The sequence below is a fragment of the Mus musculus genome, chromosome 6 (genome assembly GCF_000001635.26).
Source record: "Mus musculus strain C57BL/6J chromosome 6, GRCm38.p6 C57BL/6J".
In the NCBI taxonomy this organism is placed as follows: domain Eukaryota; kingdom Metazoa; phylum Chordata; class Mammalia; order Rodentia; family Muridae; genus Mus; species Mus musculus.
Window position 1 is genome coordinate 30,531,966 of NC_000072.6, and position 60,948 is coordinate 30,592,913.

The 60,948-nt window shown below is 44.5% G+C and overlaps 2 protein-coding genes across 4 annotated transcripts; both read left to right on the forward strand.

Annotated features, from left to right (window-relative positions):
- The first annotated feature begins 9,676 nt into the window (after window positions 1-9,676).
- Window positions 9,677-32,511, forward strand: Cpa2 (carboxypeptidase A2, pancreatic). Of its 2 annotated transcripts, NM_001024698.3 has the most exons (11): window positions 9,677-9,764; window positions 12,170-12,251; window positions 12,926-13,060; window positions 13,539-13,634; window positions 15,140-15,241; window positions 17,277-17,375; window positions 18,780-18,890; window positions 20,001-20,091; window positions 22,199-22,398; window positions 25,707-25,791; window positions 32,273-32,508. In NM_001024698.3, exons 1-11 carry the CDS (start codon window positions 9,700-9,702, stop codon window positions 32,458-32,460), a joined length of 1,254 nt encoding a protein of 417 aa, NP_001019869.1. In that variant the 5' UTR covers window positions 9,677-9,699; the 3' UTR covers window positions 32,461-32,508. The 2 variants fall into 2 exon arrangements, with proteins under 2 accessions (NP_001019869.1, XP_011239359.1); XM_011241057.2 differs by lacking the exons at window positions 9,677-9,764; window positions 12,170-12,251; window positions 12,926-13,060 and adding an exon at window positions 13,368-13,386 and having other exon boundaries at window positions 32,273-32,511.
- A 3,892-nt stretch (window positions 32,512-36,403) lies between these two features.
- On the forward strand, window positions 36,404-60,453 carry Cpa4 (carboxypeptidase A4). Of its 2 annotated transcripts, XM_017321750.1 has the most exons (12): window positions 36,429-36,496; window positions 40,910-40,946; window positions 41,788-41,979; window positions 42,399-42,533; window positions 44,083-44,178; window positions 47,612-47,713; window positions 48,932-49,036; window positions 49,679-49,789; window positions 51,621-51,711; window positions 53,044-53,243; window positions 53,943-54,027; window positions 58,815-60,453. In XM_017321750.1, exons 1-12 carry the CDS (start codon window positions 36,429-36,431, stop codon window positions 59,000-59,002), a joined length of 1,410 nt encoding a protein of 469 aa, XP_017177239.1. In that variant the 3' UTR covers window positions 59,003-60,453. The 2 variants fall into 2 exon arrangements, with proteins under 2 accessions (NP_082202.1, XP_017177239.1); NM_027926.3 differs by lacking the exon at window positions 40,910-40,946 and having other exon boundaries at window positions 36,404-36,496; window positions 41,898-41,979; window positions 58,815-60,452.
- The last annotated feature ends 495 nt before the right edge of the window (window positions 60,454-60,948 follow it).

Genomic DNA, 60,948 nt, shown 5'->3' on the forward strand with positions numbered 1-60,948 from the left:
TGTGCCCAGTTCATCTCGTGGATTTCAATGATCAGTCATAAATATTCTGGTTTAAAAAACTGTAACAAAACAAAACAAAACAAACACCCTTTCAGACATACAAAACCAAACACAAGTAAGGAGAGTCATAATGTATTCCGTGTGCTGCAGGTTCCAGGTCCTCAGAATGTGCCTTCTGAAAGTATGTTATGTTCTTGGATTAGAAGCACTGTGCATATTGTAAGATGTTCAGATAACAGTTTTGTTAAAGGAAAACGAAATTGAGCCCCCTGAGAGGATTCTTAATGGTTCCATGAATATTATTTCTGGATGAATTTTAAAAAAATGAAATAATTAGACCTCTTGTTGTGCAAAACCAGGAACCAAATAGATTTAGATAAATGTTTTGATTTTTTTCATTTCCTCTCTTTTTTTCTTTTTGTTATTTTGAGTCAGGGTTTCTTTGTGTGGCCTTGGCTGTGCTAGACTCACTCTGAAGACCATACTGGCCTCATGCTCACAGAGTTCTTGCCTGCCTCTGCCTCCCAAGTACTGGCATTAAAGGCAAGCACCACTAACCATCTGGCTTTTTTGGTTTTTTGAAACAGGATCTCACCGTGCAGAGGAGGCTGGAATCCAACTCACAGATATCTTGTCTGCTTCGGCTTCCCAAGGGCTGGGATGAAAGTGTGTGCCACCACACCTGACTTTGGATAAATATTTTGGGATACTTTTTCCTAATTGAATCTCTTGGTATTTGCTATCTAATTTGGAACAAAACATGTTGAGAAAATATATCATCCGTCACCATCTGAATCCACTATCTAAACTCTTGCTATCTCAATTTGAATATAAGTAGATTGGGATGGCCAGGGATAACTGTAAATATATAATATATTTCTCTTATATGAGTTACAATTAGCACACATTATTCAGTAATAGACTTTTTTTTGCATGAACAAATCTACGACGTAGTTTCTATTCATAATTATCTTTTCTCTCTGTTTTCAATGGTTGTCTACTCTTTCATTGTGCAAGTTGCATGTCTTTTTCCAAAATGTTTGGAACCAGAAGTATTTCAAATTTCAGATTTTCCCAGATTTGGGGATATTCTCTCACACCCACACCTACATATAAAATAAACTGGCTGATATATATAGAAAAAGATTACATAGAAAAATATAAATATATAAAAAAATCCAACTGCTAGTTATCATGGAGTACAGATTGAGGTGGGGACAATAGACAACTTTTTGCATGACACATTTTCAGTAATGTTTGACTATTGTGAGAAAAGCATTTTGGGTATAGAACAGCTAAATATGAGAAACATGCAGAAAGATGTTGTTAGGAAGCAAATTTTCAGCAAATGGAGGTTGAGCTAGGATTTGTGGTAGGGTAGCATCCCTGAAACACAGAGAAGTGTGGATGACGGTGACTTCACTGTCAGTCAAAGGTGGACTGGTCACCATCAATCACTCCCCCTACAAGAATTACCACGCTGGCTCTTTGCATTGGCTGTGAGGAAGTCCTGTTTTATTTTTTGAGAACCGGCCCATTTCCAAGTTCAGTTTGGTTGCATGATATCTCTCACGTGAGTGACTCCATTTTAATCTGGTCTGATCAGCTGGGGCCTAGTGCAAAAGAGCTCTCTAAAACAGCAGGCATTAAACTTTCTTTAATGGCTATTCCTTGAAGCAGTGAAAAATTAGATGCCATAAACTAGTAAATACATTAGTGTATCGATTCACAGATTGGAAAACAATGAGACATCTTCCTCAGTACAATAAAATACTATACTTAATAATGGTCTATAGGCACAGAGAGTTGGCTCAGCAGTTAAGAGCCATGGGCTTCCAGAGAACACAGGTTTAATTCCTAGAACCTGCAGGTCAGCTCACAACCCTGGGGCTCTGAGGGCAAAGGCTCGGAGGTGGTGCACACACAGGCAAAACATTCATACACCTAAATAATAATAATTACAACAATAATGTTTTCTTTTTGTTTATGTATTTTATATATTATTGTTATTATAATTGTAGTGTGTGTGTGTGGAGAGAGAGCGAGAGAGCGAGCGAGAGAGAGAGAGAGAGAGAGAGAGAGAGCACAAGCGATGGCAGACTTATGGAGGTCGGAGGACAACTTTTGGCAATTGTTCTGTTCTTCCACCTGGGTGAAGGCAGAGGCCCTCCAGGCTAACACCTCAGGGAAGCTCGGTGACACGCGTCGCAGGCTAACTTCTGCATCCGACTTTAGAATGTGGGCTCTGGGGACTGCATTCAGGCTTCCCTTGGCAAGCGCCTTTCCCCACTGACCCTCTGCCAGCTCAACCATGTTTTCATACAGACCGAACTGTTATCTTAGGATATTCTAAAGTCCTCAGTTCCCTCTGCAGTGTCTTCACTTTTGTTTTAAATATGTAGCCCATGTTGGCCTTGAAGTCATAGAAATCCTCCTGCCTCAGCCTCCGAAGTGTTAGAATCATAGGCATGTGCTACTACATTCACCCAATGTTTTAATTAATCAAAACAGGCTGAAATTGGAGATGTTATCATCAGCATCACCACTACCATCATTATTATTTATTTTATTCCCTTGGGAAGTAACGCCCTCATCTTGTTATAAGAGGTAATCTTACTCTTTTGTTTATGCTTTAGACTTTTCTACACACTTCCAGGAAACTGTTATGTTTGATGCTGACAGACTTTATTTAGACATCTTTTTTCCATCTGAACTAGTGATGCTCAATAGACATCTATTGCAAACACATATGTAATTGTATTTGTGGAGGCCAGAAGAAGTCACTAGACTCTCCCTGGAGCTGCAGTTACAGAAGGTTTTGAGTTGTCTATTATGGGTGCTAGGAACCGAAATCGTGTCCTCTGGAAGAACAGCAAGTGCTCATTCAAGGCCAGTTTGGGGTACATAGCAAGTTCCAGGCCAGCCAGTGCCATTTAAGTTACAATAAGAGCAATTTTGCAAAAAGTAGCCAAGTATGGTGATTCATGACCGTAATCCTAGTATTTGGAAGGTTGGGCAGGAAGATTGTCATGAGTTTGAGGTCAGTGCGGGTTACACAGTGGGTTCCACACTAGCCTTGGCTAAAAAGTGAGCCCCTTGGCCAAAAAAAAAAAAAAAAAAAAAAAAAAACAATCGTATTCATATTCCAAATGTTTGGTGCCCAGCACACGGACAGCAGAGGTGTAGAACGCGTCCTCTGGATACTGCTGGTCTAGACACTGACTGTCTTGTGGGTAAAGAACCGATGGAGAAAGAGAAGGGGAAGAAGTCAGATCTCACTGCCATATAGGGGACCTTACTTGCTTCCTACTGAAAGCAAGTAGTTCCTGAGCTCTGAGGACTTTAGGAGCTGCAATTAAAAAAGGATTTTGTGGAGGTAACATAGTCTTTCTTCCCAATTGATTATATATATATGTATATATGCATATATACACATATATAGTCACACACATACTTGCCTACTGGACCTTTTGCTACAGGATGGCAAAAGGCTTTCTTGGGAAGAGGTGAGAGGGTGGAAGTCTGGACCTTTCGGGAATGACAATGGTTGTCTGTAGGTAGCAGCAGAAGGGGGCAGCAGAGAGCCGCCAGGTGCATCAAAGGTTGGGTAGAACCCAAACCAGGAGCTCACAGGTCAAAATGAAAGCCAGGCTGGAAAGTACTTGTGGCAACTTTTGGCTTCTAGCATTACGTTGGTAGGTTTGGCCCTTTTCTTTTTACCTAAGTTATAACAAAAATGAAGAAAGTTAAAGTTACTGTCTACCACAGGGGAGTTTTGGCAATCACCGAATCATTTATCATATTTCTTCTTCTTCTTCTTCTTCTTCTTCTTCTTCTTCTTCTTCTTCTTCTTCTTCTTCTTCTTCTCCTTCTCCTTCTCCTTCTCCTTCTCCTTCTCCTTCTCCTTCTCCTTCTCCTTCTCCTTCTCCTTCTCCTTCTCCTTCTCCTTCTCCTTCTCCTTCTCCTTCTCCTTCTCCTTCTCCTTCTCCTCCTCCTCCTCCTCCTCCTCCTCCTCCTCCTCCTCCTCCTCCTCCTTCTTTCTTCTTCTTCTTCTTCTTCTTCTTCTTCTTCTTCTTCTTCTTCTTCTTCTTCTTCTTTTTCTTCTTCTTCTTCTTCTTGTTTTGTTTTGCTTTTTTCCGAGATAGGGTTTTTCTTTGTAGCCTTGGCTGTCTTGGAACTTGAGTTGTACATCAGACATTGTTTCTCGCTGGCACTCAGATCCACCTGCCTCTGCCACTGAGTGCCGGGATTAAAGGCGAGTGAGCGCCACCACTGCGCTCAGTGTATTTCTTATAGATATGTACTCATCGTTTTGTGTATGTATTTTGTTTCATAAGCTGTTTGAAAATGTTCTGTGAACTTCTTTTTATGTCTTTAAAATTCTCAGTACTTTAAACATCTAATTTTTTTAAAAAAATTATAATTATGTTTGTCTATATGTCGGTATGTGATATACTGTTGTGCGGTCAAAAGCCAGAGGTGACAGATCCCGGTAGTTGGTGTTACGGCCTGTTGCGAACATCCCAGAATGTGCATGTGGGTCCTCAGCAAGAGAAGTCTGAACTCTTAATCACTGAGCCAGTTCTTCATCCAATCTTAGTCCTTTCTACATTTGTGTGTGTGTGAGCACATGCTAGGGACTGAACTATGGACTTCAGACATGCCAATCACTTGGTCTAACCCAGATCTATATTGTTGCCAACCCTACCCACAGCATTTTTTTTTTTTTTTTTTTTTTTTTGGTTTTTCGAGACAGGGTTTCTCTGTGTAGCCCTGGCTGTCCTGGAACTCACTCTGTAGACCAGGCTGGCCTCGAACTCAGAAATCCGCCTGCCTCTGCCTCCCGAGTGCTGGGATTAAAGGCGTGTGCCACCACGCCCGGCTCCCCACAGCATTTTTAATGATCAACACGGCTCTGGTTAGTGTGGACTCATTTTGCTTTATTTAACAAACTATTACTTAGAACACACTAAGTTAGCCCACTTTTTCATCATTGGATGAATATAAATCCTAAATCAATCTTTGTGTCACTATAATGATTTTCTTAGAATAAGTTCCTAAAGTAGCATGGTAGGCATCAAAGTACAGATATAGATGATTCTAGGTTTGAGTTGCCAGGGCTCACTCAAGCAAATGTAGCAGGGTATACTCTTCCCCAGAGAATCTCTCTAATCTTCCACCAACTCAGTAATACATCACTTTTTTTTCCCCTCAAGAAACAGAAAGCCAAACCAAATCAACTAACTAAACAACACCAATAACAACAAAACCCCAGCAAGACCTAACAACTTCAATAATCTGACTGGCAAAAACAACATCAACAATAAAACGACGTCTCATTTTTAAAAATAGTGTTTTAAAAGATGGCTTGGTGGCATGTGCTTGTAATCCCAGAACTCAGGAGGTGGATTAGTAGTTCAAAGCTGGGGGCTGGTAAGATGGCTCAGTGTTAAGAGCCCTGACTGCAGTTCTGAAGGTCCTGAGTTCAAATCCCAGCAACCACAAGTTGGCTCACGATCTCTCATAGTGAGACCCAACACTCTCTTCTGGTACATCTGAAGACAGTTACAGTGTACTGATTTATAATAATAAATAAGTCTTTAAAAAAAAAGAAAAGTAGTTCAAAACTATCCTCAGGATCAGAAGTTTTGGGTCAGCCTGGACTACATGAGACCCCCATCTCAAAAACAAGAACAAAACCAAAACAACAACAACAACAACAACACCCCAAGTGATTCTGTGATTATTACAGATGATTATCTTAATTTAAAAATGTGTGTTCATGTGTGTATGTGTGCACGAGTGCATGTGTATGTTCGTTCATATGCATGTGTCAATGTAGGTGCAAATGTAGAGACCAGAATTTGGGGAATTGGTTCTCTCCTATGTGGGCCAAGTAACCAAACTCAGGTGGCAGGAACTTTTATCAACTGACTCATCTTGTCCCTGTAAATTTTATTTATTTAATGCCGTGGTGCCGGGGATCAGCTCCAGGGACTTGTGTGTACCAGGCAAATGCTCTGCCCATGAGCCACTCAGACTTCTTAAAATGCTTAATCTGTGTGTGTATCCATTTTCAGTAGTGTTCATATTCTACACACAAACACACCCTTGCCTCACCCTCCACCCCAGCTGCACTCCCCTCCCCCGCCGAACCAGCCTGGCCTTGAACATCCCCTAACTCCCCCTTGGCCTTTTAGCTAGTGAGATTACAGACATATGCAACTATGCCCAGCAGGGCTTCACTTTTAAACAAAATTTCTAGTTTAGAATCACTTTCAGAATAACTTTACATTTACAGAAAGAGTTGTCAAGATGGTAGAGAGGCGGCTGGGACTCCCTTCCCCCGGCTTCTGCGAACACTCACATCTTGTCCAAACACAGACATTCCATAACGGCTTAAAGGTGTCTTGCTTTAAAGGTGCTGCGAAGAATCAGGCGGCTCTGATGGGAATTTTTGTTTAAAGCCTGGCTGATTGAAACCATAAATTCTGTGTATTTTGCAGTCAAAGCGCTATGTGCTGAAGCAGTGTTAGGAGTTCATTAACTCTGCTGCAGAACTCACTTTGCTACAAATAAACAGACTTCAACAGACAAAGACGTCCACGTCCGGAGTTTTGATGTGGAGGACTTTTGGGGTCTGGAAACTGTTCTGAGGGATTTAATTTGTGGTTGGGTCTCCTCTGGTTCCGTATAGCATTCCCCCTTTACCTTGTGGTTAGGCTGTTTCACCTTCTGGGGTTAAAGGGCAAAACCCTGAGTAGCGTGCCCAGCTACATCCTGGTCCGGAGCAACGTGCCATCAGACCATTTTCTACAGGGACCTATCATCTTTCTCCTAAATTACAGCTTCCCCGGGATTCTTTGTTAAAGGCACATTTGGTCAAAAATTGTCTTTTCCTAGAGCTGAGTAGAATTACTTGGTGGTAATCGGGCCCTGTGGAGCTTCAAAGCTGGGAACCAGAGCCAGAGGACAGTGTTCTTGGTGCCTGCTCTACCTCCGATCAGCCCTGGGGCTTTCTGTAGGCCCTTCCTCTGGGGCGTGTGTATGTGTGTGTCATTCCTTCATTCCTAAAGCACAGACTGTCTAAGACCTCTTTCTGGCTGGAAATTTTTCTCAGTGATTCTCAAGAACAGATTTTTATCAGGGATGATGGATATGTGATATGTCACACTGATTGTGGTGATGTGGGTATATACCTATGTCAAAACTTATCAAACGGTGTGTTTAAAATACATGCAGTTTGGTATATGCTATCCTGTTTCTAGAATTAGAAAATGGAGAACACAATGCTCTGTCATGATATGATCTTTACATCGTCAGAAACAGAAACAAAGACCTCTTAGAACTTACAGCCTTATCCGCTTTCCAGCTGTTTTTACCATTTTAATTCTCTCTCTCTCTTCCTCCTCTCTCTCCCTCCACTCCCTCCTTTAGATCTTCTCTCCTCCCTTCCCCTTCCTTCTTTATGCTGTTCTTTCTTTCTTTCCCCTACAGGGTTTTGTTGTGTAGCCCACACTTATTCTACCTCATGATCTTCCTGCTGCAGCCTGTGGTAGATTATAGGTGTGTGTCACCATACTCAGCTGTTTGTCATTTATTTATTTAGGAGACAAAGTTTGTCTGTGTAGCCCTGGTTGTCCTGGAACTCACTCTGTAGACCAGGCTGGCCTTGAACTCACCAGAGATCCACCTACCTCTGCCTCCCTAGTGCTTTGATGGAAGGCATGTGTCATTATGACTCCTTGACTTGGCTGTGTGCTCGGTTTCCCCAGCTCTCCCCCAACTTGCATTTGCCTGCCACTAGCAATTCAGATCTCTTATCTTTCTTTCACCACATACTCCCTGTCTTGAGACTTAGCTTGAGGGCCAGTTTGTGGGTGCTGGGAATCAAACACAGATCCTCTGGAAGAGATGCCAATGTTCTTAACCACTGAGCCATGTCTCAAGCCCTGTCTGACTCTTAAGAGTCCAACGGGGGCTCATCTGGCGGAGTGCTTTCCTGACATGCACAAAGCCCGGGGTTTGACCTTTGTCACCACGCCAACTGGGCATGGTGGCACAAGTCTGCAGTCCTAGTACTCAGAAGGTAGAGGCAGGAGGATCAAGAGTTCAATGTCACCCTCAGCTACATCAGCCATCTGGGCTCAAAAATAAACAAGACAGAACCAAACAAAATGAACACCAAAAACAAAACAAAAAAGAACAAAAAACACATGACCCCAAACCAATTAACCAAGCAAAAAACCTAGAACAAAACAAAAACATAAGCATAAACATAAAAAAAAACAAACTAAATAATGTCTTCAACTAGAAACATGACATGTGTGCCTTTCTCTTTTGAGCAGTTGCTTGAGAATTTTAATCCAGGGATTTAAATTGTGTGCAGATAAAAATTTTGATATACAAAGGAAAGTAGGAAAAGTCTCTACAGCTGTTTGTGGTTGATTTTTGCCAGGTGGAATATAATGTGTAGATGATAAATCAGATTCCTATTTATGCGGATACAATAAATAGGATTCCTAAAAGAAAATAGGTATACTCAGTCTCCATGTAGACAGTGAACAAAGTTAGATCATGGAAGGTCTATGTGTATAGACAAAGAAAAATTACTTTCATCTAAAAATAATTTTTGTTAGTACAATCTTTGCTTTGGAAAAAACCACAAACATAACAAAACAAAACAAGCCGGGTATGAAGGCAGATGCTTGTAATCTCAGCACTTGGGAGCTAGACACAGGGGTACTGGGGGTTCAAAGCTAGTGTCAGCTCCAAAACCAGTTTGAAAACAATCTGAGGGAGGAAGGGAGGGAGGGAGGGAGAGAGGGAGGGAGGGAAAGAGGGAGGGAGGGAGAGAGAAAGAAGGGAGAGAGAGAGGGGGAGGGAGAGAGAGAGAGACAGAAAGAGAAAGAGAGAGAGAGAGAGTTGCAAATTGCCTAAAGAAATTCAGAGAAACAGATACCAAATCTACTGCTTTCTTGCATAGGGGAATTCGTGATGCAGTAAAACCTCTCCTTGAAACACAAACTTTCTCAACAAGTGTCTTTACTGCTAGGATCCGGAAAGACATTGTCATTTTGAGAAGACACCTAGCAATAGAGGTATTAATTTGGTACAAATGCAGATGGATCACTTTAGAGACAGTGTGGGATTAAATATTACAAGGCATTCTGTTTTGCTTATTTAATAGAGAGTGAGGCCGGGCCGGGCCACATCTCCAGGGACCCTGGGCAGATGTGGACTGAGTGGCTTCAGCGCTTCAGAGTAAACACTGTAAAAATAAATGAATGAGCAAAGTAATGGGATATGATGGACGGGACTCTGGGTAATTACTGTAAACGCTTTGTCTGAGACCCAGAAAGGACTTTAACCTTTAGGTTTATTAACCTGGCTTCTATCACCCAGCAGGGCTAGCAGCACTTAGGTTCTCATCAAAAACAACTGATTTGCCCTTGGTATGCTTAGCAATTTTGTTTTCTTTCCATTGAAATCTGTTATCTCACCCTAAAAAAGGAAAATATACAGACTGGCCATAGCGTGCTCTGGTATCTGGGACCTTGAGAACTTCACAAGCGGTGAGAATTTGGCCATATGGGAATTCCTTTGAATTCTCCTAGAGTCAATAGAGAGCTCTCAGCCCTGCTCCCTATAAAGTTCAGGAAGGGCTCTGAACTCTGGACTCTGGGAAAAGCATTGACCATGAGGTTGACCCCGTTATTGGTTGCCCTATTTGGGTATATCTACTGTCAAGAAACATTTGTGGGGTAAGCGAGACTTTCTGGTGTTTATCTGAATTCTACTTACTTGATTCCCGAAACCTTTCATTTGTTCACAGCTTGGTCACAGAATAAGGGATGCATGTGTTCTGTGTTTTCAGAGCCCTCTTAGGTTGGGGGGAGATAGCGGGAAAGGTAGGAGCTGATCAAAGTGGAGATGAATGACTGTAGAGGTGGAAAGGAGTGGAAACCATCAAAAGCCCCAACGAGAGACCTTTTATCTGGTAATAAAGAGTAGGATTGCACGTTGGGGGCACTTACAGACTGTGGTGGCTTCTACTTAGTATGTACAGACAACAGAGGACAGGCTAGGGATTTTGCAGGAGGAGAAATGTATTTTGAATGGTACTGCCTTGGCACTTCCAGTGCCTGTGGGAGCCTGCAGTCTCTGACTGGAGACTGAGGATAAGTACTGTGTGAAGTTAGTCTGGGAATTCCCTCATCATTTGCTAAGGAAGAATAGCTTTAAAGATAGGGCAGGCTGTCTTTGGGAGAGTTGGTTCTGTGAGATGAGTTCAAGACCTATTCCTCTTCCTTTCCCAGGACCTTAGACAATATTTTATGGGCTGCCACAGGAGTGACTCCATTTTGTAAAAATGAATGTTCACAGAACTGACCTCACCCCCCCCCCCATCCCCCTTTCCCTCCAGTGGTCAGAATGTGGGGATGACAGACAGCAGGGAAGACAGGCTAAGTCTACACTTGCCTCAGGCGTTGTCGTTGTCGTTGTAAGGGCCTGTCTCCCACCCACCTCCCACCTCTCTGGACTTTATCCTTCCTGTCAGCACTTGTCTTCCTATTTTCTTATCTGGGTGGTAGGGCCTCCTCAGGGGTCCGGAGGGCCTGTTCGGGCTGCAAGTGTCAGGTGATAGATACCTCTTCTGTCTTTAGGACTCACTCACCTTGGTTTTGAAATCCTTTGACTCTTTGTTTCGTTGGTCTTTTGAGACAGGCTCTCACTCTGTAGACCCAGCAGCCCCCGAGCTCAGCTAGGACTTAGGCTGCCAGCAGCCCCCTAACCTGTAGCCTTCCTGCCACTTTTGCCTCCCAAGTTCCAGGCTTCTAGGTGTGAGCCACCCGCACCAGTCCTGATTCCACAGTTCTGTAAGGGTGCATTTTTGGAGGGTTTTCTAAGGGAATCAATGAAGCCATGAAATTTGATTTGGGAATCAGAGAACGAAATGAACTTTAGGATTTCTAGAATGTTGACTAAGTAAGTATGCATTAGAAATCTATGAGGGATTTTTTTTTTTAAGTTACATTCCCTCCTTTTTTTGGCTGCGCAACTCCTAGGGCTTCCATCCCTTAGAAACCGTACTAGGAACTTCTAGTCTAATCTGCTCCTTTCCCCAGCCCCCACTTTAAGTATGGACTCTTGGGAGTCCATGCGTTAACTAGAAGTAATGAGACCCAAATGGAGGAATTTTCAGACCATTTGTGGCAGATGGCTACTTGCAGGCAGAAGGGCCTGGAAGAGCTTGCGTTCTGCCACTTGTGTGTCACCCGGGAGAGCCGTGGAAACCGTGTGGAGCTCTTTGAAGGCCTGGCTTCCCGTTCTCACCCGTCCTAGTGCGGGTGTTCTCAGCGCATTTGCTCCTTCTCCAGAGCACACGCACAGGAAGTCAGCCCGCTGGGAACACAGAAAGATGCAGAAAGAAAAGGCTCTGCTACTAAGGAAAGGCTCTTCCATCCAAACTTTTCGCTAACAATACACTTGCCAGTTTGGGAATTTCTCTTTTCTGCCATGATACGGTTTTTTCTCCTTTGAGCTTCTGTGAGCTTGTGGGTATGACCCACCACTTGATTTGCCTGGGCCTCATTTTCCTCTTGCTGTGCCTCAAGTTTGTTTAGACCGTGGGACCTGGGGATGCTACTCTGTTACATTTTCAGTCACGAAAATCAAACAAACAAACAAACAAACAAACAAAAAAGCAACCAGAAAACTTCATGTGTCCCCAGATGTGGCTCTAACTCCTCTTACGAGCACTAAATTAATTACTCTCCCTGCCCTCTTTCTTCCTTTTTTTTCCTCTCTGAAAAGCAGGAACAGACAAGTCTTAGAAGCCAGTGCTTTATGAGCAGCAGGTGTTGTTTGACAAATACTCATTAGCTCACGGAAAGGGAACTTTAACGGCAAGCAAGCTTCCTGCTAGGAGCAGGTACACCTCTTCATTATTATTTAGATAACATTTCCTTGGAGGAAATCAAGCTGTTTGATCACCTCCTCATTCCGGGGATGTGGGTCAGGGCAGGATTTATTAGTTTCTGGCTTGTGAACGGGATTATTGACTGCTGCATTCACGTCCCTGCAGAGGCTGACCGGAGCACAAAACAACAGGAAATGGTGAACAGCTTTGGCTTCTAAGGTCCTGTCTGTGGTTAATCTATTTCAGAGATCAAGTTCTTGAGGTGATCCCGAATGATGAAGAGCAAATTAAGACTCTGCTGCAACTGGAGGCCGAAGAGCACCTTGAGGTATTGGTCATCCCATCAGCATTTTCTCTCTTCAGTAAATAAAGTCGGCGCGATTGGCAGCTACTTCGGGTCTGTAGTTTGACTCCTTGGAGGTAATGTGGGATGCCGACTCCTAGAACCTGGACTTTAGCTCCAACTCTACAGCCCCGAGCAAATGGCCTTCTTTCCCGGTGATTCATTTTCACAATCAGAAAACTGAGGAAAAATATATCATTCTTCATATCTCGCAGGACTACTGCAAGACTTGAGTGGGTGGGGGGAGGAGGATGGAAACTGTGAAAGCTGAACACCTTTAACTCATTATTTCCCCCTTAAAATTATTTATGGCATTAATACCCCATGATGAAATGAATTGGACCTCTTGAGTGCCAGATTGATTTTATTTTTTTAAGACCTCCCATAACTTAAATTCATCTCTTTCTCTGCCAATTTTAATATCTGGTCATGGTGTGTGTATGTGTGTGTGTGCTGAAAACAACATATTTGCTGACCCTTGGGTACACAGAATCTCTTGTTGCTGTATCCCAGTGGTTCTGGAATGATTCTGGTTTTGTAGACTCAAAATCAACTAGGCAGCCAGTTGCATTATTGAAATCCATCAGTACACAGCTATCTGTTTCTCCCAGAGTGATTCCATCATTTTTTTTTTTGGCTTGAATCTTTATTCCTTTCAGCTTGATTTTTGGAAATCCCCCAGCGTCCCCAGGCAGACAGTCCATGTCCGAGTTCCTTTTGCCAGCATCCAGGACGTCAAAGTTTTCCTGGAGTCCCAGGGGATTACTTATTCCATCATGATCGAAGATGTTCAAGTAAGTTTCCAGAAGGCAGCCTTGCAGAGAGGCCTGCTGGTCCTCCTCCTGCTCTGCCAGGAAAGGGACCTGTGGGTTCCACACGGGTCTTCAGTCCGTGAGGATGCCTATACAGGGTGGCAGGGAGGCACATTTCATGCAAATGGAGGGAGACCAATCAATCAGTGATTCAATTAGTTTTTTAATGAGAGGTTAACTCCTAAAGGCAGGCTGAGCCACAAGATGGTTGGAAGGCCCTCTAAGCACTGTCATCCCCGGCCTGCAGCTGCTACCTGACCCCAGCCCATGCATAACCCATGCCTTCTCAGAGTACTACGGAATAAGAGGTATCTGACCCAGAGCCTATGGATGAGATGTAGACACAGTGAGAATAGCTCGGTCCGGGGGACCAAGCCTCAGCACTTGATTCACCCCACCAGACTGGATTCATTGCTGGTGCATTGCAGGCAATGCAAACCATAGAGTTGTTTCACCTTAGGTTCTGTTGGATCAAGAGCGTGAAGAGATGCTGTTCAACCAGCAAAGAGAGCGTGGCACTAACTTCAACTTTGGGGCCTACCATACCCTGGAAGAGGTAGGCATTTCAAAATGGAAGATCAGAGAAACCAGCCGCTCTTTTCTCTGAGGACAACGCTACTTCCTCGGGGTGGGTGTGGGGTGATTGGATAACCTAGATATTATTCTCCTTCTGTTTCCTAGCTTCCTAAAGTCTCCCTCAGATTTCGTAGTCAGTGCCTGCTTAATGCAGGAACCGAAGTCTGCTTGTCCATCCCAACAGCCACTCGGTTATTTTGGAGGTGTCAGGAATGTTTTAAGTGAGGCCACAAATAGCTCTTTCACACTCTTCCCACAACACTCCTGTGCCGAGTTTTAAGCTGCACAGGCTACAGAGTCACTCAAGAGTGATGATTACCGGTGGTCTTGGATGTGTCAGGGGACCACTCTGAATCACCTGACTCCCACGCGAGGGTCTGTGTGTTTGTTGGGGGCTCCAAAGTGCACACTGATCTAAGGTCACACAGTAGCAGAAATTCTAGTTTCTGCCTTTCTGGGTCTCACTCTCCTCTCTAACAGGGCTGTGTGGGGCTCTGGAGGTTCAAGGAGTACACAGCACTTCCTAGTGTGACACAGCCTTTTCAGGGAAGCCAGTATAGATCTATTTATCCGCACTGTCCAATTGGCAGTGATCATGGGAGTTAAGAGGTGAAGAGAAGAATAGGAAAGACTAAGGCAATAAGCCAACAAATGAAGTTTAAAATGTATTAATTTTTTGCCATAATTTATTTAGTGGTAAAAGCTATTTAAAATGATTGGGGTGGGGTGGGGTGGGGTGCAGATATGACTTGAACGGATTTGTTTCACTGCCAGAAATACCAGCAGGATTAAGCATGGGGTAATACCACCTGGTAATATATATATTATATATATTTATATGTGTCTTGTTACCTTCCTAAAATTCTCCCACTTAAGAAAAAAGTGTCTTAGTTTGGCTAGAAGAAGAGTGTGAAAGAATACATATATATAAAGCATGCTCTCTCTCACTTGCCGATCTAACAAATAGGTGTTTGTGGCAGCAAACGCTGGCAACAGCTGGATACTGTTTCAGGTCTGTCTCTGTAAAGGTGGGGAAGCCTTGAGATGTGGGGAATGCTCAGAATTTCAATGAGCCTTAAAAATTGGGGTCGGAGTAGCCAGTGACTGGAGGATGTCCCCATTGTCTCAGGGCCTGCACTAGCACATTTTGTATTTTGTAGCACAAGTCTGCCACATCTCTTTTAGTGTCACTACGGTTTGCTGGTTAAGGTGAAAGACTTCCCTGCTGGACATGGTCTAGGGGGGACAAAGTCACAGGCAAATCAGACAAGTGCCATTTTACTTTGCACAGAACTGGAAAGAACCGGCTGTGTTGGGGCAAGATGGCTTCTCTTTTTCAGAGTGACTCATCATCCCCGTGACGGCTTCCTGCCGTCCCCAGCCAGGCTGCGGAGAGACTGGGAACGCACGGGCGACAAGACCCTAATAGCTGCATTCGCCCAGTCACTCAATTACAGATGCCTGTTTATCATTTGAACCTTTCAGATTTACCAAGAAATGGATAACCTCGTGGCTGAGAACCCTGGTCTAGTGAGCAAAGTGAATATCGGTTCATCTTTTGAAAATCGGCCCATGAATGTGCTCAAGGTATAAAGGGAGCAGTGACTTTTGTTTTCCCTCTCATGATGCTTCTAGAATCCCGCTCCTCCCAGCTGCGCTTGCAGAGCAAGTTCCCCCCCACCCCCCACCCCTTTTTTCTCTCGCTCTTTTTTTTTTTCCTTCTCTTTTTTCCTTCCTAACCAGTCTTTGCTGGTTTTGAGCATCTCCACCACCACCCGCCCCCTTCCTTTTTCTTTTTCTTTTTTTTTTTTCCCCTCTTTTTCCTGCACGCTGACGCAGGTCTGCAGGAGAGAATTAATGTGTCCTGATAGATGCGTTCGTGAGGAGCCAGGCCGAGCGCGCCAATTGGAGCCGAGCTGGAGAGGCGGCGGGCGGGGGGGGGGGGGGGAGGGGCGGGCGAGCACTGGGGATATTAATCAAAGTGGGAGTTCTTTGCGGATTTTTTTTTTCTTCTCTCTTTCCTTGTAAAAGCCAGCTTAAAAACAAACAAGAAACAAGCAAGCAAGCAAACAAAAAGCACCTAGTAATTGTTTGAACCACATTAAAAAGCAAAGAAAAACAACCACCCTGTTCCCCTCCCCCCAAAAAAACCAAACCACCCCCCCCAAATTAGTTTCTCAGTGTGCAGAGGATGACAGACAACTAAATGCAAAGGTAATACCCCGGAATGAAGGCATTCCCCGCCCCCCAACCCCCAGGTGACAGCTGAAAACTGGCTCAGGTTCACTGCACCTGGTCACCCCTAACAGTATTCGGGGAGATAGTTTCAAGCGTTTGCACTTTGTTCAGGAAAAAAACAAACAAACAAACAAACCAAAAACAGTGAAAGTTATTTTCCCAGACTTCCTAGAAAGAGTTTGTTAAGGGGGGTGTGTGTGGGGAGGTAATGTCACAACACCCTACTAAATTTGGAAACGTTGTGGCTAGGAACCAACTGACTAACTGGGACATGGATTCCTCCAGAGCGGTTTCCCCAAAGCTGGCCTGGGAGGGGTTGCCACTACTGGCCAGGGCTAGGATGCAAGCTTGCCACTACTGTCCCTCTCTTTTCTGCCCGGCCTACCTCTGAGTCAGGGAACTCTGAATTCTCCGGCCTTGGTTTTTTCTGGCCTTCGATTTTTCCAAGTGGTTTGGTGGTTGAGACATTTTTTTTCTTTCTTTCTTTCTTTTCTTTTTTTAAAGTTCCCTACTTTTGACATCTGAGCACTCTGAAGGAAAAAGACTCAACACATTTTCAACTAACTTTCCCAAACCTGTGAAACGTGAAAATCTTAGCAAGAATTTGCATTTTTCATTTACCTTATCTGCCGTGCTTCGGTTGTTGCACAAAGGTAGAAGTTGATGGTGCAAAAATAATCTTTCCTTCCTATTTAGTGATCCAATTGGCAAGGCCACTGTTCCAAATAACCCAGTCACTTAGATTAGACAACTGAAGGGCTGGAGAGCGCCATGGGAGCGTTGCGGTCCCGTTTTGATGGAGGCTCTGATGAGATTCTTAGAACCGAAATAATAGATCAGTGCATAAACATTGGCAAACAGAAAAACAGACAAAAAGAGCGAGGACTAGCTTTGGCAACTCGAATTCACCACTATACGATGATAGCTGTAAATATTTTCTCTTTTTCTTCCCCCCCCTCCTTACCCCTCCTCACCACCCCCATACATTTGCTTGCAAGCTTACTCCCACATGAACTAGTCTTTTAAAAATAAGAATGACGTACTACCTGAAACCTGTTTCTCCCTTAATTTATAACGTGAGCAAATTTTCCTTACATTATCTGCAATATTTTTTTTTTTACAAACATTAAGGGAAGAAAATTTCGCTTTGTTTCTCAATCTGCATTTAAACCTCTTCTTTCTTTCTTTCTTTCTTTCTTTCTTTCTTTCTTTCTTAAGAAAGGGACTAAACAAACTGATGGAAGAATCAAGCCAGTGTCACCTGTCCATCTCCTCTTGTTCTCTTAATCCCAGGGGACAGAGAAAGACAGGGGACAGAGAAAGACAGGGGACAGAGAAAGACCCTGTGGTAGGGAGAGAACCCATCGCTCTGTTTGTTTTGCAGTTCAGCACCGGAGGAGACAAGCCAGCCATCTGGCTTGATGCGGGGATCCACGCTCGAGAGTGGGTTACGCAAGCTACTGCACTGTGGACAGCAAATAAGGTCATTTTGCTTAAAATTCCTCACATACTTTGTCTTTGGGGAGTTAGGTTCTCTAAGTAAGCACACACTGCCCTGGTGGGCCTGATTGCGAACACTCTCAGCCAAATCCTCCTCTTGCCACAGCGGCAGGAAACAGATTCAGGCAAGCTTTCTTTTCTTTGGTGTTGGATCATGGTACTGAGTCCGTAGGCCCCTTGTTAAAAAAAAACACAGCAAGCCAGAAGAATTGGAAGGGGTGGCAGGCACCGTCTGGGATCTCAAGTTTCAGCCTAGAAGCAGGAGGGAAGCTTGGCCCTTAGAGGGAGGGGCCTCCACTACAAAGTCTTGAAAGGGCTTCAGAGGGCAAATGGAAACACGTGCGAGAAGACGCTAACCTACCGATCTAAAGTGAACCGAGCTGACGGAGTGTAGGTTGTTCTGAATATTGCCCAAATCTGATTCGGAACTCAGAATGTAGCAATTTCTCCCTTCCACATGGTCCTTGGCACAAGAGCCAGGACACGATGCTGGGTGTGACCTAGGCTGGTATTTCTTAAGTAATTCCAAAATGACATGCTATAAATCAGAATGTTAATTCATGAGCAAAGGAAATCAATCCACATCAGATCATTCAAGCATGTGCAACCACGTGCATGCCGACTGATACATTTTTCCCTTCAATTAAAATGCGGTTACCTTTAGGGTATTATGAAATGGATATTTAACAGTTGAATAATAATGCCTTAGGATGGCTGAGCACAGGAAATGAATAAATTTTAATCCAGCAGAAACTTCAGCTCTCCTGCAATTGATTGCAGTCAAAATGTAATTCCCCAAATGGAATTTAACCCTTCCTCCATATCTTTAGCAAAGTCCCCGAATATTTAAGCAATCTGATGTTGGTCCCGAGTTCTTTTGGAAAGTCACCCCATTGGAGGATTAATGAATATCAAGGGTTTTTTCTTGAATATCAAGTTTTAAAAATTTAGTTTATAGATCCAAATAAGCCATATGTGCCATTTCCCACCATTGCAAAAAGTATCACTACACAACACAAAACAAAACAAAACACCCAGGGAGAGAGGGTTGCTATTTCTAAGAGAAAAAGATAGTCGATATTTACTTAATAACAAAAATAAAACTGTCAATTACTTAATATAAGAAAATTACTGTCACCAGAAAGGAAAGTTATAGACACTGTAAGATGCATACTCCAAGGGATTTGAAAGTTTCCCATAGATCAACAGTGGCCCCTAATTCATGTTTGGAAATAGCAATAACAACAACAACCCAAACAAAAAAACCACCCTCCCCCCAACCAAACCACAAAACCACAAAACCACAAAACCACACTGCCACAGTATTTTGCAATGCACCTTCTGGGCCAAGCAGCTGGTAAGACTGAAAGCTTGTGTCTCCTCTCAGATTGCGTCTGATTATGGGACTGATCCAGCCATCACTTCTCTTCTCAATACTCTGGATGTCTTCCTGCTGCCTGTCACGAACCCTGATGGATATGTGTTCTCCCAAACCTCCGTAAGCCGCTGAATTATTTTATTTGTTGCTTTGTGCTGTTTTTACATCCATAGGACTTAAGATATGCAGGGACATGGAAAACCAAACAAAAGCAATCTGTCTGTCCTTGATTGACTCTAAGCAGAATGCACACTTTCTCAGTAGTGGCACAGGGAAGTGTTTACAATCGTCTCTTATTCTGACATGCGATGCCTTTCCATGTCCACTCAGCCAGAGCCTATGTCAGCTGGTAGCTGGACTCTTCGAGTGCTGGGCTTGCAGTGAGTCACCTAGGAGACTTGTTCCAATTATCTCTGAGTGTGTGAGTGTCTGTGTGTGAGATAGAAAAGAAGAGGCAGATATTACCTTCTGACAGTTAGATTGCTACAGGGTTTAAGTAGGCAGCACAATGCATCCTAGCATTTTTACTTACAATTTGTCAAAGTACTCCTCTGTAATATCAGTAAAAGGAGCTCTATAGGCTCCCTCCCCCTAAGACACCATTACAAAAGCACCACTGTGGCATTGTGACCTCATGCATATTCAGAATGAATCAGACTCTCAGGTTTATTCTGGTAGAGAGCAGATGACAATGACAATGACAGAAGCTTTTTTTTTTTTTTTTTTACCCCCCAAAGAGACTGACATTCTCTGTTCATAGCCTGAGATACTGCATGAATGGATTTAGGGTCCACAGGCAAGCCAGAGGAATGCTGCCTATAATCTCTTAGAGGTTCATTAAAAACAAAAACAAAACAAAACAACCCCCCCCCCCAAAAAACACAATACATTAAACACCCGTGGCAGTTCTGTAGTAATTTAGCCCCATATTTTCCCAAACTATTCTCTCACAAATTCCATCTCTTTCCTTTGTTGTTGTTGTGGTGGTGGTAGTGGCTGGCATTTAACAGGTCCATGTTTTATGGAACATGGTTTGGCAGGCATTTACTTGAGAGAGGAAGAACATGAAGTCAGCCCCGCATGGTGACCATTTGACAGCTCTGGGCAAAAGAAATAGCGCACAGTTCTGAAGGGAGGGAACAGGGGAACACACGGGAAAGGGACCTGCTGATGACAAGGGATGACCATCTTTTTCTTCCTCCATATTCGTATTTGGTTGGATGTTTAAAGAATCGTATGTGGCGAAAGACCCGGTCTAAACGGTCGGGAAGCTTCTGTGTTGGTGTGGATCCTAATCGGAACTGGGACGCAAATTTCGGAGGTGAGCACCGGGTGTCATCCGGGGGGATGCCCAGACTGAATTCTGGCCATCCAGCCGACTGGTTTGCGTGGCTCTGCAGTGCCTTCAGCCCAGTTTAGTCCATTTAGGATTCAAGTCATTTAAACCCCTCTTTGAAACACATCACTAAATTCTCTCCCTTCACGGGTGTGCAGCCAGCCCTGTCACAGCCCCAGGCAGCATTTAACTGGGTTTGCTTCACATCTTGGTTTTCCCGCAGGCTGTAGCCCGGTTCAGCCTCTGAGCCAAAGAAGCCAGGCTTTGCACAATGACGGGGGTAGGGGGGTGGGGGTTGGGGGTTGGGGTTGGGGGTGGGGAAGCTGCGTAAGAAGTGTGGAATCAACCGCTAGAGGGGGTTAGGATCTATAAGGAAGAGAAGCATTACATCATCTGGTAGATGCTTCGAGAAGGAAAACTTAAAAAAAAAGTACAAATGGAATTAAGAAATGGATTTTCAAATTACAGTCAAAGATAAAATGTTAGCTTGCTCATTTGGTTTTATTGACTTCAGCTTTTCTGTTTGGGGGGTCCACTGGCAAGCCAGTTGGGCGTTCTTTTATGCTTTAGGCACCAGTTAAATCTGCTTCACTAATCACAGAGTTGAAATTTGTTACTTTTTTTCCCTACTACTTTCCTGTAACAGTACATTAGTTGCTTTTCTCATCGATGTGACCGAACACTTGACAAGCTTCGTCTCAAGTGAAGAAAGGTTTATTTTGGCTACAAGTTGGAAGGGACATTGCACCATGGCAGAGAAAGTGGGGTGGTAATAGGAACAGGAAGAATGTGCTTGCATTTTGTCCCTAGTCTATGGGGGGGCCCTCCTGCTCACGTGGCTCCCCTCTTTCCTTTTAACTCAACTGAACACGCCAGCCTGTGGGACTGTGCAACTGTATTCAGGATTTAGGGTGGGTTTTTTTTCTCCTCCGTTAAATGTCTCTGGAAAGATCTCCAGAAGTGTATTTCCTAGGTGTTCCAAATCTAGTTAAGATGACAATGAAGATTAAGTATTACAAACTCGGAAGCTGGATGCTGTGTCTTTTTTCCTAATAACTAGCACAGAGTCTCCAACACAGAGAACAATCATTAAATATTTGTAAACCAAATGAATTCTCGAGAGTTACGGAAGTGAGACAAGACCCACTAGGGAGGTGTGATGGGGCACGCATGAGTGGTAACTTCATTCATTGCTTTAACGATTTATTCTTCTAATTTTTTTTTTTTTTTGCATAGGAAAAACATAATCAGAGACCAGACACCAAATATTGAACCAGATCCAGTAATTCGATGCCACTTCTCCCTCTGAAGCATGATTCTTAAATAATTTTAACATAAGATGGCATAAGTTATATTTACACGGATTTTGCCCAGCTCACGTAGAGAGCTTGGGGAATCTCAGCCCCCACCTGCTCCCTGAGAGATTCTTAAACATTCACAGCCTCTGCCAGGCCCACAGGGATCCCCGCTTCAGGCATCTTGAGCAACTATAGCTGTTGAGAGAATCAAGGGCAAAGGTGGCCTTGCCAAATGTCGTGATTTCTTCAGGGTGGACAGCTTGTCAGAGGTTCCTTAGATTTGTGACTTTGTAACTTGGAAATATAGATACATAGAAACTTCTACTCTTGGACTCTACAAATTTGCAGAGGGCCCAGAAAGTGAAGTTACAGGACTCCCACCCAATGCAGCGAGCTATTCTTTCAACAGCTCCCACAGAGGGGGATGATCTCATCTGACAGCTTTTTCTGCTGTACAGAGGATCCATATTTTAAAAGAAGAGATGCTTCCAAGATGAGTTCATTTCTGCTTCCTGCCCATCCCCTTAGAGCAGGGATGGCGACCTAACACAAGCACAGGCCTATCCTGATTTTACACAGGAGGAACATATAATGCACATGGTAACTAACATCCACCCTGCACTGTAGCCCCGGCTGCTCTGGAACTCACTTTGTAGATTAGGCAGGCCTTGAACTCAGAAGTCTTTCTGCCTCTATCTCCTGAGTTACTGGTATATCACCTTGCCCCGCCACAGTGTCTTCTTAAAGCTACTGTCCTAACTAGTTTGCTTCTTCTTCTTTCTTCATCCCACTAGGACCTGGAGCCAGTAGCAACCCTTGCTCTGATTCATACCATGGACCCAGTCCCAATTCTGAAGTTGAAGTGAAATCCATAGTGGACTTCATCAAGAGCCACGGGAAAGTCAAAGCGTTCATTACCCTTCACAGCTATTCCCAACTGCTCATGTTCCCCTATGGCTATAAATGTGCCAAGCCAGATGACTTTAATGAGCTGGTGAGTTCCCACATTGTTATTTTGGGTTTAATGACCACATCTGTGGCGTGGACAAGTGAAGTTCCATTCATAAAGTTAGATACTGAAGAGGAAGAATATTAGTGATAGGCTATACACCCAACGCAGACTAAGTAAATAGAATTCATAGAAATTAGTGGTGCCTTATCGCAGATGATCCCAGAATCTGCTTTCCTTTTTTTTTTTTTTTTTCTTTTTCTTTTTCTTTTTCTTTTTTAAGACAGGGTCTTACTATGGGTAGCCTAGTCAGGCTGGCTGTAAATTTGCAAAGTTACAATCCTCCTGCCTGTCTTAGTGTCTTGAGTGCTTGGGGTACAGATGTGTACTACCATGACTGGCCTTAGGAGCCTGCCACCACCTTTAATTTCCACGGCATGTGACTGGGATATGGAACGGAGGTTCTTGGATTGCTGGACAGATGCTCTGTGCTGAGCGGTGTGGCTACCCAGAATTCACTCGGACTTCGTTGGGGCCTTTGGCTCTGTGACCTGACATGACAGTGCACTGGTATATGATATGTACTTAAAAGGCCTTCCTCCCTAACTCAATTCCTTCTGTCATCTTTCCCATTTCAGAAACAAACAGATTGGCTACAGCCTTGGGTCAGATGGTGACATCTCAGGGAACTGCTCACAATTGAGCAACAGCAATTCCCAGATGAAGAGAATGTGCAAATATTTCCAATTTGGCTTTTAGGCTTGATTTTGAAACCCATCTGTTAGGGATAAGCTTGGAATTGAGACCTTTTGGACAATTTACCTTCAAATAGGGTTTTGCCAGCAGACCCAGGCTGTCATAGAATAGATAATTTCAGTTCAAATATATCTTTCATCTTATCAGTTGTATTTTTGGGTTTGTTAGGACAGTTTTGAAGCTTGAAGAGGACGTGTTACCAAAGTTACACGGGGGTTGGGGTGGGATGTCAAGGTTGGTAGGAACTAAATATATTCCCTGCTCACATTAAAAAAATAAATATAATTTACTTGTAATTAAAAATCATCGTATAAAATATTAGGTTTCATTTAGGCATTTAAAATTTTTGTAGCTGGGCGTGGTAACGCACGCCTTTAATCCCAGCACTCAGGAGACAGAGTCAGGTGGATTTCTGAGTTCGAGGCCAGCCTGGTCTACAAAGTGAGTTCCAGGACAGCCAGGGCTATACAGAGAAACCCTGTCTAGAAAAACCACAAAAAAAAAAAAAAAGTTTCTGTTGATTCTTGCCCCTATATTTTTCTCCCCCCTCTGTTTCCTGTTGTAGTCTCTTTTCCCCTTTCAAGTAACATATCTTCCTCTTACCCCCTCATACCTTTGGAAATACATCTTTCCCTCTTGATATCTCTTTTATGGGTCTATATTTACACCTAGATAATCTTCAGTTGTTCAAATCCCTTGCTCAAGTATCTGTGAGCTGGTTCTGTAGTCTGTAGCCTAGAACTGGGTGTCTCTGTCTTCAAGGGAGCCCTGTTCACATGGGGCAGAGGCTTGCCGATTAGAGGTTCCCCTTGTTGTCATCTGGCTGTATTGACGAAGTACACTGCACCCCACCTCCAAACTACCCTGATTCCTTTAAGGACTTACAATGTGGGACCAAACTCCCACCCCATCCCAGGCGTTGTTTTCTGAATGCCAGCTTTGGTTGTCTGCATTCTTGAAAGGTCGTCACCCCCCCCCCCCGTCCCCCCTGTCCCTGTCCCCGTCCCCCCCGTCCGTGTCCCGTCCCGTGCCCCCCCCCCCCCCCCCCGTGAATGCAGAGTCTGTGTTGCAGGTTAGCCATCCGGAGCAGAGTGCAGCTGTAGCTGCTATCCATCCCACCCTTCCCTCTCCTCCCGAGGATGCAGTTGAGGGTCACCTTAGCTTTTGGCAGTTGCACCACGCTGTTGAGTCATGCTGGGCTCATTGACAACTGAAACCCTCAGGCTCTCCGAGGCTTTGGCTGAGCCAGGTTTTCCCCATCTGGTATTTGTACAGTTGTTTTCCTGGACCCAAGTTCAAGACCTTGCATTTATCCTTAGCAAGGACAGTAAAGCCTCAATCAGTCAAAGATGGAGCCCTTGAGTAATGGAAAATATTTTGCTGAGGTCTGCTTCTTGGAGACAGAGAGAATCACAGGAAAATAAGCCAGCAGGGATCAACTGGGGGGAAAAAAAAAAAAACAAAAAAACAAAACCCAACAAACTTCCCAGGTACATCCTGAGGTCAGTACATGCACGTTTCTTTAGTCCCCTTAAGCCCACAAAACTTTCGAAAAGTTTTGTTTTTTGTTTTTTGTTTTTGCTTTTGTTTTTGCTTTTGTCTTTTGGTGTTTTGAGACAGGGTTTCATAACAGCCCTGGCTGTCCTGGAGCTCACTCTGTATACCAGGTTAGCTTTGAACTCACAAGAGTTCCACCTGCCTCTGCCTCCTGAGAGCTGACTAAAGGCATGTACTACCACAGCCTGGCAAGTTTTTAAAAATTACATCATTATTATTATTATTATTATTATTATTATTATTATTATTATTTTATGTGTATGGGTGTTTTGCCTGCATATATGTCTGTATACTACCTAATGTGGTTGCTGGGAATTGAACTCAGATCCTTTGGAAGAGCGTCCATCTTGTTAAGAGCAAGCTCTTAACACTTGAGCCATCTCTCCAACCTACGTCCTAAAAAATTTAAAACTGCATTTGTTTTTCTTAAAAAGTTATTTATTTTTATTTATATGAGCACACTGCAGCTGTCTTCAGACACATACTAGAAGAGTATACTGGACCCCATTACAGATGGTTGTGGGCCACCATGTGGTTGCTGGGATTTGAACTTAGGGTCTCTGGAAGAGCAGTCAGTGCTCTTAACCACTGAGCCATCTCTCCAGTCCAAAACTGAATTTGTTTACTTCGTGTGTCTGTGTGGAAGTCAGGGGACAGCTCACAGGACCTGGTTCTCTTCTACAATGAGAGCCACGGGGCCTGAGTTCAGGCTGTCAGGCACAAACACCTTTAGCCATTGAGTGATTTCTTAGGCCATCAATACTATGTGCATTTATGTTTCTAGAGCTAGTGGGGGAAATAATGGATTCTGGAGCATCTAAAACAGCTGCATAATGATAGAGTGACTATGTCATGTTGTATGTTCACAGCAGAACAACATGTGATTACTGTCCAGAGAAATGGTTGAGAGAAAAGGAACGGGTATCCGTCTGTGTCAGCTAACGAAGGAGTCCACTTCACCAGGCCTCCCTGTCTATGTTAGAATATTGGGTAACTGGTTTCCCATGAGGCAAGTTTTATCTGTTCACTTTTCCTTCTAGGATGAAGTGGCCCAAAGGGCTGCCCAGTCTTTGAAAAGACTCCACGGCACCAGTTACAAAGTGGGACCCATCTGTTCTGTCATCTGTAAGTATCTAACCTGCTAGAGGTTTGTACACGTGACCTATAAAGAGGAGAGGTACCATTTGAATTTGGGCTAATGCTTTTAAATGCCTTCACGTGAAGTGGTGCCTTGCATGCACATAACCCAGACTTACCTGTTTTTCCACAGAAGGTCTAGGTTCCCCATGAAATATTTATGATGTGATAACAAAAGATTTCCTGGGGATGTGAGTTTTGTGCTATCTCCTAGGCTTGTCCACACACCTTTAATCCCAGCACTCTGGAGGCATAGTCAGGCAGATCTCTCTGAGTTCAAGGCCAGCCTGGTCTACAAAGCGAGTTCTAGGACAGCCAGGGCTGTTACACAGAGGAACCGTCTTGAAAAACAAAACACAAACAAGAAAACTTTATCAAAACTTACTCTAAAAGTCATGTTCTTTTATTAATTTTCCCTTTCCTGGCCAAGAGGGACTCCTGTCTTGAGTAGGTTTATGAGCTGTGGGTGGTGAAAGAATGGATGTGGCTCCTTTAAGAGGACCTGGTTAGAGGCTGAGGGATTAGTTCAATGGTAGAGTATGTGCTTAGCATGCATGAGGTCCTGAGTTCAAAAGCCCTGGGTTCAGTCTTCAGTATCAAAAACTCAAAACCAAACCAAAAAGCAACAACAGAAAACTCCTGGCTTCTTCAATGGGAAGTTGCCGTTACAGGCAGCTGCCTGTGCACTGAATGGCGGGGAGGGGAAGGCAGATGAGGCAGGGATACATCTAGAAGTTTACGGTGAGACTCTGTGAGACTTTTCTGTCTTCCAGTAGGGACACTGGGAGATCTCGGCACACCCTGAATTCTAACCATTTAAATGTCCTTCCTTATGCATAAAAGCTAGAAACTCAATGCTATACAGTCAAGTGTCCATTTCCACAATGTCCTGTGCCCAAAGGTCCTTTGGAAACTAGTAGAACATGAACCTCAGACAGACATTGTATATTCAACAGGCTTTCAGTAAGCATCTGCCTTATGCTAAACCTGATGCCAAGCACTGCAGATACAAGATTTCTTCTGCATAGTGTGTGTATATATTTGTGTGTGTGTGTGTGTGTGTGTGTGTGTGTGTGTGTGTGTGTGTGTGTTTGTACATGCATGTGTGGAGGTCAGAAGACATCTTGTGGGAGTCAGTTCTCTCTTTCCACTTTCTGTGTTCCCGGGATCAAACTCAGATCATCTGGCTTGCACCAAGTGCAAACTTGGCCTGCTGAACTCCCTTGCCTGCTCAGAGGTCACCCTGAAGAGAGGTGAACAGGAATGTAAAGGAATATTAGGATGTGTGTGTGATAGTAGGTTATACATGGCTCCAGAGTACTGTAAAACTGGGGTAGGGGATTGAATGCAATGGGGAAGCTTCACATTGGAAGGAAACAGGGTTTTAAAGATTAGTAGCCATCAGGCAGCTGACGAAGGAACAGAGGGCTAGATACTCTGACAGTCAGACCCGAGGGTACTGAAGCAAGGAGCTGCATGGAGGGTCCTGAGAGCCACAAGTAGGGTTGGGATTGCTGGGACAGAAGATGTGAGGAAGGAAGGACGAGGAATGGGGTTTTGTGTGCTATGTGGAGACTTTCATCTGAAGGATTCTGGAAGCCATCTTGGAGTTTTTAGTGAAGCAGTTGAAGTATTGAGCGGAGGCTGTAGTGGTCACGGACTGGAAGTAGGTACGTCCTCCAGCAAGAGCTGGGGGAGTTAGGGTTGGAGATGATGGTCTAAGCTATGGCAGGTATGAGCATGCGCAGTGTCTGGGACATGCCATCAGCCCTTGACCTTTAAGGGTGGTAGAGAGTTTCTTGCTGAAGATCATTGGATTGTGCCACTCACTGAGAGGGACATTCTGGATCATAAAAAGGGAATGATGGAAAGAGTATGAATTTGGTTATAGAAATATTGAGCTTGAGGTACTTGTAGGGTTCACAGGCTTTATTTTATTTTGTTTTATTTTATTTTATTTTATTTTATTTTATTTCAAGACAGGGTTTTGCTGTATTAACAGCCCTGCTGTCCTGGAACTCACACTGTAGACCAGGCTGGCCTTGAACTCACAGAGATCCATCTGCCTCTGCCTTTCAAGTGCTGGGATCAAAGACCTGCATCACACACTGGGCTGGATCTGCAGGGTTGTAGGCGTTGAGATTCTGCAGAGAGGAGAGGGAGGAGCAGAAAGGGAGAGGGACTGATTTAGGATGGGTTGATATGGGGACAGTGGTTGAAACAGGAAAGCAAGGAGATGTTTGGAGTGGGAAGAAGCTTGGGAGGAGAGAGGCAGCAGGGGACTAAGCACAGAAGCTGAGGACCTTGAGTTTCAAAGACCAGGGAAGAGCAATTATTAAAAAGGAGATAGTGGTTAGAACGATAAAAGCCATATAAAGGTCAACACTCAGGAAGGAACATTCCCCATTGGGTTTCTGTGACTGGTTCATTAGTGGCCTTGGCAGGCACAGAGGAGTAGCTGAGAGGAAGGGAATGGAGCGATTCAGAACGGGAGGCTGTTTTTTATTTCGTGTTGTTTGTTTACTTTTAAGACACACAATACTCATATGAATACATACGTGAGTGATGACTGCACAATGGAGATGCCAAGAAGAGGGGGATGGAGCAACCAGGGAGTGCTGTGAGCACAGACAGAGCTACGGCCATGGTGGGGGCTGGCAGGGGAAGTCTGTGGGACTGCTCACTTGTTAGTTATGGTTTTTATTTTTGTTTGCTTTTTTTTTTTTTTTTTTTTTCTTTTTGGAGACTATGTGGACCTGGGCGGCTTCAGCCTCGCGAGATTTGCCTGCGTTTGCCTCCTAAGCGCTGGGGTTAAAGGTGTGGACCACCACATCCAGCTACTTGTGGTTTCCTTTAATGGGAGTTTTAAAAGCCAGAGCAGTGAGAGTTACTCAGTAAATCTGGAATGCTTCATGGAAATGCACAAGTACTTCTGATAATACAAGCAGTCATGAGAGTTTCTCTCCCTAAATTATGGGCTTCTGTTTTATTCTGTGTTTGTTTGTTTGTTTGTTTGGTTTTTCCTCCCTTCCTTCCTTTCTGAGCTCTATGGTACACTAAACTTTATAGGAAAAAAAATCAATACTTATTATATTTATTATCATGTTTAATTTCATTAATGACTTTTGTTGTCAATGAACACAATCATATTTAACTGGCTGGAGTCAATGCCTGTGTATATCTTGTATTAATCTGTTTAAAGTTAACATCTTTTCCTATAGAGTGTTTTGTTTTTACATGTTAGTTATTTGTTATTTTATTGATAAATCTCAGTTATAAGGTTTTTGGCTTTGTCCAATTTTATGTAAGGCAATGCTACAATTTATACTTTATAAGCTCTTTTTTGGGGAAAATATTCCCATAGAAAGATTAACCACCCAAGTGGAGTGAATGGCTTGTGAGGTTTTGTTATCTGTGTTTTAGGCTGAGAAGACTGATCTGCAAACAGTTGCTGAGACTTAAAACCATGTTCTGTGTGGTCTTGCTTGACCTTACCTTTTTGTTTGTTTGTTTGCCTTTTAGACATGGTCTCAGGTATTCCAGGTTGGCTCAAACTTACTAAGTAGCCAGGAATCATCTCGAACATCTAATCCTCCTGCCTCAGCTTCTTGAGTCCTGAGATTGTAGGTGTGGGCTGTAATGGGTTTATGTGCTACTGGGGGTTGAGTCCAGGATTTCGTATATGATAGGAAAGTAATCTACCAATTGAGTCATATCCTCGTCTCTCGGGGTAATCTCCAGAGATCCTGAGTATTGGCAGTGGGCACAGAGAAGTGAATCTAGCTTGGGACCCTGGCAACAACTTAAGTTGTTGATGTACTTGCTTTTGTTTGCCAGGCTCGGGGTGGAGGTTGGAGTGTAGGATGGATGTTGGCACAATGCATCCTGTATTCTCCCAAATTCCCCATATATGTATCATTCCTGTCTGTCTGTTTGTCTGTCTATCTTCTTTTGATACATTCATTATTTTATTTTTTTAAGCTACTAAGATTTAACTTTTTTGTTTTTTTATTCAATATATATATATACATATATATATATATATATACATACATATATATATATACATACACACACACACATATATATATATATGTATGTATGTATTTTGTCTGCATTATGTCTGTGCACTCTGTGTCTGCCTAGTGCCAACAGAGGCATCAGATCCTCTGGGACTGGAGTTAAGACAATTGTCAGCTGCTATGTGGATGCTGGGAATCAAACCCAGGTCCTCTGGAAGAGAGCAGCCAGTGCCTTTAACTGCTAAGCTATTTCTGTAGCCCCAAGTCTCATCCATTTCATTATGAGGGATTTAGGCTTTTATCTTCCCTTGGCTTCTAGACCTTGGAAGGCTGGGGTTAGTTAGTGTATTTTTCCTTCTGAGGACACAGATATCAAAGATAGTTCCAATAAGTAAATGTCAGACACATACAGGCTTGCTCTATGATCCCTTAGGACCTGGTCCTTCATACATGCAGCTCCTGGCTGCAGGCCTTCTCAGTGCTGATTCTGGGATCCTGACTCGCCCCAACCTGGAGAATAATTGGTCCTCTAAGACTAGCTAAGTGTGTCTTGCCTCGTGACTCAGGCTGGCATGCAGCTCCAGGCTGAACAACTGCTCGCCAAGCCTGGGCCAGCTGCACATCTTTGGTAGGTGAGACATTTCCTGGGCAACTTCATGCCTGCAAAGGGCTCTGAAGGAGCTCCACAGAGTCACGAGAGTGAGAACATTAGGAGAAAGAATACAACCATAGAGGACAGAAGCCTGTGTCTGAATTATAGTTCTGATACTTTGGAACCAAGTCACTTTGGGGCAGTTACTTATTCCCTCTTGTTTATGTCCATCTGTGATCCTTGATGTAATATAATTTGATGAGGCCCCACTTATTTATTGATAATGACACTTAGAATCATTACTCAGTTGATTTTACTTTTTTTCACAGTATTGAGGATTGAACCTGGGAGTGCATGCCAGGCAGGTGCTAGCTCAAAACTGACATTTACTGACTAATAAGCATTCTACATAGATTGTCTGACCTCCGTTTCTTCTGTACAATGGGGACAGCACTCCTCAGACTGAAATAGGCATAAAAGGAGCCAATGAAGATGCATTTAGTGAGCCAAGCCTGTGCTGGGCTTGCCTTCTAATATCTAGTTCTTGCTGCCCTGTATCATAAGATGTCACTCATCCCCACTGACACACAAATCTTTTGGAACTTAGAGAGATAAGTTGGTTTGCTTTAGATCACCAGCTACTGACGTGCTCGAGACTCTTCTGAAGCCCCGGACTTTTGTCCGCTCTACACCTCTCAGTGGGATTGGCTCTGCCAAAGGTACAAGGTGCTAATCTTGGAACCCAGGGAGATCCATTTAAGTTAGGTTAAGTTAGGCACTAAGTTAACCACTTAGTGTTTTCTATTTGCTAGTTACTCTGGTGGTTGCATCAGGGAAAGACAGTCACCAGTTATAGAAACCCTTGGGCTTATAGGATAAGCAGCCCAAATCCAAAAATCCCAACCCCAAAATGTTTCCAACTCTAAAACTTTCCCCTGCCAGTGGAAAGCCACAGGTGGAAACTACTTACAGGACAGGTCTAAGTGAGGGCACATGTACACTAACAATAGTGATCAAATGATCTCCAGGCTACAAATGCATAAGGTATATATAACACACAAATGAATTTTATGTGTAGATTTGGGTCCGCCCCCAAGATACCTTATTATGCATATACAATTATTCCAAAATCTTGAAAATATCTGTAATTCAAAACCACTTCTGCTTCCAGGGCTTTGGATGGGGGACAGGTGTCTTGTAATTTGCAACACTAACCTTGAGTCCTGGTCTTTCTTGTAACAGCCTCCCTGGTCTCTGTTCTTAGGTACCTGGTAACTTCCTCCAACCTGTCCTTCCTGGGAGGGGCCTCAGGGCCAGTCCATTGTTTAGCTTTTCTGACTCCTGAATACCTCAGGAGTTTGTAGCCTAATGCCATCTTTCTTTATCACGTGCCACGTCATCGTGTGCTTATCTCAGGTGCATAGTAGCACCGAGCATGTGATCTGACATCAGATGGGCTTGAAGCCAGGAACCAAGTCACTCACTGGATTTATAATCCATTTTATCCCACTAGAGAAAACAATGCCTGTGCCTTCGAAAGAAGGAAATGGTGTGTCCTCCCTAAACAGGGGAAGGTGACAATTAGAGCATCGAGCAAATGGTTTCTAACTAGGTAAATAAAGTCAGGAGGCTCCTGAGAGCACCAAAGAAAGGCTAAGTATAGCGTCCATTTGAATTATCTTTTTTGTTTTAAACTACGTTCCCCCCCCTTGGTCTGTTTCTTGTCATAAGCATGAACCCCTAGTAGACTGTACCTGTTCCTGAAGCCCATGCTTAGAAGGCTGGGCTTGTCTTTGATCATGCCTGAGGTCTACAGAAATAGTACAATCATATTTCATTTCCGTTTGTCCCTCAGACCAGGCCAGTGGCGGAAGCATCGACTGGGCTTATGACCTTGGCATCAAATACTCATTTGCCTTTGAACTGAGAGACACAGGCTACTATGGCTTCCTCCTGCCAGCCAAGCAGATCTTGCCCACAGCAGAAGAGACCTGGCTTGGCCTGAAGACCATCATGGAGCACGTACGAGACCACCCCTACTAGGGACATACAGAACAGATGAACACTATTAAAATCTCTGTGGTATAAGCACAACTGGCTTCTGGTCATTTCCTTTTCTATCCTTAATCTGGAAACAGTATTTATCCCCTCCCCCACCCCAGGGGCTGGGATTTGAGTCCAGGGACGTGTCCTCGTGTCCTCGCTAGGTGAGTACTTCCCCAAGGAGCTTCGTTCCCAGCTCCCGATTCTCTCATTTCTGTTGTCCCAAAGCCACAAGTCCCTGGCTGTATCAGTGTTTTTTTTTAACCTGTTCTAAGCGAACTATTCCCGGCATCCTTTAACCTTTTAAAGGCCAAGATCACAGGCACATGCTACCACACCCAGCTCTTGATTATTTTGGAAGGGGAGTGGCTAACAAAGATATTTTAATATTTGTGTTGAGCATGAGGGATAAGAGAAAGAGACACCGGGCTGGAGATAAAGCTCCGCATGAAAAGAGCACTGGCTGCTCTCGCGGAGGACCTCAGTTCGATTTCCACCCACGTGGTGGTTCACAACCATCTGTAACTCCTGCTCCAGGGCATGTGATGTCTTCTTTTAACCTGAAGGTTACAGGGTACATGGTAACCAGGCAGGTACATGGTGCACAGTCATACATGTGAGCAAAACACTCATATACTTAAAATAAAATGAATAAATCTTTAAAAAGAAAGAGAGAATGAGAGGAGATCAGAAGCAAGTAAGACACATCCAAGAGTTTGGTGTAAGCTCCTCAAAGAAAAGTCACAGAAAATAAGAGAGACTGAAGTGTGGTCTCGAACTCACAGAGATCCACCTGCTTCTGCCTTCCAAGTGCTGGGATTAAAGGTGTAAGCTGTCATGCCTGGCCCCTTGATGATGATGATTCCTCTTCTTCCTCCTCCTCCTCCACCTCCTCCTCTTCCTCCTCCTCCTCCTTCAGGACAAGTTTTTCTGTGTAGCCTTGGCTGTCCTGGAACTCACTCTGTAGACAAGGCTGGCCTTGAACTCTTAGAGATTGGCCTGCCTTTGCCTCTCAAGTGCTGGGATCAAAGGTGGGCACCATCGCTGCCTAGCCACCCTTGATTATTTTTAAGGGTACAATTCAACAGCATTAAGTGTGTTTACCATGTTACGCCTCCATCACCAATATCCAGCTCCAGGACGCTTTCATATCATCTCAAACTGAAATACGCACTCACTCATTAACTGGTCAACCACCACCACCTTCTCCCTCCGGCTTCTTGTAAGCATTAGTGTACTCTATGAATTTTGCTATTCGAGGTATGTCAGAACCAAAATCCCACAGTGTGGGACTTATTTCACATAGCATAATTTTGAAACAAGTCTCAATCCTTCATCTTGTGGTGTGTGTGTGTGCGTGAAAGAGAGAAAGAGAGAGAGAGAGAGAATGCTTAGCTAGAATCTATCTCACTAAGTAGCCTGTCTCAATACATTAAATGCTGGAATTTCAGGCATAGACTGAGCCCCTTTATTTTAAATAGTGCAGCATTTCAAACTTAGCAATGGACTTAAGTTCCTTCATGCAGTCAACACTATCAATAACAAAGAGCCAGGCATCTGGTTCCTGTATATCCTTTGGTTTTGTTACCTCTCGACATGTTGAGTTTGTCCCTCAGCTTGCACACAGATTCTCTTTAGACCTTCACCTCAGTTAGTGGTTTAGACTTATTGATTTGTTTGCTTATTGATTTGTTTGCTTGATTGATTGACCGACTGACTGACTGACTGATTGATTGATTGTGTTCCTTGGGAGACAGTGAAAAATAGGTTTCAACATCTAGAATTCTGGGAACTTAATTCTTTCTATAATTCTTCCAGCTGAATCTAGTCTTTGTTTTTCTTTCTATTAACTTCAAGGATGTGGTCTGTCTTGGTATGAACTAGAGCCCTGACTCTGTGGTGGGCAGAGCATATGTGGGTCCAGTGTAAGTGCTGGGAGAACACAGAGCTCTGAGACAGGCTGAGAAGATAGGGAGCACGGTTCTGCCAAGTCTGATGGAGGCTGCCTCTAGGGACCCAGTGCCCTATCTATCTATCTATCTATCTATCTATCTATCTGTCTGTCTGTCTGTCTGTCTGTCTGTCTGTCTATCAGTCTATCTATCTATCTATCTATCTATCTATCTATCTATCTATCTATCTATCTATCTATCTATCTATCTATCTATTTTAATTAGGTTGGTTCTTGGGCCCTGACAGAATGAGTATTAGGAAAGACATGACAAGTCATACTACCCTATCTGTAAAGATATTATTAATTTCTTATCCATCACTTTTGATGATAAGTCCTTGACCAACCTCCATCATGATTCCTCTGAGGGCAGCTTAGCAATCATCCCCCTCTCTTAGTGCTCCCTCTTTGTAATTTTCCATCGACGGATCCCCTTATCCTATTGTCCCGGTTGCATTTGGCCTGGAGACTAAACTAAACCTCCTACTGCTGTAGTCATGAGCTCTCTGACAATGATCTTTAGTAAAGTCTTTCTCAATGTTTTAACAAGTGTCAGAAGAGATTCCAACACTCCCAGCCAGGATCTCCAGTTCTGTGTACCTGCCCTTCAGCAGGTGTGGAAAGAGTGCAGACAGCGGGAGGGAAGCAGGGAGCTGATGGTGGCACACACCTTAAACAGAGGCAGAGGCAGAAGGATCTCTGTGAGTTTGAATCCAGCCTGGTCTATATAGCAAGTTCCAGAACTGCTAATACTACAGAGAGACCCTGTTTTAACAGGAAGGAAGGAAGGAAGGAAGGAAGGAAGGAAGGAAGGAAGGAAGGAAGGAAGGGAGGGAAGGAGGGAGAGAAAGGAAGGAAGGAAGAAAGAAAGAAAGAAGGAAAGAGAGAGAGAGAGAGAGAGAGAGAGAGAGAGAGAAAGAAAGAAAGAAAGAAAGAAAGAAAGAAAGAAAGAAAGAAAGAAAGAAAGAAAGAAAAGAAAAGAAGAAAAAAAGAAGGAAACAAAGAGACCTGGACTTATTAGTCCAGCACTTGGAATGTTGAAGCAAGAGGATTGTGAGTTCAAGGCTAACCTGGGATACAAAATGAGCTCATGTGTCAAAAATAAAATAAATAGAAACCTTGGGACCGGACAGATGACTCTTTCAGAGGACCCAGGTCTGATTCCCAGCATACATATGGTGGCTTAGCACTGCCTGTATCTCGGTTCTAGGGGACATGATGGAGCCCGGTGCTCTCTTCTGACCTTCAAAGATACCTGCATGTGCATGGTATTTATAAACTCACACAAGCACACAAAAATACACATAAAGATAGTACAATTTAAAACATAAATACAAAACAAGTATCATTAAGCCTTCTCTGTCATTCAGATCTCAAGGAAAACTTAATTTATTCAGCATAACACATCCTTTCTATATTGTTCACCACCCATATTTATCTTTTTTAATGGAATCCTAAAATATCAGGCCTTAGACCCAGAAAGGCGGCCATCAGCTCTCCTCTGTATGATCTGCTTTTGTTGAACTCTCTGATCAGGTTTCTCAAGAGTGCAGCCTTGGAGTTGGCTTAAGGTTGCTTGATAGTCTTCACTTTCAAAAATGGTTTTATTACTCTAGAGGTAACTTCATCCCAGGTTTACAATCTGGCTTCTCCTATCTATGAATTCCAACCAGCAGTGTGGGGATATTTCCCTTTTCTCAAACACACACACACACACACACACACACACACACACACACACCCCACACACAAAATCACCACTGAGATGCCAAGTGATGAACAATGAGGCATCCTGGGTAAGACATTCCCAGCCTGCGGAGCAAGTTCCTGCCTTGCAAATGGAAAGGCTGGGCCTTCATCACTGGAAAGGAATGGAGGAGGCCCTGGCTGGTGCTGCCTTGTCAGAGCTGGAAGGGTGCTGAAGAACCACATTAGCATTTCTGAGAACATGAATCTGCCTCGGGTTCCTTATAAATACTGCTTGACTCAGTCAGTATGTGACTGGCGCCCTTGAGACATGAAGTGGCTACTGTTCTTTGGGGCCCTGATTGGGGCAGGCATCTGCGGCCGAGATAAATTCTTTGGGTGAGTTCTTTTTGAACTTTATTAGCATTTAGTTATTTCACCAACTTGGGAGCCAAATGAATTATACTTTAGGTGGTAGGGCTGGGCTTATATCTCCTCTGTCCCACTGTCCTGGACCAGCCACTTCTCTCTGAAACCTGACTTCTCCTGTGAAATCAAAGCTGGTGGTCTCCACAGATCCTCCCCAGCTCCTTAACCTCCAGCTAATTTTGTATCTTCTTCCTTCTTTCTAAGGCCAATCCTCTATCTCACCTCTTCCTACACCATTAATTCGGAAGAATGGTCAGAAAGGCTTTGGCAGTTTCTGCCCGGTTTAAAGGGAATAGCTGGGTTCTCAGGCTTTGGGGACAGATAGTCTCTATCATTGGTGAAACCTGTGTATAGCTGGTGCATTCCACAGGCTTCTGGAACAAGGAGATCCAATAGGTCATGTCTAGCTGTAGCTACAGAACTGTACCCCGGGACTCTGTGTGCCTGTGCGTGCATAGGCTCACATGCTCCATGCAGACACTGTGGAGTTGGTGAGGGACAGGAAGTCAGAGAGGCAGGGGTGATGACAGGGATGCTCTGGTACCACCGTAGAAGACTGTGATAGAATAATCCATCACCGCATAACATTTTGCCTTTTGCAAAGAGCTTTCACGTGCCTTGTCTTGTGGATCATGTAAGAGCTCTGTCAGGCAAGGGTGTTATTTTCCTTAATTTAAACATGAAAAAAAAAAAAACCCAAAAACCCAGCCTTAAAAAAGGTTAAGGAAGCTGCCCAAAGCTACTTAGCTGGTCAGCACGGAAGCTGGAATGCTGACTGCAAGGCTCATACCCCTTTTCTGTAACACAAGCCAATCAAATGGAATCTTCTATCTCACCGGTCTACCCGTATATGCGAGTTTATGCTCTACTGTGTTGTCTGGTTAAAGGGACTCGAGGACTGTTTATTGAAGCAATTACTTACATGAGATGGAGTAATTTTTATGGGGATGATGGTTCATACCTGTCTCCGCTGCCAAATAGCTTGGAGGGGTTAGGCGTAGCAGGTGTCCAAGGAGTAAGATTTTTCCGCAGGCAGCTCAGCGGTAGGTGTGTCATAACTACACTTGCTGCTGTGTGGGCTGACGAATGGAGCTGTCAGGCTCCCACTGCAGCTCTTCATGTGGCTGGAAAATCTCTATTTTTCAGGATACAGACCTCTCTTGTGATACAGTGGGCACCTTCACTGAGACAGTGGGGCTGGGTCCCAGAGTATTCGCTGCAGGACCCGTGCATCTAAAGGGCTGTGTGATGGGGCTGATTGCAAATGGTTTTAATGAACAGTGCTATGCCATCTCCAAGTCTGGTCTTTTCTAACAGCAGTAAATTCAGTAAAGGTTGAGGACTCTCTGCTGGGATCCATGTCCTGGTTGCCCAGTTCAGTGAATATAGAGAGCACAGAGGATCTGGCCTCTGGCCTCTGAGTGGTTGGGAAGCCAGGCTGGAGATGGGCTAACGGACACAAAGCTGGTGGTATTTTCTCACTGTTCTATCTCATGCCCTTGAACCTTGTTGTCCTAGTTCCCTGGTCTCTCTTGTTCTGCTGTTATCCTCTGCCCTAGTCTTCAGATGTCTTAAGGATGAGGCAACTGCCAGGATACATGGAGGTGCTGGGTGGGTGGAGAGTATGAAGCAGTTGTAGAACTGGTTGTAGCATCAGTGGTAGCCGGCAAGCATCCCAGTGTTTCTCAGGGCGTCTCTCAATGCTATCAGTCATAGCTGCTAAGCCTGGACAGGAATGTGGTGAGTGGTACAGAGGACTGACCACTTGGCTGTCTTCCTGGTACTAGGGGGAGGGAGAGAAGCTTAGTCATCAAAGCAATTATTGATTGTCCTGAGTATGGGACAGGTGTGAGGATGCGTGAATAGACGTCACCAATCCCGATGCTAAAGGCATCTTGGTGTACTGGGAGAGAGCCAGAAGAGCTGTTAACGTAACCATTCAGAGCAGGAGGAGCAGACAAGCACCTGCAAATCCCAACCTTTCCTCCCCTTCACTCAGGACAGTTTCCTATCTCCAAAAAGAGCTCAAGGTCAAGATCTTTGAATGGAATTCCAGCTAGGGCAGATGGGGTGTGCTCAACCATCTGCACCGTCATGTGCTGGAGAAGGTATTTTCCAAGCAGAGATAAGGTCAATGAAGACAAGAGGAAGATTGCTCCGTGTATGGCACCTACTCTGCTTTTAGACACCACTATGCTAATGTTCACAAGAATAATTAATGGTAGACCCCGCTCTACCATCGCTGCCCCTTGTTAGTGCTATTGTGTCTGGCTTTGCTAGAGGAAGCCTCTTGAGTGACATGAGCATGTCTTAAGATTAGATGGGAGAACACCCGGCACTTAAGGCCTGGGATTGCAAACAGAGGGAGCACAAAGGCAATAGCTTGGAACGAACATGAAATTTCAGGGGAGCTTGAACCAAGAAGGTGTACAGAGGTGGCGGGGGAGGGGGGGTGAGAAGGTGCTCTGCTCCACACCAGATCTTCTGCGTTGACTCTTCCTGAACACTGCAGATGTTTGTGCCTTTGACCTGTGTAGCTTGGCTGATTGGGACATGATAGAATGGACTGTGAGCTTAGTCCTCTCCAGGGCCAGTAAAGACACTGTGTTCCATGGTGACAGTGCCATGTTGGAGAAAGGAAGGGGCACACACACACTTTGTAGCATGGGATGAATGTGTTGTCTGCTCTTTGTCTAGAGTCTCCATTGGTCCTGTTCCTTCTCCATCCCTACTCGCTCTCTGTGACTCCTCTAGCCAGTGCCATGTTGCAAAGGCCGGCTTTATTTTCCCACCCAAGATATTAAGCCTTTTAGCATGCTCATTGAAAAAAATAATTTGTTTTTAATATGTATATTGATGTGTGTGTATGTGCATGTGAGCACGGGTGTCCAAGGAGGCTCAAGGCATTGGACCCCCTGGAAGTGGAGTTACAGGCAGTTGTGAGCCAGCCAATATGGCATCTGAGAACCTAACTTGGGTCCTTTGCAAAGGCAGTGATGATCTTAAGAGTTAAACTGTTTCTCTGGCTCACAATTGCTTGTAACTCCAGTTCCAGGGGGTCCAATGCCTTGAGCCTCTTTGGACACTCATGCTCATATGCACAGACACACACATGCACATACATGTGTATGCCCAGCAGGCCCGTTGTAAAGACACTCCTTTTTTCTGGAGTATTAGGGACAGGTGGTTACAGAGCATGCATTTGTCAAACTGGTCTTTGTCCTCAGAATGGTTTACCCTCCACCAAACCCTCTTCAAGGTCCCTTGTCTGTGACAGAAATGACAGTTAGACAGCCCACCTTCTCCAAGCTGTAATCCAGCTGTTTGCATACCCAGTTTTGTGTTAGTCAGCTTTCTGTTGTCGTAACAAAATACTCGAAGCTGGGTGCGTTACTTTTTTTCTGCTGCTGTGCTGAAATAGTCTGACAAAAGGAATTTAAGGGAGAAAGGACTTATTTTGGCTTACAGTTTAAGATGTAGTCCATCATAATGGAATGTTGCATTGTATCCTTCGAAGGCATAGAGGCATACATGTGCCTAGATACATTTCTATTTTTACCCAGTCCAGGTCCCAAGCCCAGCAGGTGAGGCCACCCTTCTTCTCACTAGTCTATAGTTCCTCACAAGTGTGCCCAGGAGCTTGTCTCCTAGGTTTTTTTAAGTCCTGTCAGGCTGATAATTATCATTAACCATCACACTGGGAAGCATACACAGAAAAAAAAAAGATATTTATTTCATTCATAGCTTTGAAAGACCCTGTCTATTCTGCCTTTGGTGAGCACGGCTCCTGTATAGGGCATTATAGAGAGAACATGCGTGTGACGTGGAGACCTTGTAGCAAGATAGATGCCAGAGAGACTCGGGTGACTTGCCCACCTTTTAAACCTTCTTTCATAGGATCTGACTCTACAAAACAACTTCCGAGGACCCACTAAACCCCACGTCTGAAAGCATCCTCCCTTTGAATGCAGCCTTTCAACTGGAGGTCAGACTTCCGGGGCCTGAACTCTTGGAGCATGTTCAAGGCTTATCTAAACCATAGCAGTTCAATGAGGACTTGTCAGATCAGGTCTCCTTTAGGGCCTTCCCCGGGCTTCATGGGAGGCTGTTAGCTGCCTACCTCAAGGTCCCTGGTGGGAGAGCCAGGGAGAAAGGATGCGCTTCTAGGATCCTGGGATCTTATCCAGTCCAGCCACCTGTGCTGAGAATAGCCCTGGGCAGTGGGCCTTGTCTTTTTAGGCATGGCTTAGGTCTTCCCAGAACTTTCTAGAACAAAGTGAAACTGTGGAAGTCCATCCAGATTAAACCGGTTTTCTGGTGAGGAGCCTCCACGTGAGCCCCACATTTAGCTCCCTGTGACAGAGCCATTTACTCTGTCAACAGGTCCTTCAGCCCACATCCCTCTCCAGCAGCTCCTCCGGTATTCACTCGCGTCAAAGGGATGACGCACGTGACAGAGTCGAGTGCGGATTCATTTGGGCTGTCACCTAGCAACGCCTAATGGCTCCGCTGGTTCTCTGAGTGAGCTGAGAGCTCAAAGAAGGCTTTTCAGACATAGCCTTCTCCCACCCACGCAGGACTTGGGGGCCTCTTCCCCTGCCAACGCTGCAGAAGCTGAAAGATACATGCAAAACAAGTGCAGGACAGACGACAAAGGGGTCTGCCAATGGCAGGCCTCTTCTGGGTGCTCGCAGGTCCCGGTGCACAGTCAGGGGTCTCAGGTTGAGCCTCATACCTTAGTCCACATTCAGTTACATTGTAAAGCACTCGTGTGCAGCTGGGATGAATGGTTAGCACTCTTATCCTGGCCTTCCCAGCATAAGAGGGTCTGTTCCCAAAAGTTCCCAGCTCTTCCCAGCATGAAAGTTCGTCAGGATTTCAGCTCTTGCATTTGACAGTGAAGAAGTGTTTCTTTATGTCTTGAGTTAGCTTGGAGCCTAATTCAGGGACATTCCTTTCTGCAAAAATATATGTTTTTCATTATAAAGTAATATGACCACATTACAGAAAACAGATACAAGGGGGGGGGGGAGTAAAGCCATCTATAATCCCACGACCCAAACGAGCACTGGCAGCAACCACTTTATCTCCGTTGTCTGTTTTGCTTCCAGACCATCTGCTTTTTCCATCCTCGTAATCATGGCATGCGTACAGCTCTGTGTCCTGCTCTTTTACTTAATATCCTCTCAAAGTTATACATAAGCACTTTTTCATCTTTGCCACATAGTCTTGTTTTTAATGGCTATACATTCTAACCAAAGACTAGACCATTTCCTCTCATCCTATCCAGCTCTGTCTGGGATGGTGGGTTTGGGGGTCTACTTGCCAGCAGAAAGCTCACCATTATCTTCTTCTCCCTCCCCTTCTCCAGGGACCAAGTTTTTAGGATTAATGTCAGAAATGGAGACGAGATCAGAAAACTGACTGAGCTAGTGAATTCTGACCACTTAAAGGTATGTGGTTCTAAGGTTGTCCTCTTGAATGTTCTGAGTTTGAGGGGGAACGGATTCTTGTACTTCTTTTTATCCTTGCAAGTTTTCTGTTCATAATGGAGTCTTAGTCAGCCATTCACACAAGAGGGAACACGGGGGTGAAGGCCACCAGAACTCAATTCTGCAGCTCTATTAGATGTGAGGCCTGAGCTTTGGGACCTCAAGGAGCCCTCCCTGTTTCTTGAACTTTGCCAGGTATGGATTGCTGGGCAGATCTGACCAGCTCTGTTTGTGAAATGGGCGATGTTGGCCCTTGGGCAGGACTCGGGGATCACCCTGGCTTTTGACAGATAGCACTTCTAAAGAACATGAGCTCATTTCGAGTTTTGCCCAAACTGTCTTTTAACTCAATTGTGTCTCTGCTCTCCTCATCTCCTCAGCTCAGTGTCTGGAAATCTCCCTCCACTTTTGATCGGCCCGTGGATATTCTCGTCCCTTCTGTCAGCTTGCTCCCAGTCAAGTCCTTCCTGAAGTCCCAGGGTTTAGACTACTCCGTGACAATTGAGGACCTCCAGGTGGGTAGGCCAGGGACTCCCACTAACATTGCCTGAGACTAAGGTACTAGTCAGATTGGACCTGGGAGATTTGAAAGCGTCTGGCATCAATTCTTTCAGCTCCCAGGTGAAGAAACGGTGACAGACAGAAGCAGAGCGTGGTAACCTGCTCAGGGGGAGTATGTTACACAGATAGGGGGCTACCCAGATCTGTTTCTGAGGCTTGACTTTGCTAACCACTTGTGTGTGTCCTTGAGCAGGCGTCTGCCTCCATGAGCTTTCATTTCATCACTGTTTAAATGGTGATAATGATAGTATTTCAACTGTTTATCAAGGCGATGCTTCCATTAACTATATATAATGCATCGAACAGTAGTTGGCACATCATAGAATCTTCAGGCCCTAACCATTCATTCCCCCTTTTTGTATTTGAAGTTAGAAGGCAAGAGTGCCTGTGAGGGCTTCTGGGAACTAGCTAATCAGGAGAGATATCTTTTGAGAAAGGGGGAATGTCACCAGCAGCTCCCAGCAGAGGGAACTTTGCCATCCAGCTCCACAAAACCTGTATTGAACAGCAGGACAGTGTCTCTGGCTCACACTCTCTCCTTCACTGAGGTGGGTTCTGGACTAATTGGTGATTTGGCCCAGGATTTTCCTGATGGTATGAGCAGCTGTGAGTTTATTAATCATCCTCACATGTCATAGACATCTGCCAGGAACCTTCAAAGTATGAGTGGTTATAAGAATTTCTTTGTTTCTCAATGCTTTCCCAAGCTGTGTGTTTCAGAAGCACTGGATACCAGATGCAAGCCGATGTCTAGAGATTTCATACTACAGAAATGTATAGAGATTCCATACTATAGAAACTATAGAGATTTCATACTATAGAAAAGCATATGTCACTTCCAGGGAGCAAAGAGGGGTTTGAGAATAATGTAAGTCAGATATCAAAAAGTAAAGGAAAGTAAAAGTATATATACACACATATCTTTGATATCTTGTATATATAACTTTGATATCTGATACACACACACACACATATAATTTAACCCCCCAAGTTTTTAAAATGAAAGGCAGGGTGGTTTATTATTATTTTTAATTATGTCACACTGACTATGATGATCAACACACACTACTATAGACAGGCCTTCTACTGAGTGTGAACACTGCATTAGTTTTATGTCCCGAAAAGTTTTGCTAGAAGCAAGAATGTCAGGGAATAAAGACCTCAAGCAGAAATTAGTACAGGTAATTCCATCTCCCTACCCTACAGAATTAATATAAACTCCTTGAAAATTAGTAGCCTTAGAATGTTATGCAGTTGAGAGGAAAGCCATTTTAGACACGGGCAGCATGAACTTACGTTCTCTTGAATTGTAATTTTTGGCGTCTGTCACTTAAGTGCTCTGGCTCCCTTTAGACCTGGGACATTTGTGTTGCTTCTTATGCAGAGGATGCTGCCCTCTTGGCCAGCCCATCTTACCAGATGAGTTAGCCCTCCAGGGGTCCCCTCACCATGTTGCTGTGTCTGTTTTTTTGTTTTTGTTTTTTCTTTTTCTTTTCCTTTTAGGCCCTTTTAGATAACGAAGATGAAGAAATGCAGCACAATGAAGGGATAGAGCGGAGTGGTGACTTCAACTACGGAGCTTACCATCCCCTGGAGGCTGTAAGTGTTTCCGAGCAGGTTTAAAGCCAACATTCTCTGCTTCCTGAATTTTGAAACCTCTCTCCTCACATCCACCTTCAGCATGGTATCGCTTCACAGAGGAGCTAAAACATGTCTACTCTAATTCCTTCCCCACGGGTTGCTTAACTCCCACCAACATCCAAGTGCCTGAGAAACACAGCTGCAGTTTCCCCTGTAGAAACCCTGCTCCAGCGACCCTCTAAAGCAAACCAGAATATAATGGCAGCATTTCCAGCCCTTGTAATTCAACCTTCTCCCCCATCAGAATCCCTAGCACAGAATAAAATTCCATTTACTCCAGGCAAGCAGACAGGCAGTTATTTCCAAGGTTAACCAAATATTTCCACTCATTTATCATGACTCCTCATAACGTATATTTGTTCCACAATGCAATTTGGTGGTGTGTGGAGTTAGAAACCACTTTATACAGATGGCTTTCAAGGTAGGCCAAACTTCCAAACAAAAAACTTGGAGCTGAATCATTTCATATGATACTGGAACTTGAGAAGTCAGAAGGGACCACAGAACAGAACAGCCCCGTTCACGATGCAAGTCTCTTATGTCCCAAGCGTCTCTTTTGTTAGTTTGCAGACTCTCCTAGCTTGGGACCTCCCTCCCAAATCTAAATGGCTATTCTCCCTCTTCTACCTTAATACACGCGGTTCTTTACGTGCAAACGCTGTGTTCCTGGCAAATTTTTCCAGAGACGTATTCTTTAAGTTGTTTTTCTTCGAGAGGAGGGATTAGTTCAAAGGCTGGCTGACTACTTCTACTTCTTTTCCAAGATTGTCAGTAGCTTCCCACTGCACTGCCCCTCGATCCCTCTTGTGACCAATGACATACATCTGCAAAACAGCTGGGTAAAGTTCAGAGTTCAGTTCAGACTCGGGCCACGGATGAGAGCAGAACTCGGTCCACACAGGGATCAAACCCGTAACATTAGCCTCATTAATTTGGGGCCCTCCCGAGCCGAGCTAACCAGTTACAAATGTCACCCAGGAACCAAGAGAGGCCATCTACTTACCTTACTGGCTGTCTGCCTCCCTTTCTCATGGCTTGCTTCTGTTCTCCCTGCCTTGGGTGCTCCTTGGAGAGGGCTCCCCTGCAGGCTTTTGCTTCGAGAGGCCTGTTGCTATGCCTTCTCTCTCCTGGCCAGCTTATTTGGGGTTCTTCCTAAAACCAACATTAAATAGCTCGTATCCTATAACCATGCAGGGTTTTTAGATCTCCAGTGGGAAATCTACATTTGTTTCTGCCAGGGCGTCTGGTTTCAGGTCCTTTGTGTGTTGATGGTTGGCTTGTGAATTTGCATCCCACATCAGGGTATAGCTTGGAGGTTTTTAAAAACAAAGTTTCTATCTATCTGTCTATCTATCTATCTATCTATCTATCTATCTATCTATCTATCTATCTATCATCTATCTGTGTGTAGGTGTGCATGTGCCTTGTGGAAATCAAGAGAACAATTAATTTTCTCCTTCCACCGTATGGGCACCAGGAATCAAACTCAGAACTCCCGTCAGGCTTGATAGCATGTGCTCTTACCTGCCAATCAATGGCCCCAGCCTGGCTGGTTGGCTGGCTTCCTTCTTTCCTTTCTTTTTCTTCTCTCTTCTCTTCTCTCCTCCCCTCCCCTCCCCTCTCCCTCTCTTCCTTCCTTCCTTCCTTCCTTCCTTCCTTCCTTCCTTCCTTCCTTCCTTCCCTTCCTTCTTTCTTTTAGCATGTCTCACTATGGTTGTTCTAGAACTTGTTATGTAGATCAGGTTAGTCTTCCTTCTGCCTCCTGAGTGCTGGGGTTAAAGGCAGATTCTACCCCACCCCAACTTGTTTTAACTTTTTTGTAGGTTACTCTCTTTTTCTCATGGCCCAAGGTATCTACTCTGCTTTTCTTCAGTCTTTAGAGTCCAAGGGCTGGGAGAGTTTCCAAGAGGTCCCTTCCCCTTTATTTTGAGCAAAGTCGTATGTAGTACCTTAGCATGGCCCCTGACTCCCCATGTAGTTGAGGATGACCTGGAGCTCATGGTCCTTCTACCTCTACCTTCTGAGTGCTGGCGTTACAGGTGTGTACTACCACCCCTGGTTTATGGGGTCCTGGGGATTGAATCCAGCAGCTCATGAACACTCAGTAGCGTTCTATTACCTGAGTTAGACACCCAACCTTCCAAGGCCTTTGTGTGTTAAACGAGCATTCTGTTCCTCTGCCACTCTCCACTTAAATTTTACTGATTAGTTTTTGAGACAGGGGTTCTCGTTGAACCCGGGCTCAGTGATTAACTAGTCACTGAGCCTCAGGGACCTTCCTATCTCTGCTCCCCTATCACTAGAGTCACAGGTACAGACTGCCACACCCAGATTTCTATGTGGTTGCTGGGATGGGGACTCAGGTTATCTTGGATGGCAAACATTTACTTTACTGAGCTATATTCCTAGCACTCTCTTTGCATTTATTAACATCCTTTTATATAGTATATACTTTATTTATATTTCAATATTTATATATTTCTTTTCTTTTTCTTTTTCTTTTTCTTTTTTCTTTTTGGTTTTTCAAGGCTGGGTTTCTCTGTATAACCCTGGCTATCCTGTAACTCACTTAGTAGACCAGGTTGGTCTTAAACTCAGAGATTCAACTGTTTCTCCCTCTCAAGGGCTGAGATTAAAGGTGCTACCACATATGGCTTCTTTTTTTATTTTATACTATACACAGCCTAGTTGTACTGATTATATGAAGACATCAAACACACTGTGAATGGTTTTTGTTTTGTTCTGTTTGCTGGTGGAGAACAATTTGGCAAACCCTGCTGTCCAGAGCCTTGATGAGCAGGTCTATTCTGATGATCCAGTCCAAGACAATGCAAAGAATCACATGCTGATGTTGGCAGTGGTGGCACACACCTTTAAGGCCAGGACTCAGGAGGCAAAGGCAGGAGGATCTCTGTGAGTTTGAGGACAGCCTGGTCTACAGAGTGAGTTCCAGGACAGGCAAGGCTACCCAGAGAAAACCAAAACAAGCCAAAGAATCATATTTTGGAGTAATATCTGTTTCAGTCTCTCTGCTTTATTCAAGGGGACTATAATTTTGCACACAATTGAAATGTGCTGACTTCTAGAAAACTGCAGAAAGCAGCTGTCCACTCAGCTCTGTGCCGACAGTGTGGCCAACTCCAAGGTCAGAGCCTCAGAAGAAACTTAACACTGACAAGATAAAGTTCACAGATACCCAACTCATAATGGGACAGAATTTTAAAACATCACTGGGTTGGGTACAGTAGCACAAGCCTACTATCCTAGCTCTTGGAAAAGTGAGATAGGAAGGGTCCAAGTTCAAGACCAGTATGTGCTACTTAGGAGCACCCTATCTCAACAAATTAAAAAAAAAAATTAAGTGTCTTTGGTTTGCTTTCCCACCCTTCAGATTTACCACGAGATGGACAGTATTGCCACAGACTTTCCTGAGCTGGTGAGCAGAGTGAAGATTGGAGAGACATTTGAAAAGCGGCCCATGTATGTTCTAAAGGTGAGGCCCAAGGCCCTTCCAAGTATCCTGACAGTACACAAATTTCTGGATCTGAGTTTCTAGGACTGAGCCCTTGGTCTGCTAATATAGGCAGTTTTTTTTTAGAGCCCTTGGTTCTAAGGAAGAGATCTGTAGTTCCGAGTCATCTTTGCATAATCAGATATTTTGATCTGATTGAATTCCATGCTTTTATCTACTGTAGGACTGTTAGAAAGAGCGTATCCCAGTCTATGTTTTGATTGGAAGGATCAAAAGAGAGGCCATTAGTATTCCTTAAGATTCTCAGAGGCCCATAGTCTGCCTTCATTCCCACCTAGCTGCTTAGTCAGGGTACAAACTCTGTTCTGCTTTTACAGCCTCTTCTTGGAAAAGAGTGTGGGATGCTTGCATTAAGGTAGATGTCATTTTTAAGCCCATTCTGGGGTTGTTGGCCACATGGAGCCCAATTTCCAGCTATTTCTAACACATTCGAGCCTCTCCTGGCAAAGGAGGCAGAGAGCTATGACAATGACATAAATTACGTAAGTAGTCCAGCTGAACACACAGAAAGGAATTTGGGCCTAAAAACCGTGGAACAACTGGTGGTGCTAAGAATTCGCCAGACCCTTAGCTTTGTAGAAGCCAGGTTTACAGCAAATACCAGGCAGAAGGGGTGCCATACCGCTGAGCTGGTTTCTGTAAAATAATTACATTTAGATTATTTGCCCATCTGATAGAGACCCTGGCTTCATTAGCCCCACGCTCTGACCCATGGAGCCCCAACGCTACAGCAAAGGCAGGAAGCAGAATTCATTACTGCCATTTACAAAGAGCTATAGTGAAGCCCTCTCCTTCGTAATTTAAAACCGAATCCATTTATTACACGAGCAGAACAGCCTGGTTCACGGACCCTTGTGTCTCTCTGTTGGGAAACCGTTTGAGAACTTTCAAGAGACACACTATTATTTCTAATCACACTAACATTCTGATCCACAGTAGCAATTGTTTCTCCTTCCCATTTACTCCCAAAGCTGGAGAGGTTTGGGCTGCCCAGAGCTTCAGCCAGCCAATTAAGCTCCCCGGTCACGGATAAGCGCGATAAATAGATGGTGCCCTTAGGAACATTTGGTCTCTGAATTATCTTAAATGAATTAAATGAATAGGAGCGGGCTGGGGAGAGGAGAGGTGAGGAGAGACGTGGACCGGCAGGTCATTTTCTGGCCCCTTTTCCCTCTGCAGTTCAGCACGGGAGGAGGCAAGAAGCGGCCAGCCATTTGGTTGAATGCAGGCATCCATGCCCGTGAGTGGATCTCACAGGCCACAGCCATCTGGACAGCGAGGAAGGTCATGTCGCCTGGAATTCGTCAAGGATTCTGGTGGGCCTGGGGTGGGGGACTGCAGCATCCCATGTAGCTGGGTCCAGGGGATGAGGTACAAGGTGATTGGCACAGACCTGGTAGGCTGGGACCTTTGCAGATGGGAGAAGTAAATAGTCTAAGGTCATCCCATTGTGGTTAAGTAACAGTGTTAGGGAGCAGGCTAATGTGCTTCAAACGTGGGCCTGAGAGACTGATTTACCGTGGGCCCTGCAAAAGGTATTGGAGCCTCAGTACCAAACTCAGATATGTTTTGTTTTCACCCCCTTCCAAGCCCCACAGGGCTTCTGGGTTCTCAGATTGCCCCCAAGATCCTTCAAGAAACAGTTTGAAGACAGTGCTGGGCAGAACGGGTAGTGTCTGTGGAAGGTGTGAACAAAGCCACCATCTCTCAGTCAACTACTTGTAGTTGATATTGTCATGCAATCCTGTCCCCTGGCTTTGAGGGACTCAAAGGCTTTTCAGAGAGCCCAGGGAGCTTCAGGGAGGTTTCAGAGAGTGGATACCATCTTATGGGAGAGGGGTCCTAGGTATCTCAGGGAAATACCTGGTTAGACCTACAGACCTAGCCCACCATGATGTAGCTGACAAGCACATTGTCTCTGCTTAGATTGTAACTGATTATAAAAAGGACCCGGCTATCACCTCCATCTTGAAGAAAGTGGATATTTTCTTGTTGCCCGTGGCCAATCCTGATGGATATGTGTACACGCAAAGCCAGGTGAGTGATTCGAATGGCCAGGGCCTAGACTGAATTTCCCAGGTGGATTCCACATTTCGTTGGTGCCCCTGGAGACCGTTTCTCCTAACTCGCGTGTTAGAAGCTCTCTTGGGATTTTTTTTCTTTTCTAGTTATCCTCTGAGCTGAGAATCGCCAGGGAATGTATTATTATTTTTAGAGAGAATAGTCTAAGGAACTCTCTATTGTGGGTCTTGAACAAATTTCAGCATTTTGCCTATCTTCTATTCATCTTTCTCTCTCCGACACGATTTATTTTCTTGACATATTATAAAGCAAATCCCAGACATCATGTTATTTCATCTACAACAACCTTAGTATGCATCTCTAGCTGATGATGATAATAATAATAATAAAAAAAACCCCAAACCCAGAACACTACTGTCACCTTTGAAAACTAATGGAAGTTCTTTAATATCCTCTAACACTCCCCATTATTTTAAAACTGTCTCCTAGGAGTCAATTTGTCGAAGCCAGAATCTAATAAGGTCTGTGCACTGCACCTGTGGCTGAGTCCCAGCAGTCTTCATTCATTCAGAAACACCCCAAACACGTCCTTTTAAAATGTCATTCATTTGCGGGAGAAACTAAGTAATTTCCTGTATAATGTCTCACATTCCGCGTCTGGCTGATAGCTTCTTTGTTGTCCGATTTAATTTGTTCCCTTATTCCCTAGTTGAGAGTGTGATTGGATTCAGGTGACTGTCTTAGACGACAATCAGCACCATGCGTGTCTGTGGCATGAGTGATTTTCAGTGGACAGTGCTTTGACTTCTGCATGAGCCAATAATCAGTCAAGGCATTCAGATGGGACCAGCTTGGTTCGGTTCGTGTATAGAAAGTTCTCACCTCATTAAGGCACTCTGGGGAGTCACTTTTTCTTTTCTTTTCTCTCCTTTTGTTTTCTTTTTTCCTTCTTTCCCTTTCTTTCTCTCTCTCTCCTCCTTTCTTCCTTCCTTCCTTTCTTCCTTCCTTCCTTCCTCCTCCTCCTCCTCCTCTTCTTCTTCTTCTTCTTCTTCCTCCTCCTCCTCCTCCTCCTCCTCCTCTTCTTCTTCTTCTTCTTCTTCTTCTTCTTCTTCTTCTTCTTCTTTTTCTTCTTCTTTTGGTTTTTCGAGACAGGGTTTCCCTGTGTAGCCCTGGCTGTCCTGGAACTCACTTTGTAGACCAGGCTGGCCTTGAACTCAGAAATCCTCCTGCCTCTGCCTCCCAAGTGCTGGGATTAAAGGCGTGCGCCACCACCGCCCAGCTTCTTCTTCTTTTTTGAGTCAGCATCTTACTGTATGTATTTTTGTCTGGCTTGGAACTAAGTAGAGCAGGTTGGCTTCAAACTCAGAGATCTGCCTGCCTCTGCCTCTCAAGTGTTGTGATTAAAGGTATGTGTCACCATGCCTGACTCAAAATCCTTTTTTAGGGCTGGAGAGATGGCTCAGTGGTTAAGAGCACTGACTGCTCTTCCAGAAGTCCTGAGTTCAATTCCCAGCAACCACATGGTGGCTCACAACCATCTGTAATGGGATCTGATGCCCTCTTCTGGTGTGTCTGAAGATAGCTACAGTGTACTCACATATATAAAATAAATCTCTTAAACAAACAAACAAACAACCTTTAAAGCCAGAAGGACACAGCCTCTCCTATGAGGGGTAAAAGCAGACTACCTACCTAGTCCAGTAAAGACTGGAGTCTAGATGTACTGTTCCCCAGCACCCCCAAGTGAGGGCCGTATGCAGCTCAACCCATTTATTGTGGTCTTTGCACCTAGAGAAACTCTTCATTGTATCTTGACATAACCTTGGGTGGTTGGTGGCTTTTTCAGAACCGATTATGGAGAAAGACGCGGTCCCGGAACCCAGGAAGCCGCTGTGTTGGAGCCGATCCAAACAGAAACTGGAATGCTAGTTTTGCAGGTAGGTGGGGGGATGGTTTGAAATCCCACCAGCATTGGATGAACCTGTCCACAGGCCAGACCTGTGGGATAGCTAGCCCGGTTCCACACTGGTTTTGTTTTTCCATTCGCTGGAAGACTCGAGGACATGCCTCAGGCTCTCTGTGTCTCTGTGTTCTGTTTTGTTTTTAAGTCTTATTGTTGTAATTTTGAAAAGGATTGAGCCAGTAATCCCTGTCCTCCTGAGAAAACAGTGGGCCAGATAGTCTTTGCATTGCGATTATGATTATGTTAATTCGAACTATCTATTTATTTAACTTATTTGTTGTGGTGAGTCCTTATACATTCTAGGCAAGTACTGCACTACTGAAGTAGCCCCTCAGCCCCTACACCGATCGTTATTTTTATTATTTTTTTAAATGACTCTCATCTTAGATGCATTAATCCAAGGCCCTTCCTTAGTCCTGGCCATTCCAGCTTTGCCTGCTGGATCTGTAGCTGGGTAGAAGGGTTCCTGATGTCAAATCAAAAGAAAGCAGTGAGTATTAGTTGTCACTCTATTAGGCAAGACCCTGGAGCAAACCGCAAATCCCAGCAGCCACCCTTCGGTAGTGCGATTCAGCCACTCAGGTCATGGAATGTGAATTAGGTGTCCTGGGTTCTGGGGTCAGCTGCTTAAAAGCCATCCCCACAAAAGAACCAACTGTTCTCCAGGAATCCTCTTGCCCAAAATTACCAAATAAACTCACCTCCCACTTTTAAATCTAGTAGTTCTTTCCTACTAATACACACACACACACACACACACACACACATACACACACACACACACATGTGTGCATGCGCATGTACAAACTCACACACCCAGGCATGCTTTATTATGAACCATGCAGAAAGCAATCCATCTATATACCTGTTAAATAATCAAGAGATTTTTAAAAACCACAACAATAGATTATTTTGGCAGCAGTTGGCCATTAAGACCTGAACCAAGAGAATAAGTTGACACCACAATAAATGGAGTCATTTTCATTATTTATTGGTATTCATATTAATTATCAAGAACACTTATTAATTACAACTTGTTCTTGAGTGTGACATTAATTATTTATGACAACTGCTATTAGCACAATACGAGGTCAACTCTATCCACTTAAAAAAAAGCCCCAATACTTTTCCTCCTCATTTGTAGCAAACCCCAAACTCCCTCTCTGTCCCCTCAGAATCTGTATCTGCAATGAGAAGGTTCTCGGGGCCATCTGACAAATACCCGCTCACTGTGTTGAGGGTTGCTTATTTCTGTCTTCTTGGCCTGTGGGTTACTTGTTGCTTATTGCTCAGTTGCCCTCCACAGGAGAGGGGACCAGTGATAACCCTTGCTCTGAAGTGTACCATGGCTCCCACCCCAATTCTGAAGTGGAGGTGAAATCGGTGGTGGATTTCATTCAAAAGCATGGGAACTTCAAATGCTTCATTGACCTGCATAGCTACTCACAGCTGCTGATGTATCCCTATGGGTACACAGTCAAGAAGGCCCCGGATGCTGAGGAGCTGGTAAGTGATGGAGGCCTTCTTCTTGGCACCAGCCTGCTTTGACTTTGGCATGGCCAAGGTGGCTGATCTACAGCTATAGAGGGCAAGCATGGGAGCCTGATACCAGGAAGGACCCTGACCAATGCCTCTCTGTGCTTTGATTTGTGTCATTCGACCTACAAGGGACAAAAATAAACTGTGAGTTCTAAGACTTTGTCCAGCCTGCATCCTTGATTTCCTACCTGAGATTAGAACAGGACTTAGGCTCATGACATGCTGAAGACTATGTTTGGCACCATGAAGGGAAAGGCAGGAGGTGCCTTCTCTCTGGTTAATGGAGAAGTTAAAGGGGGTATAGGTCATAGCCTGGGGGTTCTGTGTCAGAGCCCATGACTCAGCCCTGGAATAGGACAGGCACCTATAGATGGTCTAGTATCTTCAGAATAGCTGCAGGCCTATGTCTTTATGCTGCTCTGCTGGGACACTACCAGCCCTGACCAACTCGTGGCTAGCTATGGACCAGAGTTGGTTTTCTAGTCAAGGATTTTCTCTTGAACATGGCCTTCTGTCATGTTCCTGAACGTGTTCCCTAGCATATCTCGGTAATCTATCTTAACGAGATTCCTGCAGGGTTGGCAAGCAGCTCTCAGGGTTTTCTGACAGAACATAGAACCTCAGAGTGCTCCCTGATCTCTGTTCACCTCCACCCTCCCTTTCCAGGACGATGTGGCGAGGAATGCAGCCCAAGCCCTGGCTTCTCTCTCGGGCACTAAGTACCGAGTGGGCCCAACTTGCACCACCGTCTGTGAGTATCACTGGGCACTGTGAGCTGTTTGGAATGCACCTTGAGAGGGAACTTGAGCTGGGGTAGGAGAGATGGGAGCTTTATTTCCTGTGCTATTATTGTCTGATTGTGGTCAGTAACAAACCAAATTCATGTCAAGACTCTGTGACAAATGGCTGCCGAAGGCACTGTCTCCATCAGCGCCATCAGTCCTCTCACAGCTGATCAGATCCCCTTGATGGGTTAGGACCTGTCAGCTGGGAGACGATGCTCCTCATTTGTATTAAGGCTCCTGACATGGTTTATAGGAACGTTATCAAAGCCTTGTCCCCATGTGTGTGTATGTGTATATGTTTCTGTATGTATGTGTGTGTGTGTGTGTGGGTGGGTGGGTGGATGTGTGCATACGTGTATGTATATGGGCACTTGGAAGCCAGAGGTCAACGTTGGCTGTCTAATCTCTGTTGTTTTCCAGGTTATTTTTTCTTGAGACCCGGACTCTTACTGATTGGCTAGACTGGTAGACTGGCTGGATGGCAAGAACCAGAGATCTGATGATCTCTGCTTCACCAGCACGACAGTTACAGACCCGTGCCGCCATGTCTGCAGGGTTACGGCCCCATGCCGCTGTCTGCTTTGATGTGTGTGTGTGTGTGTGTGTGTGTGTGTGTGTGTGTGTGTGTGGTGTACTGGGACTCCAGATCCAGGCTCTTATGCTTGAGTTGTTTCTGCAGGTACCTATCCATTTTTCAAAAGAAACTCCCAGCTTTGTGTTGAGAGATGGATGGCAGAGATAATGGGTGTCAGAAGTGACCTAGTGGAAGGGTGCCCTCTAACTAGGCTAGTATCTAGGTAAAACAAAACAAAGCTCTATCAAGTACCCAAATCCAAACCTGGCCTCAAAACTTGTCACTCATAGCCTCATTTGAAGGGCATATTTGTTTTGGTCTCAACTGAGCGTGTTCCTGGATTTCTGTTGACATCTTGCTAGTTATCTTATTTTGGGAGTCTGTCTTCAAGTGTTGGGAAATGTCATACCGCGCAACTCTGTCGAAATGGGAAACGTGAGTGTTGACATGGGAGGTAGAATTCTGTTCCTTTGTCCAGGAGTGTGTCCCTCTACAGTGCCTTCTCTATAGCAACCACTGTACCTTTGCCTCAGATCTGGGCTGTGTTGCTCCAGAGCCACATAAAGCCGTTAGCAGGACGCTGGTGTTTGTCTTGCTAATTGCAGCAACAATCCATTAATTATTCATAGTCTATTGCTATTAGTGTTGTTAAATGGGGACCCTTCAGAGGATGCATCTGCAGACTTTCTCCACCCCCTGCTTAATCAGTCAGAAGTGAACCACTGACTAAGAGAGACTTGCAAGGACTAACAGAGCCTTGCTGGGAATCCCTTGAGGAGGCTTTCCCAAAGGCCTTTGTGGGTCACCAGGGTCCCTACTCTTGGGTGAAACATCAGTTTAAATAATGGCCTCCTTCTCTTACATCAAACACATTCTTTTCCCCTGCACTAGCTGTGTCAATTCAAGGGATACTCACCAGATCCCTCTCTCAGGAGGGAGGCTCCCCCAAGAGTGTCTCAGAGCCATAAAACTTCCTATCTTTCAAGAACATTCTACGACCGTTTTAGGTCTTCTCAGCCGCCATTGCTTTCTGAAAGAGCAGTCAGGTTTTGGATATTAAAAGTTGTCTACCCAGGGGCTGGCTCTTTGGCATTTGCTCTATCCATGGTTAACATCTGTCCCTCTGAGCACTGGCCTTTTCTTGGAGTCACCATTTGATATAAAATGTAACACTTTGTTACCTTCTTAAACAGAGCATAGGAGAGTTCAGTACACACAGTCCCCTCCCCCCACACAATTGAGTGGGTTTTTGAAGATGAATTATTACACCCTAAGGACCTGATGTGTCTAAGGTCCTTCTGTTAACTAGCCCCACCCCATTTTGCTGCTTTAAGTCTTGTGTCTATTTTTTTTAAAGCTAATGCTTTTTAAAGTTAGTGTAGAAGATATTGAGCATCATGGTAGGGTTCTTATGCATCTTTGTGATGCTCATGTGTTTGTTCCCTGCCACCCACCTCTTCTGACTGGGTTGCCTGCCCTTCAGAATCTTGTGGCTTCTTCTTCCTGTCAGACCATCATGGCTGCGTGTTCTGCCTTCAAGCCAACTGCTTCTTGCAATTCATCCCTTTTCTCTTTACTGCTCCTTTTACTAGGGGCTTCTGATCTAGTTAGTTCTTGGGCTCATCTGACTAGGATAAATCATGGGTTTTAAGGATGTTTGTGACAATGTTATTTATCACCACAGAAGTCTGGTGAGCATCTACAATTCCCATTAAGAGAGGGCTAAGCAAAAATACGATTGGTGCATTCATAGAGGGAAGTATGAAGCTCCCCTTAAATGAATAAGGTGGATCAATACACGCTAACGGGGATGATCTTCAATCTGTTTTTTAACTAATTGAAAAATAGGATGTGTGGAATGGCCTTAATTGTGTGTGTGTGTGTGTGTGTGTGTGTGTGTGTGTGTGTGTATGTGTGTGTAGTGTGTGTGTAGTGTATATGTGTGTATGTGTGTATATGCGCACGTGTGTATATCTCTGTGTGTGTGTGTATGTGTGTGTAGTGTATATGTGTGCATGTGTGTATATGCACGTGTGTGTGTGTATCTGTGTCTGTGTGTGTGTGTTTTAAAAGATTTGGGAGATAGCTTGGTTAGGAAAGGCCTTGCTGTGTAAACATCAGCACCTAAGTTCCATTCCTCAAATCCATATACATAAGCCAGGCATTGTGCCGTCCAGTCCACATTTAAGCCAGCACTAAGGATGGAGGCAGCTTAGCCTAGCAACCGAGTTCCAGGCCAGTGGATGACCCTGTCTCTAAATATGAGGTAGACAGCACTGAGAACCAGTACCTGAGACTGACCTTCCATCTCACACATATATGTACATGCATGCATCCCTGCACACATATGTACACATGTACCTCATGTGAATATGTATACATGCAAGCAAAAGTTGGTGCCCATTGAGCAAGGAATTAGGCAAAATGAAGTTTATGAATGAACTTGATCAACTTTGAATACTAAGCAATGTCCTTTCTGCCTGCTTCCAGTATCTTAAGTGTGTTATGAAGTACTTGAGTTTATCCTGTAAAGAACAACTGGACACCCTAGGTACACTGGGGTTGGCTTCTTTTTCTCTTTTTCTTTTTCTTTTTCCTTTTCTTTTTTGCTGGAGCATTTTCTCAGGGTAGAAAGATGATGGGAGAGATCACACAAAGACTTCTGAGAACAGGGTAGAGCCCATTCCATTCCCTTGGGAACAGCCATTCTCCATGGAAGCTGTATCTCTAGAAAAGTCTCTCTCACACGCACACACACGTCCATGAGGAATGGGAAAGGAAGGACCTAGGCTTACATTTATCAGATGTGTTAATCCACCAGATGGACCTCAAGTAGATTGGATAGACCACTTAAAAGAATGTGGGCTTAAATTCCAGCTTCACCCTTTTCTGTCTGCATTTCCTTAGCAGCTTTACCCAGGCTGAGCCTGCACTTTCCCATCTGGGAACTAAGGGTGGTAACGGCCCTCACTGGATTTTTCAAGATCAAGATATCAGTGGATGTAAAGTGTTGGATATAACAACTAGCTCATGGCAGATGCTGAACAACAACAACAAAAAGATTATCTGCCACCGTCATGATTTTATTAGTGACAGTTGGAGGCCAGTTCCTGCTCTGGCAGTTTGGGAAGAAGCAGAAAAATAGATGTCCTATCTCTCTCAAGTCCTCTGGCAAAGGGAAGCCCCAAGGAATGCTTCCTTTCCCTCTGTGTGTCCGTTATCTCGTGCTGTGTGGAAAAAAGAAAACAAACAAGACTAAGCTAAAACCTCTCCAGCTTAACATGAGAAACATTTCTTTTCTTACCCTGTTTCTGTTAGTCAGGAATTTAAGACCATCTTATGGGAATGAGTCTGGGCCAGGGTCTTACAGGAGGTCACAGTTAAGCTGCATTCCAGGATGGCAATCAAGCAGACCTCAGGGCTGGGTGGTCTGCTGATGGGGCAGCTTGCTCTGGTGCCTGGTGCATTAATGTTGATTCCCGGCAGGAGGTTGCATTTCTTCACTGGGCTTCCTGGGTGCCCTTCCACCAGTAGCAGCTGGTTTTCCCCAGACCCAGTGACCCACAGATAAGCAAGGCTCTCATGACAACTTCTTTCTGCAGAATCTTTTCTTCCCCCATATGTCAGTGTGTGTGTGCATGTTACTTGTATTTATGCATATTTAATGTATACACATATATGAACATAGATGCGGAGAAATTTACTGTCTTTTCCTATCACTTTCCACTTTATTGAAGCTGGCTCTCTTTGCTGATCCAGCTAGCCTTGTTAGGCAGCTTGTTCCAAGGGTACCCTGACTGCCTCCTGAACGCTGCAATCACAAGTGGGCCACCATGGCTAATCAACATTATGTGGATTCTAGGGATCTGAACTCTACTACTCAAGCTTGAATGGCAAGCAGTTTGCCCACTGAACCATCTCCCCATCCTTGGGAATGAGGATTTAAAATTTTAGTTTGAGGCTTAGAATAAACCTTCACAGTATGAGATGACCTAAGACATATGGATGGAGTCGGAGCCAATGTGCCTTTAGAACGGATGTCTCAGGACCTGATGACTTTGAAAGAACTCTGAATTCTAAGAAAGTCCATCCAGCCAGAGCTCTCATCCTTTTCCATAGGAACCTAGAGGTATTCTTGAATTGAAGTAGGCTTCAATGGTGTTTTCTTCTGACTTACAGATCCAGCTAGTGGGAGCAGCGTTGACTGGGCATACGACAATGGCATCAAGTATGCTTTCACATTTGAGCTGAGAGACACTGGGTACTACGGCTTCCTCTTGCCAGCCAGCCAGATCATCCCCACCGCGGAGGAGACCTGGCTAGGGCTGAAGACCATCATGGAACATGTTCGGGACCACCTCTACTAGTCAAAGAACACTTACATTTTACCTCTAAGCCACCACTTAGTTTAACATCACTTCTTCACGGATAGGTCGGAGCCTTCTGAGTCGGCAGAGAACTCAGCTGCCTCCTCTTCAGCATCGCTTCACAGAGATCACACCTCCTGGTAGTGAGCACGTGAGGGACACTTCTTCCGTGGAGTGGTCGGTCCCGCTGCTCTACTGACCTTTGGTGTATATACCTCTCTATTCACGCAGCTGGTTAGGCGGGCCACAGAGGTCATGACTTCCTGGTGGCCTATGGCTACCTCACCTTTAGAACTTTGATGGTCCTCTAGTCTTTACCTGTAGCCTTGGGTAGGGCACCATGGGAGGTGCCAGGGGAGACAGTGCCTGTCTTCAGAACTCTGTAATTTCTCCTTCAAACATGTTCTCTCTTTTTATTTATTTATTTTTTCTTTTAGACAGGGTCTTACTATTTTGCCCATGCTAGCCTGAAGCTCCTGGGGTCAAACTGTACCCTTCCCCGCCTCCTCCTTGCCCCATCTTCCCAGTAGTGGTATGCAGCTCAGGAACACACTTTTCTTTGAGGAAACAAATCCTATTAGACCATCATCATTGCTCTTTCTAGCTGCGTATTCTTCCTATTCCTCCTCCTCCTCCTCCTCATCATCATCATCATGGAGACAGGATCTCTTTATGTAGCCATGACTGTCCTGGAGCTTGCTATATAGACCAAGCTGGCCTTGAACTTACAGAGATCTGCCTGGCTCTGCCTTCAGCATACATTAAAGATGTATTATCACCATACCTGGCTCATCTTAATTCTTTTCTGTTGGCTCGAGCACACAGTCAAGCTCTTGTCCATTACAAGGCTCAGTGTTCAGGTGATGCCCTTTGCTTTTTAAACCGTCTTTTCTTTATATGTGGTGTTACTGGGATCCTCTAAGAGGGTCAGTTAGTTATGTTGTAGGCAAGGCTCTCAGGGGTCATGGGGAAACGGGGCTAGATTGCAGGGACAGATTAGCACCATCTGTCCTCTTGGCCTCACCACCACTCTGCCTTTTGAACTCACTTCAAAGATTTTGACCTCACCCCACAGGTCCTAAATCATCCCTAGAGCCTGGATAATCTCAGGGCCTCAGCACACTCCAGCTCCGGCTCTGGTGTGCCCTGCGTTTCAGGCTCCTGGTTTCTGTCCTCCTGTGTTTAATGTTACTTTCTATTTTGCATCCTGAACCCTGAGTACCTACCTGAAACAAGACTTCGTCAACAGCTAGACACTTCCTGTTCTCTCCTTAGCACATACTGTCTGCCCTGTTTGTGTTGTGGTTTTTGTGTTTTTGTTTTCTTGTGGGTATTTTTTTTTTTCTTTTTCTGTTTTCAATCATGTCTATAAATCTTAACCTTCTGCCTAGGATTTGGGCAGCATCTGGTGTGTCCTCATAAGCCAATAAATATTCAATATGGGTCTCCTATCATCTTTTATTCTTTGCTTTTACCTGAATAGAACTGAGCCACAGTCTTGAATATGCAGCTCTTTATAATGTCAAAAGTAAATTTTAATCCCTGTCCCTCTTGCATGACATGAACGAAAGCCTATTTCATCAGGCCAGGGGGCCTCTGGGGCAACGTTACCTTGGTGATCTCACTCTGGCTGGTTCTACTTCCTTGGTTTCTCCCCCGGAAGCTTGATATTCAGGGCTTCCATGATGATTAGACCCAGGGATGCTGACTCACGACTTTGGAGCCCAGATGAGGCCGATGATAAAATCAGAATACGAATGTACTAATTTACATCATGGCATGTAACTGTTTAATGGATTGGATCCTCACGTCGGCTAAACAGTATATTCTCAGTACATTCTCTCCCTGTAGGCAAGATACATGGGCAGCCAAATTATAATCAGAAGGTTGCTTAGTGAGCAGGCGTCGGAGCAAGGAAAGTTAATTAGAGTCTATGATTAGAATTT

Bases quoted from the DNA above. Each gene is read 5' to 3' on its own strand.
- Cpa2 (NM_001024698.3), top strand. From the start codon at position 9,700: ATGAGGTTGACCCCGTTATTGGTTGCCCTATTTGGGTATATCTACTGT. The intron at 13,061-13,538 runs GTAAGTTTCCAG...GTTTCACCTTAG, and splicing joins TCATGATCGAAGATGTTCAA to GTTCTGTTGGATCAAGAGCG. The intron at 17,376-18,779 runs GTCATTTTGCTT...GTCTCCTCTCAG, and splicing joins CACTGTGGACAGCAAATAAG to ATTGCGTCTGATTATGGGAC.
- Cpa4 (XM_017321750.1), top strand. From the start codon at position 36,429: ATGAAGTGGCTACTGTTCTTTGGGGCCCTGATTGGGGCAGGCATCTGC. The intron at 36,497-40,909 runs GTGAGTTCTTTT...CTCTGTCAACAG, and splicing joins GGCCGAGATAAATTCTTTGG to GTCCTTCAGCCCACATCCCT. The intron at 41,980-42,398 runs GTATGTGGTTCT...TCATCTCCTCAG, and splicing joins TGAATTCTGACCACTTAAAG to CTCAGTGTCTGGAAATCTCC.